General features: G+C 33.0%; 2 protein-coding genes across 2 annotated transcripts in view; both read right to left on the bottom strand.

Annotated features, from left to right (window-relative positions):
- The window catches only part of LOC129219776 (general transcription and DNA repair factor IIH helicase subunit XPD-like), a 137,971-nt gene extending 114,879 nt beyond the window's left edge, over positions 1-23,092 (bottom strand). The window contains exons 1-9 of the mRNA XM_054854074.1: positions 22,892-23,092; positions 19,814-19,913; positions 9,815-9,892; positions 9,442-9,504; positions 7,962-8,075; positions 6,652-6,768; positions 5,093-5,146; positions 4,935-4,997; positions 2,164-2,287 (exon numbers count right to left, since the gene is read on the bottom strand). Coding sequence (XP_054710049.1) covers positions 2,164-2,287; positions 4,935-4,997; positions 5,093-5,146; positions 6,652-6,768; positions 7,962-8,075; positions 9,442-9,504; positions 9,815-9,892; positions 19,814-19,913; positions 22,892-22,896 — 718 coding nt within the window. The 5' untranslated portion in view covers positions 22,897-23,092. The remainder of the gene's footprint in view (positions 1-2,163; positions 2,288-4,934; positions 4,998-5,092; positions 5,147-6,651; positions 6,769-7,961; positions 8,076-9,441; positions 9,505-9,814; positions 9,893-19,813; positions 19,914-22,891) is intronic.
- A 7,283-nt stretch (positions 23,093-30,375) lies between these two features.
- Positions 30,376-67,220, bottom strand: LOC129219695 (xylosyl- and glucuronyltransferase LARGE1-like; the record flags this gene model as incomplete). The annotated part of the gene is given in 12 exon segments (XM_054853978.1): positions 30,376-32,334; positions 36,667-36,765; positions 38,506-38,703; positions 44,954-45,060; positions 47,304-47,459; positions 54,347-54,471; positions 56,297-56,384; positions 56,475-56,576; positions 58,768-58,926; positions 59,643-59,672; positions 60,977-61,072; positions 67,092-67,220. Coding segments are annotated over 12 exon segments (1,383 nt in total), but the record flags the coding sequence as incomplete, so codon positions are not given.
- Between the last annotated feature and the right edge of the window lie 4,869 nt (positions 67,221-72,089).

Raw genomic sequence — 72,089 nt, 5'->3', positions numbered from 1 at the left:
GACAATGTGCGCCCACACACTGCTGCTTTAACGAAAAACCTCCTGCAGCAGTTTCACTGGACAGTGTTTGACCATCCTCCATACAAGGTTCATACTCAATTTGGATAAAAAAATTCCATGACTTTTCCAAGACTTCATAAAAATTTTCATAACCTTGTTATACGAAGAGAATAGTATTATTTAATGTCAAACTTGCCAATTTTTTCGGGAACGGACATTAGAAAAACTTTTACATGAGTGCCATTACCTCATTGGAGCACTTACTTGTGACTGAAAAAATATCAGTGCATACTGCTGAAAGTAATAAATCATTCTTATTTGTCTTCATCACATAAATTCAAGTAAAATAAAAATATAATGAATGCAATACACTGATGTTTAAATGTCTAATAAATATTTAATAAATAGGGCAGAATAGTAATGAATGGGATAAAAATTGAATAAGTTTAAAGTAATAAATTTACTTCATAAAAACATTGCCCTTTGATGTCAATAGCGCATCTAATCACTCATGTAACTGGACAGCATATTCGTTCATCAAAGTAAAGCCACTTTTTACAGTAAATTCATTTTTCCAAACCAGATATTTCAGCTGGCTAAAAGGATCAGTTTTGCGAGCTATATGTTGGGCACTACTGTTTTAGAGTAATAGAATTCCCCTATTTCTATGTTCTATTGCCTGACTAAAGTCTTCATTTTAAAACCTTCAACCTATCAAGATAAATTCTGATAAATTTAATAATGAACTTTTTACAAGTAGTTGAAACGAACTCGGAAGCAACTGAATTACACTTTTTGAGGGGGCGTGGCAAAATCAAGAAATTGCGAATCCACTACTATAGAATATAAAATATAAGAAGTACTGAAAATGATGGTGGGTTCAAAATTAGTAATGCCCCAGTAGTAAAATCACATCACAAAAAAAGGTGAGCGGCTGTTACAGAAACGGATGAAATTGGATCCCGAAACTCGGATTTGTTTTTGAGATTGTTCAATTTATATGCAATATTACTAAATCACTCAATATTTCTTGCGCTCTTTTAGCAATTGTTGCTTTCTTACTACTAAAGACATTTTTCCATGACTTGAAATAAATTTCCATGACTTTTTTGAAAATAAGAATTTTCAATGACTTTTCCAGGTCTGAAATTTGTTTATTTTTTTTCCATGACTTTCCAGGATTTCCATGACCTGTCTGTCCATACAGTCCAGACTTGGTGCTATCCGATTACCATTTCTTTGGTCACATGAAAGGCTGGCTAGGAAGACAGACGTTTGGCTACGACACTGAGCCACAAATTAGCGTACAGAATTACAGACTAAAATCACAGGCCGCTGCCTTCTATGACGAGGGTATCTAAAAAATGGTACCACGCTACGACAAGTGTTTTAATCGGAGCGGCGACTATGTCGAGAAGTGGAAGGTGTACGTACATATTCCAAATAAAAGAGTTTTCATTATCTTTGTGATCTTCATTTTGTGATCGATCGGACCTTGAAAAAAAAAAAAAAAAAACACTCGTACTAGCATATGAATAAAAAATTGAAACACTAATAATATTAATAATAAATAGAAGACCAGCATGGAAAATAAGTATTTCATTTTGAGTGGCAGTACTGCTCCTCTAATTCTGATATTGAGGAGCAGTTCTGTAAAACTTGAGGAGCAGTTTTAGGAAATTGCCAAATTGTATTTTCAACGAGAAAACATACATTTTTAAAGAAATGTAATAGTTAATGTGTGTATTTAAAAAGTTTTGAACAATGACTTCATTTACAAACTTTTATCACTTATCTTTTACAAAATATAAATACTGGTGCAAATAGGTGGTTCTACAAATACAGGAATACTTAGGGTAAGAAAATTTCAAAAAATTAAATTTGTACCTTTAAAACAATTTTAACCATTTGCACTCTGTTTATTAATAAAACTGAAATTCGAAAATATTAAATTTATTTATTTATTTATTAAATAAAATTAATTAATTGTTTGCATTGCAAAACTTTTGACGTGATTTATGATATTGTATCCTGTTTCATATCTCAAACTGCGATACAATATCAATTTCCTACACGGTAGAAGACGCATGATGAAAATAACAATTTAACTTCAAAAAGTTCAGAGATTATGTGTTAGAAAATTATTATGAAACAATTGAATACCTATGTTATGTGCCTCGTCAAAAACTACAACTGATGATTTAGAAATTTCTTTTGAAACTAAATCAGCAATTTTTGGGTCTAATAAGTAGTGGTAACTGTACACAACAATGGTAGCTTGGGTGATCTGAAAGTTTGAACATAAAATACCATTTAGAACAAGAAATTATGATAAAACAATTAATATTCAAGTTCTAGAATAATTAAAAGTTTATAGATCTAAATCGCATAAAGCGATAGAAAAATATGAATACATTAATATGTCTAGTAATATATTTTTATAGTATTTGAAGTCCAAAGGAAAACACAAGACAGTTCAAAAGAGAAAATATGGATAGAAAAATAAACAAAAGATGTGCTGAAAGGAATTAAATGCTTGAGATGACATTTGGTTTACCAAAGAAATGACAATAGGTGAACTTATAAAGCAACAAAAGGTGTGGCTAAGGAACAAATAGCGATTAGAAATTGAGTTAGTAAACAAAGGATCAAGTTAATAACCAAAAGCATAAACTTAAGTGAAACATGATCAGATTATAACTCATTAAATTTGAGGAAATAAAAACGTTTTATGCTTTTTTTTCATGGAACACCTTCAAGTTAATAAAAATCTAAATAAACTTAACACTTGTCTTACAAGCATCAAATAACTGGTTTGTTTAACCGTAAGGTTTGGCAACACCCGGAAGTTTGATCACGTGATTTCTTTTTAAAACTGTAAATGAATACAAACCATGTTGGTTTTGACTATTTCTGAAACATCTCTTAGTTTCTCTGAAGAAAAATGGCAAAGTCATTGTTTAATCAACAGTGATACTTAAAATGCCAAAAATAAAATAAAATAAAAACAAAAAACAAAAAAAAAAAACCCATAACAGTTCATTACAATATGCTCATATCATGACAGTTAATCCATTCGGGAAGAAAGACGACACAAATCTTCATCAGTGACAGCTGCTCCACCCATCCGAATGCATCCTACTCAAAAATCCGAACAACACACATTTGCGGGTTAGTTTCCGAACGAAATGTTTACTATCAGATGGCGTTACTTATTCATGTTCCGTTCAAATGATTGGTCTCCAACATTAGTATTTCTCTCTCTGACCTCAGAATTGGGTTCGTCAAGTGTCTGTGATTTATTGGATTTCGTGAATGAAAATAAACATGTGCTAGCAAGTAAAAAGGGAAATGTATACTCAATTTGAAGTGGCCATTTCTAGTTTTGATTTCATTTATAATGGAATTTCATGGGAGATATTCTAGCAAGGGGTTTTACTTTTAGACTCCTTTGTATCCATGGTGAACACGTCATCTTTCCGAGGAGGAAATATCTAAATTTATGATTGATCCATCTATGTATCTTTTGGGTTACATTGAATCTACAAATTATTTTTGTTGGAGTTCCTCATACAGTAGTTACTTTCTAAATTCATACGCTGAAAAAGAAGGCAAAGAACTTAGACGGAGATGTGTCGTTTGCTCAAAGCACAATAAAAGACACACTACCTATGAGCGTAAAATGCGCACTACCTATGAGAGTAAAATGAGCAATGCTCATTGATCCGTGCTTTGAAATTTTTCATGAGGCTTTAAAATATTAATTGTTACAATATTCTTCAAGTATTTCATAATATTAAGCATAAATACTTTTTCTGTTTTGTATAAAATATTGTTTTATTTTGTACTTTTAGTTATAGTAAAAAACAATATATTTTGTATTTTTATAGCTAAATATTAATAATTTTCATCAAATTGCCTGTTTCATTTGCCTGCCATTGAACAGGTTTAAACCTCAATCATTAGGCTGCAATTCAACGTAATCTGGTGAGAGTATACAGCAAGCCCAGATTGCAATGTAATCAGAACAGTACTGCATACTATTCTGGAGATTGATGAAACATAAGAAAGAATAGTTTTACATTTATTAATTGAATAATTTTAATCTGATTAATACAACAGGCATAGTGCAAAACAGTTATGTAAAATAAGCCATACAGAAGTTTAATATATACAGTGGTCGCCGTTTATTAAAATCACATTCGTTCTGAGAACATTTGATTTTATTAAGCGGCTGATTTTATAAACCGGCGTGCCTACATTTAAAAAAAATGAATGGTTTTGAAGTTTAAATTCTCTAATAACGGAATGAATTACTCAACATACAATCGTCATTTTAACTAAACCTGAGGTAATTCTTTTTATTTGCACAAAGGTCTTAAAATATTGGAGTAAATTTGTTTGGTTAACAGAATTGGAGAGCAAAGATTCAATATCGTTTGAAAGTTTACAAAATGTTTTCAACATTATATTTTTCTCGTTGCTCTAAAGTTCGTTGTATATCCTCAAGGAAAATTTGGCAATGAGATTTCCTCAACTTCTGAAACCGATTCCTTCACTCCTTGGTGCTTCTTCATTAATTTTTTACATATGATGTCCAAAAGTTTGGTTTTATAAAACGGCGATAGAGGTTTTATTAAAGGATGATTTTAAAATGCTTTGATACTGCAATGATTCTGTTCTTTCAGATTTGATTTTAAAAAACGGCTGCTTTTATAATCCAGTGATTTTTTTAATAGTGGCGGGTACTGTATATTATATGCAAATATATCTTTCTTTTTTTTTATTTCCTTTTAATAAAGACTATGAGTTTCTAGAAAATAATTAGTGCATAAAGAACTATATTCTTTTCATTGCAAAAATTAATAATGATTGCATAGAAATAATTTTAACTTTAAAAAATAATTAAAACATTGAATCATAATACAGCTTACAGCATGTCGAGCCAAAAAATATGGGCACCATCCGTTTTTCTTCCCATAATCCTTCAAATCATCCTATGAAAATAAGCAAACAAAATGATAAAAATCGGTTTTCCTATAGGAATAAGAAAAATTCAGAAGAGATTTTTTTTATCAGTACAAAATCATACCAAATCATATACGCCAGCCGGTAGAGGAAATTCTTTTCCATTTCTATCAAAAGCCTGAAAGCAAGGAACAAAATATATTTAAAAACTGAAATTGCACTGAATACCTACGTAAACATCATTTTAAGGGGTCACAGTACCTTTCAAACATTTTTTTTAAATTTAAGTAAATTTTATATTTCTTTGAAACCATAACATGCATACTTATTTCTTAATCAATATTTTATTTTCAAAATTTAAAAATATTGCCTACTTTTTAAAAATTCAAAAAATTGAGAAAATTTTCAATTTTTTAAAATCCCTAAGGCTATTTTATTTTTGCATTAATTTAAAAAACTTTTTTGCTAAACGATCACTATAATAATCTCTAAAAATCTGCATTCATTTGCTTATGAGTTCATTAGAAAATTTTCTGTGATTAATTATGTAAAAAATCAAAGTTTTTTTAAAAAAAATTTGGTTTTTAAAGGTTTAACATACTTTAAACACTTGAGTAATTTATAAAATGCTTATCCAATGCACAGTTTTGTCAAATATGTTATCCCAATTGCAAAAAGTATTACTTTAAAGCTGTATCTTCAATAGAAAAAAATCCTTAGGGATTCTAATGACATGAAAACACAAAAAAAACCATCATCGAGAAAAAGCAATTTAAAGTTTTTCTTTTGCATAAGAACGCATAGCGAGCATGGCCTAAAACCACTCATAACTCTTTAAATATTTGAACTACAGCAATGAAACTTGTCCCCTGTGTTCAGAATAGTCTTTAGTTTTGAAATAAGCAATGAAATTTTTTTGATCGTTTCATCATTTTTGAGATACTGTATAACCTCTTAAGTTAGGGGGCCAAATAGGAAAAGCTTGTTTAAAGTTTTCACTTACATAAAAATTTGATTTTAAAACAATTGTGATTTAGCATGTTTTTAAAAAAAAATGTCTATCTTCTTCTGTGCCTAGACTGTCAATGGTTTTGATGACAACAATGCATTTTCTGCATTAATGCAGTAATATGCTTTTAGCTATAACCAATCCAATGTTATTCATTATAAGAGTGAATGTAATTCATTTCAGAATTACTAACACTGGCAGGGGTGCCCACCTAGAGGGGTCATGGAGCAGACTGTGCCATTGAAATGTTTAGGGGGGTGGGGGTGTTTTGACTGGTATTTATCTCATTTTGGGAGAGGCTCTTGCTTTTATGGGGGGGGAGGCAGTCTTTGTGATATTTAGAGGGGTTGCATCCTTGCTCTTAGGGAAGGGGCACCCCTGACATTGTATAGGGAAAAGTTAAACCAATGCAATTCATACAATAAAGTCGAATTTGAGCCTCAGCAGGTGTATTTTTCTATTATTGTTAGTTGTTTTAAATTTACTGAACCTTTTGTGGCTTTTTTTTTTTTAATAACAAGAGTTGTTTTAGAACTTGTACCTTTACTTTCTAGTATCAGAACAAAATTTTAAGATTATAACATGTGCTTATAAGTTTTTTTTTATAAAAGTAAATTATTTTAAGTTGTTTATTTATTTATTTTATGAATACATAATAACAATCAACAACTCACCTCAAAGTAGGCACAAATATCTACATTTGGATCAACAGCAGCCATACTGCGCTTATGAGAAGCTGTTAAAGCAAAGCATTTGCCATCAACTATTCTTCCATCCTTTTCTCTGCTGACCTGGTAAACAAACAAAGAAGTTTGTATTAGTTGAAAGGAAAGTAAGCCTGAACTTAAACCTGATTGAAACAATTAGACACCTGAAACTTCAAGCTACTGCAGAACATGTATTTTCAATAGCTACTAAATAGGTGGTGTAAAAACACTTTTTGAGTTCTCATAACACATTTCCCCCAAAGGTTAATCTGCCAATCATGACACTCATAATTCACTTTCAATCAAAAACTTGTAATCTGTATGAAATTAATATTGTTACAAATTCTGTAAATAGTAATTATTTTTATGATTAATTTGTTGTAATCTGGCTAAACTGGGCATTTATTCCATTATCTTTCATCTAAAATTATTGTAGTAACGTAACCTGTAAATAGTTTCGTGAAATGTACATACAGCCCCCTAACATTCGCCTGAAGTATACGGTCCCCTATTTTTTATTGATAAGATTCGTGAATGAATAAAAAAAAGAAAATCGAGAAGCATTTCAAATTTTGTGGAAACTTTTCTTTCGATGTCTATAAATAGCCGTGCCGCCAGATAAAAAGTCAGTCTCGACTGAGCGCGGTTGCGCTGAGTGTGTATTAGCTGTTTATTGTGAGGCATTTTGCATTGTGTTGTTGAGTATTTGGATGTAAATACGTGTAAACGTTGAGTTTACGGTGTTATTTGATATTTGCTTAATTGCTGACGATTGATTTAGCAATTGTAACTACATTTCCTGTAAATAAATCTCCTGTGCTTTTCTCAAAAAACTGTGTCGTCATCTCAAGAAAGTTTGAAGTTGTATCACAAACTCTTAACAATACAAATACGGAATGATTCAAGCAGTTTTCCATCCTTTTCTTGGTATTAAGCATTATCACATGGGCTAAGTTGTATCTGGCAGTTTTGTCATAAATTCATAATGAATTAATTGTTTTCTTGGGTAGTTAACAGAAAAGGGGTATAGTATTTTTTAAAGGATATTATCAGCAATTAGATTTTGCAAGGGAAAGAAAATGTGATTTGAAACTTTTTAGAGATTCTTTATGGTCAAATTAAGATTCCCCTGACATTCAACAATTCATTCTACTTTCATTACACTAATAAAATGAATAAATCATACAGCAAGTCGTTAAAAAAAGATGGGTGTTAAAAAAAAAAATCAGCAACATGTACAAAATGTTTTTTCCTTAAAATTATAAAACAAAGATTACCTGTGGATGGCAGCAGAGATTTTTTCGAGAACTCAAACATAAGCCTACAATTTTATTGACTTGGCCTGTTTCTTTCTCAATGTAAGTAAGTAAACGGCGCAGTTCCTGAAGAACCTGTAATAAAAAGTCATTGCAGATTCCAGTTTAAAGAAAATGTATGCTCTTCATACATAAGTGAATATTTGAAACACACAAGTTCCCGCCAAAAAATTATTTCTTAAACAAAATAAGGCAATACTGAGTAAGCAGTAGGCAACTACTTGATGAACTTCATCTACAGTGTAACTTCGATTAAACGATACCCAATTAAAGGTTTCCTCAATTTAATGATACATTCCACTGGTCTGAATTTGACTGCATTCAATGTCTATGCTCCCCTATTTAACAACTAGTGGTACCCGCACGGCTTTGCCCGTAATAGAAAAATTAAAAGTTCTTTTGGTTCGCTTGTATATTTACAAATAATGTATGGTGAATTCTCTTGCCAATTGGCTTGTACTCATGCTACGGTTCCACATTATGATAATTTCGTATCTAGCCAATTGGCTTGTGCCCATGTTACGGTTCCACATAATGATAATTTCGTAAATTAATCGTCCATCTTATGATAATTTTTTTCTTAAAATTGGAATAGAAAAAGAACCACATCGAACTTTCGAAAAATCGCATCGAGAATTATGTAGCATGGGGGTGTGCGAAAAATCGCACACCCCCATGCTACAAACTAACTTTGTGCCAAATTTCATGTAAATCAGCCGAACGGTCTAGGCGCTATGCGCGTCACAGAGATCCTGACAGACAGACAGAGATCCTGGTAGACAGACAGAGATCCTGACTGACAGAGAGACTTTCAGCTTTATTATTAGTAAAGATAACTCTTTCCAGTCTCTTGACAATAGCTAAATCTAGGTTATACTGTAGAATATTCTTTCATACTTTATTAAACACCTATTTTCAGCAGGAATATGCACAACAAAAGTGATCCTTTATCACTTCCATTTGAGGAGATATAGTAAAAAATGATATGATCTATGTAATTGTTGAAGAACTCGCTAAGAAAAAATAGAAAAACAAAAGGAACTAAATTAACAGGTAAACTACAATGCATTGTTTATAATTTTACTTATAATAAATTGATTCAATAGTCTCTTGTTTTTCCTTTAAAAAATGACCATGAAGTATGAAGTGAAAAGGGGGGCGCTTGAAACTAGCGCAAGCACTGAGACCTCAGGTCTATTGTACTATCCCTGCTTGGACTACTAAAGGAGCCCAGTAACAGAAATAAATTTCAGCAGTTGCCTAGCCGAAATTCTAGGCAGTTCCCAGGGATCTACATAGCGGTATACCAAGCGCTCAAATCTTTGCGCAGAGTAGAAGTCACATTCACATAGCACATGAATTGAGCTTTCATCAGCCGCATGACATCCTCTAAACGAAGGATTACAATGAACGCATCCATACAATGAATGCAACAAAATACCTTTTCAATTTCCGGAATTGTTCGAGAGCAATAAACTAATTTGGTCACTTCGGCAGGATGGGCCTAGAAAAAGAATACGTGTGTGAATATGAAAAGTATAATTCAGCATATTTTTTTAAAGGAAATATAAAAATACATTGAGTCATTAACATCACATGAAAATTTCCATCAAAATATAAAATAATCTGCCAAAAATATAAACATTAAAAAGAAAACTGTATCAAAACATAAAATAATGAAATAAATATATCAACCAATAATCCATTATTGACACCAAGATAAAAATCCGCCAAGCAATGCACTTTTAACAGAAAACCACCAAAAACTTTTTGACAAATTAAATTTAAAACAAAATATGCAAAATCAAACCAACCTTATGATAAGCAACAATCAGAGATAGCAGGGAGAGTGTTTTTCCAGTGCCAGAAGGCATCTCTAAAAGTCCATGGCCCTGTAAAGATGGATGAATTAAAACATGTCACTTAAGCAACACTGGTAAAGAAACGTTTCATAGCGTTCGTAATTCAGTTGTAGTTATCTTTTTTGCAAGAAAACTACACAACTACTATTTCGAAAAACAACTTATTGCTATATAATTTATGTAGTTACTAATATTTTCATTTTCTCTTTTTTTGTACTGCCTCAGCAATTAGCTGCTATGAATAGCCAATCACTCTAGAATGTTTCAACATTAATGACAAAAAGAGGATAAACATTAAGATTTTACCACATTTGTAGATTAATTGCTGTAGAATCAGTTATATTTAGGGGTAAAATGCAATTTCTTTAATGAACTATAAAAGGATTTTAACAACATATTTATTATGCTTTCATAAAGGTAAATTATGCAGAAATAAAGGTAATTTATATAAAAGCATCAACTATGTTGGAGTAAAAATATGCAACAAATCCTGTTTCCCCAGTTCTTTCGATGTTTTTTTCTCTCCTCCAATATGTAATAACCAACTACATTATGCTTATATATACAGTCAATTCGCGATAACTCGAATCTAAAGGGACTGAAGAAAAACTTTCTTCTTATCTGAAGTTCGACCTACTGCTAGTTTCGGTTTTGGACATTTAAATATTAAAAACCATCGAATATTTTATATAATATGTACCTATAACAGACAAAATTACAAACTTAAAAAGTTTTTAAGCACAATATGCAGTTTAATCAAAAATATTGAGAGAAAAAAAATTAAAAGCATAGTTTTGATTTTGATACTGCTGAAACCACTTGAATAGAGCTGATTCTACTTTAGGAAAAATGCATATCTTCATTAGTTTCAAATTCGGATTCACTGATTCTACCGCTTTAGAAATTTCTCTTTTTCTTTTAATATCATTGACGGAGTACTTGCTTAGACATCTTTAATAGTAAAGAAAACTCACTCTGTGTCTCAGGAACTTATCTGCAAATAATCGAACTAAAGAATGAAGGGGAATACATCTTAACTTAGGTCAGTCTTTGATAAAAGGTATAAGCAGTTGACTTGACAACTTGACAGCTTTAAAACAAATTCGTAGTCAAGCAACATGTCAAAGTGTAAACAGTACAGTACAACAAATGAAAACAAGCTAACTTATTTCTAGGTTTCCGTATTTTGGGTTTCTTATCTGTGCAATCACCTCTGCCTCGTCTTTTGAGTTGTTCAATCGATATTGTTTTACATTTGATTTATTCCTCTCTCTGCTGTTTTTTTTTTAAATTATCTTTTTACAATTTTTTGTTCTCCTTCTAAGTCTATCTTGATTCTATCAACTTTCTTATTTTCTATAGATATTTTTTATATGACTTGTATGACCAAACGCCATTTTTTAATAGTTCTTTTATTATTTCTACATCTCTATTTTGTCAAAGAGTCTCTTATAATTAGTCTTCATTTAGTATCCGCCCAAAATTTTAGACTAAAAATGAGCAGTCAATTTTCTTTTATTTTAATTGCCCATGTCTCACTACCATACAAAATGATTGGTCTAATGAGGGTTTTGTATTGTTTTATTTTTGAATTAATAGTAAGGAGTTGAGATTTTAATTGCTCTTTAAACTGAAGTAGCATCTATTCGTCATCGAAATTGCTAGTTATTAAAATAAAACCAAAATAAGTTAATCTAAGGTAGCATACAATCAAACTTATGCCTGATTGTCAAAATTATAAAAATAATTTCAAGATGCAAAAAGACTGAAATCTCAAATACCGGAAAAATAATCCACGGCGAATAAGTTAAATGTTGGCATGGTTCCAAAAATTTATTTATTTATTATTTATAAAAATAAAACATAAAATAAGTAAAATAAAAGATAGTATATGTCAAAATAAATTTCCGATTGTCTAAAACATCAAAATGTTTACAAGATGCAAAAGGATTGAAATCTGAAACGGAGAATATATTTTTTCGACACACGTGTTGAGCACATTGTACCCATAGCTTTTTCTCCTTTTTTTTCCAATAAATATCACAAACTATAAAAGAAGTCGCCTAAAATTGTAAAAAGTCGCCAATTTTCTGAAATAAGTCTCTTTTAGGCCATTTTTGACCAAAAAAAAACGCCATAGTTGCCTACGGTCAGAAATAGTCACAAAAGTCTCCTTTTTAGTCGCCAGTGGTAACCCTACAATTTGAGTTGGCTAAAACTTTGTTCACAAAGAGTTACCGTAACAGGTAGGGTTCGATATATTCTAAGTGCAATTTATCTGTTCGGATAAACTTCTTCCCGATAAAACTCTTCGATTTTTTTTCTATTAGATCCAGAGTTTTTATTTTTAAATTTTTTTCTTTTTCACTAATTTAATCAATAAAAAAATAAATAAATATACATAAATTATTTTCAATAGTTTTTTTTATCACCCCTCCCTCTTTTCTTTTTATCGAATTTGCCGCCTCTGCTTGTTGTGCCCCTGGTGAGAGCCACTCCTGCCAACTGTTAGAATTATTTATGTAAATTAGATCTGCACACGTGAACTAGTTTATATACTGTAACCGCACCTAATGCGAATTCCTGATCATTCATTGAATTTCTGAAATTTGCCAGTTATATAGATAAGTTGTAGTAGTGCATGAAGCTACGATAAATGTCGTGTCAACTAATAAAGAATTAACTTGAATGCATTTGTGAATTACTCAATAGTTATCATGAAATTTGACTACTTGAATTTAAATTATATCATTTTTGGCGCCCAACGTGGGGCACGAATGCGAATGGAATAAATGAAGTTCAGAACAGTAGAAGTTGTAATTTGGAAGCAGGCGTATTATTGAAAAACGCTGTCTTGAAGTATCGAATGAAGATTGAAATATCGCATTAAGTTGAATTTGACAACGGAATGAATAGATTTGTACATCATGGCAGTTTTCGTCCGTTTCGATAAAATTACACCTACAGAATTTTCTATCGTCTGGATAGTACTGGTGTGTGCGAGTTTTTCATAAAGGTAAGCGATTAAAAATGTCAGTAGAAGGTGATATAGTAAAGACAGCTGCTGAACTTAATAAATTTAAAGCTGCTAGAAAAACAATTCGGATTGCAGTAACTAAACTTGTAAATGGTATAGAATCAGGTCTGCAAAGTGAAAGTTTTGATAGAAATGCAATTGAGGAAAATTTATTTTTGCTTAATGCTAAAGAATCAGAGTTAAAAATTCTTAATGAGCAGATATTTAATTGTTTTGTCGGGGAGGAAGCTGAAATAGAAAAGGAATATAGTTCCGTGTTAGAGTATGAGGAAAAAATTAGTTTATGTCAATTTAGAACTAAAAAGAAATTAGATTCTATTTCAAATGCTGTACAAAATCAAAATCAATCCACTGGTGACCACATTGTTTCATGCAAAAATGAGGGAAAAAAATAACATTCGTTTGCCTAAGATTTCAATTTCTAAATATTACGGAGATCCAAGCCATTTTTTGGAATTTTTTAATTCGTTTGAAAATGCAATCGGGAATAATTCTGAATTATCAAAGATTGAAAAATTTACTTATTTGAAATCGTTGTTAGGAGGAGCTGCGTTAAATGCAGTATCTGGGTTCTCACTTTCAGATGAGAATTATGACGCTTGTATAGGTTTAATTAAAGAAAGGTTTGGACGCGTAGATTTAGTTATTTCTTCCCACATGAATAATCTTCTTAATTTGGATCCTGTAAAGTATTCGTCTAATGTAAAAGCTTTAAGAACACTTTACGATTCTTGTGAAATAAACATAAGAAGTCTGAACTCATTGGGGATTGTTTCAGAATCGTATGGGAGTCTATTAGGACCAATTATTTTAAAATTGTTGCCTGATGATATGAATTTAGAATTTAATAGAAAACGTAATTCGAAAAAACAGTAACGTCACGGAGCTTTTGGATTTCATTAGATTAGAGGTAGAAAGTTTGGAAGCCTCGAATGTAATTATAAATTCAAAGAAAAGGAAATCAAATAGTGAGTTTGCGCAGAATAAAAATAATTACTCTAGAAGTGTTCCCACAACTTCGGCGCTAACTACAATGACTAATTCATACTGCTATTATTGTAATGAAAATACTCATGATGTTAGAAAATGTGAGAAAACAAATGAACAAAAAAGGATGATTCTAAAGAATCAAGGGCGTTGTTATAAATGTTTTAGAAAAGGGCACGTTTCGTTTAAATGTAGGGTAAAAATTCCACCTTGCAAAGTTTGTAACAGTGTAAATCACAATAAATTGTTCTGTAGGAAAATTGTTTCAGATTCTGAAGATAAAGAAAATGCGATTGCATCTTTGTCGCTGAATTCAAAGACAATTTCTGAAACTGCTGATAAAGGTATATATCTGCAAACTTGTACTGTTCATGTTTCAGATAAAAATAGCTTGTTAAGTCGAATCACGCGCATTTTGCTTGATTCAGGATCACAAAAAACGTTCATCAAATCAGGATTAGCAAAGGAATTAAAATTAAAATGTATAAGAAGGGAAAAACTGTACATATATTCTTTTGGATACATTAAGGGTAAATTGAAAGAATATGATGTTGTCGAAGTTAAACTAAAAAGTATGCATGAACCTAATAGTTGTATAACAATTGAAGCCCTTGTAACAGATACAATTTCTGGAGCGCTTATAAAAGTACCCTCGAGAAGTATTTTAGAAATGTTGAAAACGGAAAATTTACAATTAGCCGATAATGGCGAGTCCTCTGAAATAGAATTATTGCTGGGTTCTGATTCGTGTTGGGAAGTACAAACAGGGCAAAAGAAACGAATTAGTAAAAGGTTATTTGCAGTTTCTTCATTGTTTGGGTGGTCGTTAGTTGGAGCTTTCGGGGAAAATCAATCTAGTGCTTCTATGTTTACAATTGGTGCTACGCAATGTGAAAGCGAGGATCATAGCTCAATTAATGATAGTTTGAGAAAATTTTGGGCTTTAGATCATATGGGTTTGGAGGAAAAAGATGATAAAAACGATGAATTGGTCATAAAAAAGTTTGAAAGTGAATTGAATTTCAAAAATGGGAGATATGAAGCTGGTTTGTTATGGAAGTCAAATCATGAACATTTGGCTAGTAACTTTGAAAATGCTAAACTGCGTCTTATGCATTTATCTAACAAATTAATTAGTGATGAGTGGCTTAGGGAAAATTATGATAGTATCATAAATGATCAGTTAAGGAACAAAATAATTGAAGAATGTGGCGTTGAAAGTCACGATGGTAATACAATGTACTACATGCCGCATTCTCCGGTCGTAAGAAAAAATGCGTCAAAAACTAAAGTCCGTATAGTGTATGATGCCTCATCAAAAGTTAATGATGAAGTATCTTTAAACCAATGTTTGATACCTGGCCCAAATTTAAACCCTTCAATTTTAGATTTGATATTGTGTTTCAGGCAGTTTAAATATGCATTTTCGGCAGATATCGAAAAAGCCTTTCATCAAATTGGGATTGTAGAAACTGATAGGGACGCATTGCGATTTTTGTATTTTGACAATGAATTAAATATAAAACATTATCGTATGACTCGTGCTCCGTTTGGAGTTGCTTGTAGCAGTTTTATTCTCGCATGTACTATAAAACATCACATAAAGAAATTGTCAGTGGAAAATCCAGAGATTTTTAAGATGTTAAATAATTTTATTTATGTAGATGACATTTTTTACGGTTCAGATTCCGTAGAACATGCCTTAAAGAAGCGGGAATGAATTTGCGTCAATTTAGTACAAATTCAGAAGAGCTTGAAAAAATCTGGGATAAGAATGGAATTGTTGAGGTACAGAAAGAGCACAATGATACTTTAAAGGTACTAGGACTTAACTGGTGTAATAGTAAAGATGTATTGTTTTTAAATATAGATAAGTTGTCTGAAACACTAAATAAATGTAGAATAATCACAAAAAGAAACATATTAAAAGTAACCGCTACTATTTTTGATCCGGTAGGATTTATTTCACCTTTTGTATTGAGAGCAAAATTAATAATGCAAAATCTTTGGCAGTTGGGTTTAGAACTTGACGATGAAGTTCCAATTGAATGCAAACAAATGTGGTCAGAGTGGTGCGATGAAATAGAAACTCTAAAGAAATTCGAAATTTGCCGCGAATATTTTCCTTGCGAACTAAATCATAATAAGAATAAAGAATTGCATATATTTGGTGATGCATCAATAAAAGCTTACGGTTCAGTAGCGTATTTAAGATCGGTTGAGGACTGTACTGTAGCATTTGTTATGGCAAAATCTAAAATTGCGCCGATTAAACAAAAACTCACACTACCAAGACTAGAATTGTTAGCTGCATTAACGACATCAAAACTCGCAAAGTATCTAAAAGATTTGTTTTCCATTCAAGAAGAAAACATTTACTTGTGGACTGATAGTCAGATCGTAATACATTGGATTCGAAGTGCCCCTGAGCGATGGAAGTTATTTGTCAAGAATAGAGTATCCGAAATACAATCTTTAACAAAATTTAATGCATGGGGACATTGCAGTGGATCCGACAATCCGAGTGATATATTGTCACGTGGGTGTTCTGCTGAACATTTATTGTCATCAAAATTATGGCAATCCGGACCAGATTGGTTGTCCGAATCAAAAAACAATTGGCCTAAGAAAATGCCATTGACATCTGGGCTTTCTGATGTGGAGCTAGAAAAGAAGAAATGTGTTGCTGAAAATACAGTTCTACCTTCTGTTGCGGTGAATTCTGACAGTCTTCTGAATCTTGAAAAGTATAGTAAACTAAGTCGAGCTGTTAGGGTGACCGCATGGATACAAAGATTTATTTATAATGTAAGGTGTAAAGCTGACAAGAAAATAGGTCCCTTAAGAGCTGAAGAACTTTTCGCTGCAGAGTTAAGTTTGATAAAGGAAATTCAACATGAGCATTTTAGTGACGAAATTACTTGTTTAAAACAAGAACATCAAATTAGTAGAAATTCTAAAATTCGTGAATTGAATCCATTCCTCAGTGAAGACGGGATATTGTTAGTAGGAGGCCGACTACAAAAATCGACTTCGAGTTTTTACGAAAAACATCCAATTATTATTCCATCAAAAACTCATTTTACTGAAATCTTGGTGCGAGATGCACATGAAAAAGTTTTCCATTCGGGAATTGCAGGTACTCTTGGGTACCTTCGGGAAAAATATTGGATAGTTAGAGGACGGCAGAATGTGAAACGTATTATAAGAAAATGTATCATCTGCCAGCGGTTTAATTCCAGACCAATGCAGCAAGACATAGCCCCTTTGCCATCTGCCAGAATCGAAAAATCAAATCCGTTCGATGTAATCGGCGTGGACTATGCTGGACCTCTGTTTGTTAAAAACGAAGATACGAAGTATTATATTCTTCTGATTACCTGTGCGGTGACTAGAGGTATTCATCTGGAATTAACTAAAAACTTGACTACGGAATCTTTCTTGCAAGCTTTCCGTAGATTCGTGTCAAGAAAAGGATTATGCTCTGTTATCTATTCTGATAATGCAAGAACATTCAAGGCAGCTGATGCAGAACTTAAAAAGATGTGGCAAGTATTAAGTCATCCTGACGTAAAGAACTTTTATGCCGCAAAAGGTATACAGTGGAGATACATCGTAGAAAAAGGAGCATGGTGGGGTGGCTTCTATGAGAGACTTGTACGATCAGTCAAGACTATGCTAAGAAAAACACTTGGTCGCTCCTCACTGCATGCCGACGAGTTGGAAACTGTCTTGATTGAAATAGAATCGGTGATAAACCACAGACCTCTGACGTACATTGAGGATGATCAACATGAATACCAGGTATTATCACCTGCTCATTTTCTTTTAGGAAATAAACCATTAAATTTGCCTCCAGTGAAATATACAGACTTTGTGCCTACTAGTAATAGGAAAATTATGTGTAAAATGTATCAATATCGTGAAAGACTTTTAAATAGATTTTGGAAGTTGTTCTACAAAGGCTATTTGTTGCAATTAAAATCGGTAAACGGTGCGAAAAACCACAAAACTAAAACAGAACTAAACGTGAATGATATTGTTGTAATAAGAGAAGAACTTTTACCGCGTAACATGTGGAGATTAGGAAAGGTTGTTAAGACTTTTACTGGAAGAGATGGATTAATTCGCAGTTGCGAAATTAAAACGGAAAGAGGCATATTAAAAAGGCCAGTTCAGTTGCTGGTTAAGTTAGAATGTGAATGAGTTGTTACATGTATTTAAAATTGTAAATTATTGTGAACATTTGTTTTTAATTGTTGTACAAAGTTAAAAGTTTACTAATATTTGATATTCTTACTAACAAGTTTATGCTATAAAAAAAATGTTTACTAATATTGTTGTTTAAACTAAATTTTGAACTTTTTTCAATTTCGTTAATTTGAATTGTTTGATAAATTCTGATAAAATTTGAAAAATTTTAAATGTAAAAAATTCTTCATTTAAAGTTATTTTTTGAAGGTATTTTGAGATATTTCTGAGAAGTTTGGTAAGTAATTCTTTGAAAAAAAAAAAAGACAATTGAAATTGTTTAAAAATATTTGAATTTGATTTTGAGCATCTTGAAGCTCTAATATGAAAGTTATTGGGTTCTTGGTGTTCTGAACATTCTGTTCAGCCGGGCCCAGTGTGTTAGAATTATTTATGTAAATTAGATCTGCACACGTGAACTAGTTTATATACTGTAACCGCACCTAATGCGAATTCCTGATCATTCATTGAATTTCTGAAATTTGCCAGTTATATAGATAAGTTGTAGTAGTGCATGAAGCTATGATAAATGTCGTGTCAACTAATAAAGAATTAACTTGAATGCATTTGTGAATTACTCAATAGTTATCATGAAACTTGACTACTTGAATTTAAATTATATCACCAACCCTAGGTACGCCACTGATCATGGCAACATAGTATCTTGCATTTTTCTTACATACAAATAAACAAACCAAGTTACTCAACATACCATTAAACATTACAATTTATTCAAAAACATTTGTGTTAGTTTGTTTTTTAAGAACACAACTAAAGTTTCATATGATGTGTAAAACTCAAAAAAAAAAAAAAAAAAAATATTGCAAAATTTACTATCCAAGTGTTACCTTTATATCTTATTTATTGCCTTTTTAAAATTGTGAAACAATATTGTTTTTTGGTGCATATTTTTTAAAACAATCAGGTAATCAACTTTACATATTTATAATAACGTACAATTATGAGCTTTTTTTCCTTAGTAACTGTTTTATATTTAAATGAGGTGTATTTAATGCAATGTGTCATAAGTTATAAGAAAAATTGAAAAGCAATAAAATTTAAATTTAAAATCTAAGTGATTCCTCTTACATTAAAATAACTTTGAACGTCATAATAATATTAGAAAATAACAATTTGAATAAATTGTATACAACGGTATCATTCATTGAGTAAAAAAAAATATATCTTTGTTCACCAATTGTCGATTATTTCAATTTGTTTACTATTCGGATGCTGAATATTTTAGTATTCGGTTGAAGCGAATATTCGGTTTGTCTGCCGATTAGGCAGTATACGGAGGGCTTGGTGCATCCCTAATGAACAACATCTGAGTTTTTGTCTTTTATATATAAACAAATTTTCTGCATTGAAACCATGCATTAATCCAGAGGAGGTTAAGCCCCCCCCCCCTCCGTAAATGATCAAACATAGCCTAAAGCTACTTTTTAGGGATCTCTAAAATTTGTCTGAAATCCCCTATTTATTCCCAAAAATGACACTTACACCCCCCCCCCCCCATTCACCCTCAATAGAAGTTGGATCTGTCCTTGATTGAAAATGGTGCTCCTTGAAACTTACAAAATTGTGTTCACAACAATTTGCAAATTTCATGCTTTATTGTTGTTAATTTTATCATTTTACCTTTCATCAGTTTTAAAAAGTCTACAATCATATACCTTAGCATCAAGACTTCGTTTCAACTCAAGCATATAGGAATATTGCTCTGGATAGATGAAATCATATGGAAAATACACCAATAGACCATCAATATTGACCCTAAAAAATAAATAAATTAGTAACATTTTGATCTGTTGATAAAAAATATGAATGATTAAAAAGGACAAATACAGTGAAAAATGTTTAACATGCAACTAAATACTTTTTGATGTTAAGAAAATTTTGTGCTGAAATTTTTTCAAATGGAACAAAAATCAACAAAATTTTCAGTGTTAGTTTTTATTTGGATTTCATGTTAAAAACTACAAGTATGTTGGATTGACTGAGAGAAACAAGTAAGAAATTATAGATTTTTTGTGAAGGACGGGATAATCAGATATTTGTCTCGTTTTTTCTTTTATTATTTTTTTTCTATTTATTTTTTTAAAGTCTTGTTCAGATCCATATTGTTTACAAAATGCTTGAGATCATCCACCTGTAACTACAGAAACAATTTCGGACAAGCAAACATATCTAATATTGAAGAGGGACTTTTCAACTATGAATTGAGATTTTTAACCAAGTCTTCAGAAACTGCATGTGCTATAGGATTCCCTACAATAAAATTGTCCATTACTTTCACAATATCGAAAAATTAGATTAGTGAGTGGTGCAAGCACTAACTAAACAGAGTTGGCAAAAACCCGGGTTTTTTTAAAAAAGCCTATGGACCCAGGGTTTTTTTAAATAAAACCCAAAAAAAAACCCAACCAAAGTTGGGTTTTTTAAAAAGAAATGTGGTTTTTTTTTGTCTTTTTTTAGGGAAAATGTGGGATACTTATAGCATATTATAGCGCAAGTATATGGACAAAGTGCAAAAATTGTCTTCGGGTAAAAAAAGCTGGAAAACTAGTTAAAATTCAGCGTTTTCAGAAGAAAAGTATAAAAGACGAAAAAACCCAAGAATGGTGAAGTTTCAGATTTTTAAATTTTCATTATTACCAACAGTAAAAGCAAAGTTACTTCTCGAGTGATAAAATCTATTGTTCGTTTTTAATTACTACATTTTTTTTTTTTTTTTTTTGCATTTTACTTTATTGTATTTCATTTTGTTATGCAAAACTACTGTAGAACCTCAAGTAGTTTAAATCCCTTTTGACTGAATTCCAGCTTAATCAAGACATTTCTTTGAATTTTATGTTGCCTGTTTTTCTATTTCTGTGTACAGAGTGAGAAATATTAAACTTTTTCGTAAGATAATGAAAATACTGTACATGTTCTGTTTTCTGTCAACCGTTTGAAAAATCTGTTTATTTCTAAAAAATATACCTTGTGTTTATTCGAGATTTGTGACGTGTTGGTTAGCAGAAAATAATTCACATGAAAGCCTTTTAACTAGATTAGTTTCCTCTGTACAATCTACACATATTGAGAAAATCAGACGTGACAGGACTTGGTCAAGATAATTTGAGTTATTTTTTGACCAGTTAAAGAAAAAAAGTTAAATACATTTATTTAAAATCTTTGAAGTATTTTTTTAATGCCGTTAAGAGTTAAGAAATACTATTAAAGTTCAAAATTCATTTTTTATATTCATTGTCTGTGGTGAAGAACAAATAAAAAAGAAGTTTAAATTGTGAAAGTATTTAAATTAATTTTTTTAAAAACTTCTCAGAAAATTAAAAAAAACCCAAAAGTGGGCTAAATAATGGGGTTTTTTAAATGGGTTTTTTCAAAAAAACCCATTGGGTCCAATTCGGCCAACCCTGTAACTAAAGCCAAGGTGTAACAATCAACAAACAAAATAGATTGATTTACTTCCTTCACTTTGTTTAGACTTCATAAAATTGAACAGTTAGCACTTCTCTGTTCCACGAAATAATGAAAATAAAATTTTTTCTTTTTGATGCCGATTTCCAGCAAAAGTGTACTAGTTGTTTTTACAAAATAGAAATGCTTATTTTTGCCCAGGGACAGCCCAAACAAAAATTTTGGCAGAGGGACCATTTTTAATTTGCCGAACGAAATTCAAATTTTACAGAATGATAAAATACAAATATGCAGACATATCATACGTATACATAGCATCTAATAAGAAGGAATATTAGGCCATCATTTAAAAAATTTTGAAAAGAAAAAAGATGCATCAATGTTGAAATATTGCCTTCAAATGTACCAAACCGTCGGTAAAATTTGCAGGAAAATAAAAATTTTTGGAAGGTCACACGCAACAGTGACCTTCCATTGGGGCGTTCCTGTCCTTGCCATACCGTTTTTCTGAAAGAGACAAGTATTTAAACATGGTAACATAACTGCGCTTCTTCAATACAATGCGAAAATCATAAATGGCAAAAGCTTGCCGTCTGGTGTAGAGTCTAATAACGAGAATCTGCATGCCAGTCATCTACAGCAATTTCAGTCTCATTCTGGCAACCTGCCCATTACTGCAAAATACTACGTGTTTTTCTGTGCCTTTAATCTCACACAGTGTCTTTTCTCTTTTTTACCCTTTTTTAAAAGCCTAATGGAAGCACCAGTGTACTCTGGCACGCTTCTGTGTGCATGCCTTTTAATATAGGCCTGGATCTGCTTTATCCGCAGTGCAGGAGCTGGGGGGGGGGGGGGTCTTTAAGAGGCCCAACAATACAAGAAATTGAGAAAGCCAACATTAAGGCCTCAACAGATTTTGTTACCCAAAATTTATAGATCCGGGCTTAACTAAGTGAGTTCTGGGGGATATTTTGATAATTGGGAATTTGGCGATCTTTCTTCATTGACATCAATTTTTGGCTCCAGAGCCTCCGCGAGAGGTATTTTTCTTTGCAAATCTAAACAAAGAGATCGGAAACACCTATTCACATAGGGTTACTATAAATCAGCAGGGTTACCAAAATAAAATTATTTACGCCAAAAATGAAACGACCGCGCCAGATTCCCAATTATCGAAATATCCCCGAGTTCTGCATTGCTCTACTTTCTTTTATACAAAACAATCACGTTTATCTGTTACGGGTAAAAAAATATTTTTTGCTTGAGAAGAGTTTGATGGATGATCAATAGAATGAAATACGATTCAAAGCATGACAGAAAAGGCTCACTTCATTTTTCAGATTTCCAAGCCAATTCAGAGTTTCGCATTTAATATTAAGCAGCGATATTACTATTTTGAAAAATTATCATGTAAATTCAAAAGCAAAATAAAAAAAACAGCTTAGCAAATCGAAAATGCAACAAACAATTTGCAATACATCTTTTAAAACATAACGATAATTAGGTACGCAACGTTAAACAATAAATAGTAAAACATCCGAATCTGATTCAGAAGACAAAATTTCAGTAAACAAACATGCACCCGTGAATCAAAGTCACAGTTAATGTGCTATGAGTTTCGCAAAAGTTGCGTTCGGAAGCATTAGCTAGTTTCTGAAAAAAAAAAAAAAAAAGATGCAGGTACTGTACAAAGCGAAAATAAGACAACGAAACATCTCTATTTTATGATAATAATTCATAATTTCAACAATGTGATATATCCCCACACTTTAGAATCCAAAATACATTGTGAGGACAACATTTGGAGTCCCTTCACGAAAACGTCTAAAACTTCATATGTCGCCCAGTTTGGCCGCAAGAGGCGCTAAGCTCGAGTTCCGCTTGATTTATCCACCAATAGCAACGCTTCAAAATTTGTTCATTTTTGATTGCTTCAAAGCATGCAACAACATGCAACCAAAGCATAAACTTAAGTAGTGTTAGTTTTGAAGCATAATTTCAAGTTTCTTTAAAACAAGTAAGTAAATTTTTTTTTTTTTTTAAAGAAAGAATCATTAAGTGATGATTTTACTTGCGATTTTGCTTTATTTTGCAAATTATTGTTATTTTTCAGTCAGATTTCATATTTCCATGATAGCTAAATTTTGTGAACAAACTTCCTTCAAAACTTCTAGTTAAAATTTTAATTTAGATTTATTCTTGAAGAAATGAAGATTAAAAAAACTATTCATTTGTAAAACGGAGTGCCCACCGCCCTAAGAGCAAGAGCGCACCCCCCTAAAAATCGCGATTACACCGCCCCCCTAAAACAAGAGCCCCCTAAAAAAGTAAAAAGTACCCCTCAAATACCCCCCCCCCCCCAAATTTCAATGGCGCAGTCTGCTGCGATATGCCCCCCCCCCCCCTCCAGGTCCTGCTCCTGAGGTAGGCGACCTAGGCCACTACCAAGGGCGGCAAATTTCGAAAATGAAACATTTTTTGAAGTATGAATATCTGTGTCAGCACCATAAGATTCACTGCTTCAAAGCAAAAACAAAAAAGTGTACCAGTGCTTGCATATGGGCTCTCGTGGCCTGATCGATAAGGCCTCGGATTTGTGACAGGAGGGTTCCGGGTTCGATCCTCGCTAGTAGAAGATCCACGGTCTTCATTAATGGTGACTGGGGGGACGTTAAATATGCTTATGGTCACAAAGCCCTCCAAGTGAAACAATACCTCTGGGGGTGCTAGACCAGGGATTGCTCGGTTTCTGGTCTGGTTCAAAAATCAGAGCTGGAGTGAAGAGTGCTTGGATGTGCATAAGTTCGGAATTTCACTAGAAATCCAATTTAATTTTAGAGGGGACTGATTGTGTGGTTTAAAAGTCTTTTGAGAATATTAATATTTGTTTCAGTGCTATATGATGCAACTCTTTAATGTTAAAAAAGATAATTTAAAGTGTGAACCAGTGCTTGGATATATGCAAAACCCAGTTTGGAATTTAACTAGAAGCCCACTTTAGTTTTAAGCACTTTACTATTATTTTTATAAAATTAATAATATATTATTATTTTATAATATTATTATTATACAATGGGGGGGGGCACTTGTCAATATCGCCTAGGGCGGCAGAACTACTAGAGCCGGCCCTGCCCCCCCCCTCAAGGTGGGCAGCTATACATAAAGTTCTACGTAAAAGGCTTTTAATTATAAATAAAAGTTTTATTATTCTATAAAATTTTATCTTCAAACATGCCATAAAAATCGCATTGAAATCGAACGCTGTTTATTCATAGACAAAATTAATTTCCTTTAGAATTAACTTCACAAAATATCAAGCAAAGCTCTGAGAAGAACCTGTACTAAATTCTCCTAAACAACGTTTTTTTCATAAATCAATGTATAAAAATTTTACTAGCATTTACTTTATTTTTGTTAAAAGTTACAAAATAAGGGAAAGCTTCCAATTTTCAGAAATTTCGTTCGTTAGGCTTGCCAGATTTCTGCAATGTTAAACCAGAATACTCCCCCTCCCACCCTCAAATGGGCAAAGCAATTAGTGATTTCCTAATGCGTCACTGACAGAACCAAACGTTCAAAATATTCTTTCCGGTTTTGCAAAATGAGATTTGAGAATCGACTGGAAGTGGCATAAAAATGGCCCCACTAAATTTCGCTTATGCTTATAGGCCGTGACAATCGCTGAAACTCATGGCAACAAAGAGGGTGCTACAGGGAACAACTGTTTCCATTATATTGCCATTGATTGGTGGATGTAGGGGTTCCGTTCAGCGCCTTTTGCATCAAAATGGGCCAGGTCAAATCAAAAATAAACAAACTTTGAAATGTTGCTATTGATTGGTAGATGCATGAGTGAATCATAGTTGCATCGGTTTAACACAGAAAAGTCATAAATTGTCGAGGCCCAAAAGCGTCAGCTCCATCTAGTGGGGCCATGGACGAAATGACCATTCTTAGAATTGTTTGGCCTTCAGTCAAGTGGGTTATGATGGGAGGCGGCTGGTGGCATTTTCAGAAAAATTGCAAACCATTCGGCGCCTTTGAAACGGTTGGCGAACCATCCAGAATGTCATCCCGATTGTTTTTCTTTCTCGTGAGCGCTTTGCTTGTGTTCGACAAGCTCAACCGGTAGCGATTGATCACGTGACAGCTAATGACGTCATTTTTTGTCATGTGATCAACCGACCGGTGAGCTACCGGTCGCTCATCGAACACAATTTTTGAGTCCCATGATTTTTTAGAACCTTTACCTTCCAGGAAACGTCGGAACGATGTCGGAAAGTTACGTAAGGAAGCAGACCCCATTGCACAGGGCCGCAGAAAACGGAGATCCTGAGAGGGTGAGGGAGCTGCTGGACGGAGGATGGGACACAGAGGCCAGAGATCTTTTGGGAGCAACGCCCCTCCACAGGGCTCTATCGTGTGGGAAGGAGGCCGCTGCAAAGATGTTGCTGGAGGCCGCTACGAAACTGGACATCCAGGATGTCTGCGGCTCTACGCCTCTGCATGTCGCTGCACGAGTTGGACACTTGAGAGCAATCCGAAATCTGCTCGCTCGAGGGGCAAATGCACGTCTGAAGGACGGAAGAGGAAGGACACCCCTCTATATTGCTCTTTGGCACAAGAAGGAGGCTGCAGCGGAGCTGCTGATGGAGGCCATCCCTGAACCTTACATCCCAGATGACGACTGGCGTACACCTCTGCGTCTCGCTGTACTGTGGGGATGTGTGCAGATAGTGAAAAAGTTGCTGTTTGAAGGCGCTGGTCCACACGAGAAAGAACGAGAGGCTCTAGTGTGGTTTGGTCTGATTAGCGGGCAAGACGAAGTCGTGAGGGTCATCCTCGCGGATTACGCCCGGAGAGGCGTCGAGATCCAGTGGGAAACGATGAAGCGCATGCATGACGGGACAGAGCGCTGCATCCGACTGTTCTCCGAGTGCGAGGCCGAGATCCAGAGGATGAGGGACGCCCAGGTAGAGGGATCCGGGGTGACCTTCTACGACCTCTCCCGGCGGCACTTGTGCCGAATAGTCCCACGTTTGTCCTTTGGATCGATCCAACGGCTCCTGCTCTCTAATCAAGTGGTGGCGGAGTTTACAAACCACGGGGACTTCCTCACTTGGAAACTGAGGAAAGTCGAAGAGAGGAGGGTCCTAGTGGATCTCTTTCTGGAGTGCTTCTATATCCTGGTCCATCCCCTTCCCTTGACGTGTATGGACGTCATCCTCCCGTGTCTTATGGACGACGACCTGTAGAGCTTTGTATGCGCCTCCCGGTGCAAATCTCGAAGATTCCCAGACAGTGCCTTGCGGTAGAGAAAAAAGTGGTCACAGAACTGACGATTTGTTTCTATGGTATGAGACTCTTGGAATTCCGGACCTTTCTTCCTTAAATAATTTTCAAAAAATAATAATTAAGAATACATATACAGTACACCCTTGATATCTCGAATCGCTTGGGATGGGAAAAAAATTCGAGATATCAAGTTATCAAGGTTTAAAAAAAAATTACACTCTAGTAACTCTCACAATTACACTATATGCATTTATATATGTGCTACAGGACCACTTCGAATTATGATCAATAAAGTAGTCTTCAATGCTTACTAGATTTGAAATTTTATAATTGTCAAAAGTGCATAGGATGAGATTTTAAAATGAACAACAATTTCAACTTGTTTTTTTCACCTAAAAATTTAAAAATTCTAATTTTATCTTCAATCAGTAACCCCACATTCAAAAAGTTCTCTGCGGCCATTTTGTAGGAGTTAAAAAAGCAGAATGATGAAAATGAGGAACACGTTTTCTGTTTTCGCTTGAAAACTGACGGACGAAACATTGACCCCCTTTCCTCAAAGTGGACGACATGTTCGAGAGAAACGCACAAAGTTTTTAAACTCTAAGGGAAAACACAGCACACCCGCCTCATACCAAGGCTCCCCTATTATCTTACCCCAATCCCCTATTCACAAATGAGCAGTCTTTCAACATCCACTTTCGGTTAACGATAATTCTGTCCCCCCCCCTCATGCATATGCAATACAAAGCATATTGAACAAAAGTACAAAATTATATTTTGTACAAACTTGATTTAATTTATTATTTCAATCGGCACATTGCATAATATAAAAAGCCTTATCGGTGGACTGTTACCTCTGCAAATTATTTCTCAACTTGTGTTTTAGTATGGTGAAGTTTACTTTCATTCAAATTGATCAAAAAATAAAATAATTTTAGCATGAATATTAGCGAAACTCTGAAAAACGTGACAAATACCATAAGAAAGGAGAATTGTTGCCATTTATTTGGGTCAAAATCCAAAATCAGAAAAGGTCGCGGTCCTGAGCATTCTGGATTTGGGGTTCGATTCTGTACACATGTTCTATACAATTTGATCCGGCTTTTGGTGCATTCAGTTTCCAGCGTTGATGTTGTCCCCCCCTTTTGATGAGAACCCAGACAGCACAAGTGGAATTTTTTTTTTGAAATGCATTTCTTGATTTCAGATTCCATTTTCGGCAGAATCGAGAGTGTGAAAGTGTCGTTTGTTCCTGAAGAAGACAGTATTCGGCTTTTCCATCGATGTTTTCTGTTGGACGATTTCCTTCATATGGGAGAATATGAAAACTCCAGTTTGTAAGTATGTCCTGTAAGTCCTGTTTGTGAATATGAAAACTCCAGACTTTTGCCATAAGATATTTTCATCAACCTTTTCTGCTGGATATGTATTTCCGATAACGTCACATCGAAACAATTCATGCATTTGGTTTAGAAACCTTTTATACATGTGTGTGCATCATTTGTGAGATTTTTATGTGTATCAAAAGCTACTAATGAAGCTACCTAATAAAAAAGGGTGATTTAACCATTTGAGCAATCTGTTTTATTACACAACACTGGCATGAAAGAAATAAACTGAGCCAAAAATATTCAAAGACACTCATAGTTTAAAAATACTATTTTCTGAATGGGATAGTTCTGTACCTTAGAGCCAGACTGACGTAAGGTCAAAAGTTGCAATTTTCTGTTTATTAGTGCTTTAGATGTAGAAGTCTATCCCGCATCGAGCCATGTAAACGCAATTCTTTAAAAAAAAAAACCTTTTCAATCTCTTACCAGGGTTAAAGGAGCGTTGCGTCCCATCCTTTGCATGTGACAGAAAAAAGTTTTTCCTCTCTGCTGTAAAATTATCATAATGTGACTTACGTTCCTCTGGCTCTGAAGTACAGAGTTTTGCTTTCCATTAGCAACTTTATCAAATTCTATTTATTATTGGTGCAATGCTTAAAATGACAAAAAAAAAAAAAAAAAAACTTCAAATTTTATGCATAAATTATTTTACTAATGTAGATAAAAAAGCAAACAATAATGTTGAGAAACATAAATTTAGCAAAAATAAATAGCATACTCATGTTTCAGAGTTAACTAATTCTTGCTAATTGTGCATATTAATTTCATTCACTAGTTGAATTTCAAACGAAAAATTAATCTTGAATCCTAGGAAATTCACTATTTTGTATTCATTTATATAAATTTCTTGCTGAACTGTTCCTTAATCAGAAGCAAAAACATGGAGGTCCCAATTCAAAAAGACTGGGACCAGAAAAACTCCTGAAAAGAGATACTACTGTACATTATTTTATTATGTCGAGAGATTGTTTTTTTTTTTGCATATAAAAAAGGCATAACTTATATTGAGAATATATTCACTGTGAAAAAAAACATGTAAGAAAAAGAACAACACACACAGATTAGGGGCAGTAAAAACAACCTCTTTATTTTATATTAGTTTTTTTAGAAACATATTCCTCAACATGAGGAGAATATATAGTGTGATTAAAAAATAAATAAGAAAAATATGGAACCGAAACACAATAGTAAAACAGCTACTCTGAAACGGCTAAAAAATTAGTCTTTAACATTTGTCCAACAGCAGCCATAGACTTGAGTGGCATCACTTCCGGTAAATGTGCGAGAGCAAATTGAAGAAAAGAGAGCAAGAAATGCCATCAATTATCAAAATCCGAATATCTTAGATTGAATTTACAACTTAAGAAATTAAATCAATTCAAAATAAAACATTTTTCATTGAGAACATTCTCAGAAGGAGAAATATTAATCAAGTAAAATAATCAAAATAAATCTATACTTACAATCCCTGGCTAAATCATTAGACACATCATAGTTTAGATGCAAAATCTTAATTAAAAGTTACTAAAATTTGTTTTTCAAGTATTTAATCACACTGAATGTAATCTGTATGCATAATTCATTTCATTATGAAGCTGCTATGAAACATATACTGCCGTGTGCAAATCATGGGAATGTCTATAGAACTAAGTTTTCAAGGTATTTGAAGAAATGCATTTTTGCAAACTCCTATAAAATATTGAAATTTAAAGTTCCTTCCATGCTTTATTCTCAAAGGAAACCAAATAAAAATGCTTATACAGTAAAACTAAAGTTAAATGTCAGAAACGCAAAGGAAAAGAGTGTGCCTATACCATCATTTACCTGCCTAGTATAATATTAAATTCATTGAAAAATATTTGTTTATTATTGACGGAACAATTTCACAAAGAGTGTTTAAATTGTAATTTAGATTAAGCATATAAAAAATCCTTTGCATGTAAAAATTTGGCCAGAGATGATTTCTTCACAAAGAATCAGAATAACTACCTTATTCAGCACCATACCCGTAAATTTATTGCTATATCTTTGAATTACAATAATACAAGTCATATATATATATATATATATATATATATACATATTTTTAAGGCAATTCTAAATCATCATATATTAGAATCAATAAATGATAATTTATTTCTGTAATTTTACACAATAAAAAGATACAAAACACATATTAAGTTACTAATTAAGATTAAAGCCTGCAATAAAATAATTTCAAATATACTAAATACTATATGTATACTATAAATTTATTGGCAAAAAATTGAGAAATACTTAGCAAATTTTAAGCAACTTTTGAGTTAAATAAGATACTTATGGGAAAGTGCCCCGAGGGCTACCAAATAAGTAAGGAGATTTTCATATTTAGAATAGGATTATGCAAGAAAGTCTTCATATGCATTATCCTCAGAAAAAAAGCATCAGGTGGGAGATCATTCAGTTATGACTACATTTTTGACATAGGAGACAGAACCAGAGCTTGTTAAGCTTTTAATCTTGAAATCAGGAAAAATTATTACTTTAGTAGAGTTTTAGCCAGTTGAAATGGTTTACTGAAAGTAACTATTGCTTGAAATGAGATAAATAGTTTTAAGAGAACTCTTGATCTTCATTGGGGATTGATAAACTGACTAAGACCAGTCTAGCAAGGCTGAGAGCCTGTTGCAGGTCGTCACTTTTGTGTTTGTATAAAATTTAATGAATATTACTACCAATGCATTTAACGTTTCAAATTGCAATATATTTAATACAATTTTTGAAGATATTCTTTATTAAAGTTAAATTTTTAAAGATATTCTTAGTTATTTTGTTTTAGTTGAAGTATATTTTGAGAATTACTTAGTAAAAGTTTTCAATATCGTATGGGAAAATTTTTTGGTCACGATTTCATAGCAAAATAAAAAACAAAGCAACGCATGAGAAGCAATGTGACAGAATGCAATTAAAAGTATAATAAGAACAAGTATTTCAAGGTTTTACAACTTGTACATGAAGTTATTCTTCGACATATATTACAACTTTTGTAAAGAATCATCCCACTTAATTAAAGGACAAAATTAGCAATCGCCACGGCCACAGGACAACTAAACGAAAAATAAAGTAAATAAATGGCGATTAAAAATGATGTGTAAATCCCCACCTCAAAAAATAAATTAAATCATTTCCAAAAAATTCAACAATCAGCCTTTTTGAACCAATTTATGAAATATACGTTATTTACATTGATTAACGTATTTTCAAGGCTTATACACTGAAACAAATTTAAAAAATACATCGTTTAGTTCTTTTGAGCAAAAAAGTGGCCGTTATTTAAAAAATAAGTAGCTATTAATGAAATCATCACTACCGATAACTAATGAATAAAGATTTTTCTAGCTTTACCCAGCTTAGCCGTAAATGAAAAAATCATTTCGAGAAAATGAACATAGTGAAACAATCAAGAAATGATGTTACAAAATCAGTGAGCGAAAAAAAAACATTTACAGCACTAAAGCTTGAATACGCCACCTTGCAGTGATTTAAGATATTAGCCAATGAGGTAAAATGCTTCAATTTTGCGCGGACAAGGCAGTCGTCTCATTTGACAGGTCACATCCTGAGTAAGTAGGTTGGTCTTGGTTTAATCTCTTTAGGCTGCTATTGCAAGAGATTGCAGAGCCCCCAATCATTTATTTGTATTTAAGATGGAGAACATTCAATTTCTCATTCTAATAATTATTGATGTTTTATGCATGATTAAGTAGAAAATGTAATAGTTTAAAATATAAAAAACATCATACCAAAATTAGGGGGGAAAATATATATTTATGATTTGCTCTCTTTTCTCCAATATATTTTAACAATTATTATAAGTCTTTCGTTTTAGTCTTCACACTTGCACTTATATTTGGTTTGCATCACAGTTCAAGTGCAAGATTTGCAACACAGTCAACTGCAGTAAAAAGTCTTTCAATAAGAAATGAACTTTAAAAATTTAGTCTTTGTGTTATCTAGAAAGTTTTTTCTTCTCAGCCGAAAACTGTTTACCATAACGTCGAGAAATGTCTCTCACAAACTCAGTCTTCAGAACTTTTAAGCACCTAAATATAAAAAGAAAATAGTTTAGATGGTTTAAATTTTTCAATTAGAGATGGGAAATACAGATTAAAAAAAATAAACAATATCTTTTTATAAATACATGTATACACATAAAGGGCAAAATTAATGGTCACCATTGGCCACAGGGTAATAAAAATAGGTGGTGATTAAAAGATAATATATCAATCGCCACTTCTAAAAATAAATCAATGACCTTGAAACGTACTAAGGAAATTAAGTAATTGGTACAATAAAACCTCCTTTGATGGACATTCCTAAATAGCAGACCTTTTTTTGAGTCCCAGTTCCTTTATACATGTTGTTCCAAATATTGGGGTCGTTTCCAAAATTTTTAAAGTATTTTTTTCTGAAAGAACATGCTGCATTTTAAATAATTTGTTTAAGCTTAATATTTTAAAAAAATAACTTGGCGCGTTTTCAATATTTATGCTTCTGTCCAACGACATCACAAATGATGAACTGCCATTCACAGAGCAAAATATTTAATTCTCATCTTTACTCACATGTATTGGCAACGATATGGTTGGTAGTAAGCGTAGAGTGCAATTTTAATTCGCTTCTTGATTATCATTGCGTGGAATCATAGTAGAAAGATGCAGCAAAGTGCATCAGTTGTGACGTCATCAAGACCACGCCTTGTTTGAAAAATCGGACATTTTAAAAAATTAATTAAATAACTGTTGGGAAAATGAAAGTATTTTCTGGGTCCATGTTATATATATATTTTTTGCTTATTCTATCAATTTCAGTGACAAAAAGTACTACTTTTCACTGAAGGAAACAACCCCATTCACTCTGAACAGCAGACAGCCCGAATAATTAACAGTTACTGGTACAAAATGTTTTTTTTTGAGAACCTTGACAAAATTTTCTATAAGCTAACCATGTACAAAGTAACCCTTTTACAAAATTTTTTTATCATCCTTACATTGGGTTTTTGACTCTGCCCCTCCCCTTACCCCATTATAAATTGTTTCCCTACTGAAATCTGGTTTGAGACATTGTTTCTACTGCTGTTACTTGGAAAAAGTACCACCAAAGATTTTAAGGTCTTCGGTACCACTGTGTAGCTTTTCTAAAAATGAGTTGATTCAGCTTAGTGCGAAAGTAAAAGTTGAAATGAAAACTAAAAGGATTCACATGAACAGGACAAATTGATGTTCTAACATCAAGCATAACATCTTCATAACAACTTAATTGATCTCAAAATTTAAATTTGACTTGTGAATTTTTGTTGTAAATTATTGCAGTACATTATATGCTTGCACTTTTTCATTAATTTTAAAATCTGTCTTGAACAATATTCAATTTTTTTACAACTACTAGTGATAACTAATTGTATAATAAGTTTAATGTGCACTTATACCTATTTTTATGCACAAGATGTATAAAGAAAACATAAATTAATTTCATGTTCTGTTTATGAAGAAGAGCTGGCTATGATAGTCTTTTGGCATTAATTAAGAATTTTTCTCTGTAATTCTTTGCAGAGTATTAACGCATCCATGATCACTTACGTCATTTCCATGATAGAATGTTCCTTCACTAACAAATCAGAAAGATCATTTCTATTGTCTAGGAATGGCTCAAAATTTTCAATGGGTACGTTTTTAGTTGTGTGTCACCGAAGTCGGTATCCTTGTGGATTTAGTCCTCCTTTGTCACTCCTAAAAGCTTTTCTTCCATTGAGTTCTGAACTGTGTGAGTTTAATAACTTTACTTCTGGAAAGAGCTCTGGAACCAATCGCATAAAATGTCTCCAGTGACCCGAGCTCGATTATTAGCACGCCAAAATGCAGTTTATTATCGTATAAGTCGCCAAGCAATGACAAGCACAGTGAGGATTCTATACACAGGTCGTATCAATTATTTTTTAACCAACGAATGACAGTAGAAAAATCACTGGAATGCCCCCAGGGCCGGATTTGGAAGTGTGGAGGCCCCGGGGCAACGAAGGAGTGGAGGCCCTTAATCAGGGTTCGAAAAGATCATCCGGAAGGAAACAAAGAGTAGTTGTAAGGGGAAATTATTCTAATTGAAGTGAGGTCTAAAGCGGGGTTCCTCAAGGATCAGTGTTAGGGCCTGTTTTGTTCATTGTCTTTATGAACGATATTCACAAAAATATTTCTGGGAACATGAATTGTTTTGCTGATGATGTCAAAGTTATGGGGACTGTAGAAAATGAAGAACAAGCAAAACAGCTGCAAGAGGATCTAGATCATATTACGGAGTGGGCTGATAAATGGGGTATGGCTGTTAATGTTGGGAAATGTCAAGTGCTACATTTAGGGCATGGAAATAAGTGTACAAGTTATTATTTGCAAGGTTCAGTAATTAGTCAGGCAGACAAAGTTACTGATCTGGGGGTCTTAATAAGTCAGGATTTAAAGTTTAGCCAACAGTGCAGCATTGCTAGCAACAAGGCCAATAAGATGCTTGGGTTTATCAATAGATCTATTTCAAATAAATCTAAAGAAGTTCTTCTGCCCTTATATAGAAGTTTGGTAAGACCCCATTTGGAGTATGCTGTTCAGTTTTGGTCTCCTTATCTTAAGAAAGACAGTAATGTATTAGAAAGGGTTCAAAGGCGGGCTACAAGGCTAATAAGTGGACTTTCCCACTTAGATTATGATTCCAGGCTTAGAAGGCTAAAAATGTAGTCTTGAGCAAAGAAGAGACCGAGGGGACATGATTCAGCTGTTTAAATTTATTAAAACGAAAGATGTTACGGGACTGAAGTTTAGCACTGAAAACAGGACAAAGGGTCATTGTTTTAAGCTATTTAAATCTCAGGCTAACATGGATATTAGGGAAAATTATTATTTTAGCAGGGTAGTGGAACCTTGGAACAGCTTACCGGAAGAGGTGGTAATGAGCAAGGGAGTAGACAGTTTTAAGAGGGCCATTGATATTCACTGGGGATTGTAAATTGACTAGGACCAGTTTAGCTTGGCCCAGAGCCTGTTGCTGGTCGTCACTTTTGTATTTGTATATTTTCGAAAATATCCGATACTTTGATTATATATCCGAATATTTTGATATATATGTATATATCCAATATTTTCAACCCGTGAAAGTTAGGATATTTTGTAAAAATTTTATTGTGGGGGCCCCTTTGTTGTGGAGGCCCAGGGCAGTAGCCCTGCCTGCCCTCCTGTAAATCCGGCCCTGAATGCCCCCTTCTTGTTGCTTCTTTTGCAAAAAATCTGCAACTAATTTCTTATGCTCTCAAAATATTCTAATTTCTAGATATGGATAAAATTTAATATTATTTAATAATAAGAAAATGTCATTGTTTTAAAAAATAGAAATTATTTGATGTTTTTCAGTAGAACGGTAAAAAGGACAAAAAGTGAGGTTTTCCACTTTATACAGTTGTCTAATCTGCCTTAATGAAAAATCAGCACTTAAAATGCCTCCAAGATGAGCATACAGAAAAACCAAATAGCAAAGCTGTGTCTATAACAAAAGACGTTATTTCCTATGTTAATAAGAAATAACGTGTTACTTTATACAAAAGACAGTTGTGTACCATACTAAGTTAAGGCAATACGAACAAATATGTTGGAGGAAAAAGTACACTGATACATTCAGATTGAAGAAAGGAGTTGTATTTACAGTTTTACATGATGATATTTACAGACACGCTGCACGCTGGTGATCCCAGCAAGCGAGAGCAACCACAACATGGCAGGAATGTTGCCAAACCACAAAAGCATAACTTTGCAAGAGCGACTTGTTGCCATTCAACTAACTTTGTACACATGTTAAATTAAACTTACAGTTAAGTAATAAAAAAATAAAAATATTTTTAAACAGTGTGATGGGCATTAATTTAACAAAATATTATGTAGGAGAACAGAAGAAAATTTAAAAAGAATGGAACGTTAACTAATTAGCTTAGTAAAACTAATAGTCACCATTTGAAAACTAAATGACTTGAAAACTTGAGGAGGAAAACTTAATGTGCATAAGTTGAACAGGAAAAAGAAGAAAAAAAAAAAAAAAAACTGGTATGTATATGTGTGTGTGTTGGGGGGGGGGGGATCCTTGGGCATTTATGCGTATGTAATATCTAACTTTTGGTGCTTTCTAATATTTGCAATATATCATTGTGGAATCAAATGTCACAGAAGGTGCTCACAATCAAAATATCTAAAAAAACTAGTTTCTTGCTGAAATCACCGTTTTTCAGGAATTGGTCATTGACAGGATATCATTTAGGATGTTTCAGAGTTGGTACTAGTCTCTATGAGGATATACATGCACAAAATGTGCTTTAAAAAGAGCTGTAACATTTGTTTAAATCTTACTTTCGATACTGAGAGCTTGATCGAAATTTGGCAATGTCAAAACTGGGCGCATGAGGCATGTGCACAATGAAAGCATTTGGAAGCACAACAAACTCGTACCTGTAAAAGCAAAAATTTTACGCATTATTTATAATATTGAAATGGAGGCAAGTCATATTAAAATGCACAACTTAATTTATAGGTCTATTAAAAGTCTGAACAATTTTTTTCATATAAACACAGCTATATAACGTAATGAAATATACCATATGCATTAGTATAGAAGTGTGCAAAAAACCGTAGTTCCTGTAGCTTATGTAATGATGCCAAACAATAAATTAAAGGTTGGAAAAGTTAAGTAATGCACCCCAAACTTACCAACCTAGCTGGTACAAGTAACAACAATAAATTAAATAGTATTAATACAAGCACTTAATAATGTGTTGGGCTTTTTATTAAAGACTGCTGAAAATATACATGAAATAGCTCAGTGTCAATTCTCATTGTGTTAGTTGCTGCATTTGGCCATTCAGTTTTGTTCTTTAATGTATGATTCAGATATTTTTTTCTAGCAAAATATATTTAACAGAAATTGTTTGTCTTAAAATGTCAGAAAATTTCTTGCTAAAACACTGAGAATAATAACAGAGATTATTTAAAATTTCACGCTTTCAATACTATTAACTTAAGGTTTTGACGTCACTGAACATCATTTTGGAGCAAAACATTCAGAATAACAATCTGAAACATTAAAGAATGAAATCTCATATGGTTAACAGTTTCATCAACGTAATAGGGTTTTTAAACAGTATTTGAAATAAACAAATTTTGTTTGAAAAAGTTCAAACTAATATAGCTATATCACATTCAATTATAAAGTGGCATAACAGTACGCCAGGGATAAACTAATGTAAAGGGTGTTTTTTTTAGAGGTATAGAACTTTAAGTTGGCAACACTGATATGTGTACCATTTTGATAGCTGTCACTTGTTTTGTGTTCAAGTTTGGTTTGCCATTTTATCATGAATAGACAACAAGACGGTGCAACATGCCACTGAGAGCGTGTCACAATTGATTTATTGAAAGAAACGTTCGGTGAATGAATAAGACGGTGCAACATGCCACTGAGAGCGTGTCACAATTGATTTATTGAAAGAAACGTTCGGTGAATGAATAATTTCGCGTAATGGACCCGTGAATTGGCCGGCAAGATCATGCGTTTTAACACCGCTGGAAAAACTTTTGTGGGCCTATGTGGAGTCTCTGGTCTACACCGATAAGCCACAGATGATTGACGCCTTGGAAGAGCACATTGGCCACCTTATCACTGACATACAGCCTCCATTGCTGCAAAAAGTGAGAAAATTGGACTTTCCGATTGGACTTTCTCCGAGCCAGTCGAGGTGGCCATATGCCAGAAATCATATTTAAATAAAAATGGCAAAGAACCATCTTTCGAATAAAACAACATTCATGGCAATTAACAACATTTAACTGCGTTTTATTTGAATCTAAAGTTCTCTACCTCTAAAAAAACACCCTTTATGTCAAAAAAACAACAACAAAAAAACGATTTTTTTCAGATTATTACTGCATTGTATGTATAATCCTTTTCTGCATCGAGTCATAACAATGTAATTCTATAAAAAAAATCCTTTGTAAATATTTACCAGTGTTATAAGCGTGCAAGTGCCAAACTTTGACTGCATCAGACAAACATTTTTATGCTTGCCTGCAAAGTAGTGATAATGTTACTTAACAGAGCCTGGCTTTGAGGTTACAGAGAAGAGATGGTTACGTTGGGAGAAACACAGTTACAGGATACTACAATAATATTTAAAAATAATCCTTTTATCATACCCTTGTGCATACAACTCCATAATGTGCGAGACTTTGTTCCAGCCAAAACCCACAAATCTACGATCATATTCTGGTACATCTCTACGTACAACAATGTAGGGCTCAAAATCCAGCTCCCACTGAACACGATAAGGAGTTGTGGCAGTTCTCCATTTGGCATAGTTAGTTGGTGCATGGCCTCTTGTCCATACATGATACCTAAAAAAAGAAAGAAAGGTTATATTAATCTTATGTATTCATGGTTGCCATCCAATGCAAAAGATTTACTTTAATACAGAGATTTTCTAGCTTGAAGATCGAGAAGGGGAGAAAGATGAAATTAAAAAAAAAGTAAACTTGTTTAAAATTAAAGAACAACTCATAATCTGGCAGCTAAACCACTTGATTTTGAACTAAGAAGGAGATCATATTTACAAGGCTCGATTAACTTCTGAAGTTAGGGAAAGCTCACTCTTATTTTTGGGCACTTTACTTCTAATTTGGAGAACATATTTATTTCTAACAGTGGCCCAGCAAAAATTCCTATTCAAGATTTTTTTTTATCCTCCTGCTGTCAGAGAAATTTTAAGCAAGGAGGGAGGAGGTTGTCATGCTGAGAAATGACCCCTCCCTACCCCTACAAACGAACATACGGTTTTGGAAGCGAAAAATTTCTGAAACTGCTTGGGTGTCAATAAAAAGCACCGAATCAGCGAATAATGCAAGTAATAGGACAAAACGGTTATTAATAAATATAAGCAATGAAAGGATGTAATATTACAAATGTTTACTTTAAAGTTTTTAAAATAAATAAAAAAAAATTACTGCAATTACTTACATTTTATTCATATATTGTTTCAATGGTTTAAATAGAGAGGGGGGGGGGGAGGAGGGGTCATGACCCCATTACCATCTCCCTTTTCTCAGCTTGGGGCCCTTTACTTTTCGCTAAGGAGTTTTCTTGTTTTATTTCCAAAAGTGGCCCAGAAGAATTCCTATTGAAGTTTTTTTATTCTCCCACTGCCACAGAAATTTTGTATTGTTGTTTATAGTTACATTGCAATCTTACAGTAAGTCGTTGAATTATATGACTAGACTGAAGCAAAATTTTAGAAATTTATAAGTTTTTAAGGCAGGAAGGTACTAAAGCAGTCTTTCCTCTTGTTTTGGCACTCTTAAGGGAAATAAAAAGCATTTAAGAACAGAAGCTAAAAATTTTAGATAAAGTTTCTAAGCCATTTCTGACCCTTCCCCTGAAAATAATGAAGGGAAGCTAAAGTTTCTTTAGCCTTTACAGTAATTGGACCCTGCATATTTACCTTAAGTGGGATTCCAAAAGGTAAAGTGACCAGACGTCCCGCTTTTTGTCTTACTGTCCCGCTGCGGGAATGTCCCGCCAAAGTGTCCCGCTTTTTTTGTTTAAATTCTGTCACACAAGAAATATAACATACGATCTAGATTTTTTTAAACGCTTTTTCGATTTTTTGCTGTCAGTAAATGTAAGAACGCCATGTAAAATGTTATTCTTTAATGTTTAATACGCTGAACTATAATTAATAAATAATAATGATTAATAAATTTGTTGTGTGATGCAATATTCTTTACATCAATACCATTAAATCATTTTCAACTTGAGTTCTTTATTGGTACATTTGAGTTATTTCTTGGCATTTTTCTGTTACGTAAAATATTAAGCCTGTGGAAAAAAAAAACTACTCTACCCCCCCTCCCCCCCCGTCATGTGTCCTGATTTTTAGCTTGAAAAATCTGGTCACATTACCAAAAGGGGGCGTCCTGAACGGGGGCTCAATTTACAGAATGGGACTTAAAATGTTGCTGAAATAAATACAAATTCTCTACTTTTACCATATGCTTTATAGTCTATGCGTAGGAAAATGTCTAAAAAGGGTCATCATATGCCAAATCAACGAGCCTCTGAAATTACCCATCGTTGATTTCTACAAAATTTACAGGTTCGAGTCTATGCACGTGATGACTGAAAAAAATAGCTTAGCTTTTTTTAATCATTAGTGTTTTGTGTGAAACTCCCCAAAGAACTCAAAAAGTGGCAAAATGATATGTCGGTAGTTACAAAATTCATTTTTCTGAGCTTCTATAGGAGCTAGAGTGACATACTAGGTCTTATTTTAAAGCTCTTTTAATAGGTTTTAACATGGATATATGTCTCTTGGCAAGATTACGTGAAGGTAATATTTCAAGGTCATGCAAATCATTATTTGACTTTGAATGTTTTAAAAAGTAAATTTTTAAAAATCAGAACAAGTTATATTTTTTGCTCACTAATGTGGTCTACACCTGGTAAAAATTTCAGAATGGGACTACAAATTGATCATACTAAAAAACGATTATTCCTTTTCAATTAGCAATCGCATATTGGGAAAATTGCATTATTCTGCGGCATCGAAATATTTCATAATTGATTTTCAGTATGATACCATTACTTTCCCATTCTGAAATTTTTAAGACGTGTAGACCACATTAGTAAGCAAAATTTTTTTTTCAGATTTTAACAAATCTACTTTTTAAAATATTTAAGGTAAAAATAATGAATTGCATGACCTTGAAATATTACGTAACCTTGCCAAGTGACATATCATATGAAAGCCTATTAAAAGAGCTTTACATGACACCTAGTACGACACTCTAGTTCTATAGGAGTTGAGAAAACCTAATTTGTGCAACTACCCAAATGTCCCATTTAGACATTTTTTGAGTACTTGGGGGGGGGGGGGGGGGTCACACAAAAAATTAATGGAAAAAAAAATCTAAAGAAACTATTTTTTTCTATCATCAAGTGGGTACACTCAAGCCTGTACATTTTGTAGCAATCGATGATGGGTCGATTTCAGAGACTCTTTGATTTGGCGTGGACAGTGGGGGGGAGAAGACACACCTGTTGGCTCGGGCCCGAGCCTGAAGGGGGCCCCAAGATTGGAGAAATATATGTACGTAGAGATGTAAGGGTAAACAATATGGATGGGGGGCCAGTAAAAGTCATTTATGATGAGCACAAAAATTTTTGTGCACGCCCCTGGGTATGGAAGCTACCATTGAATAGGTATTGCTCCTAAGACACATTAGTTTTTGAGTTATTAAAAACATCAATTATTTAACAGATGTAAAAGAAAATAGTGTAAGGGTCCACGTCAGAATTTTTTAAAATGTAATGGTTCTAAAACTGTATTATTATAAATTTCAAAAGTAAATTATGTTGTGACCCTATAAGAAATGCTTCAGACCCTATTTAGGGTCATAAAAAACAAGTTGGGTACCCCTGTATTAAAATCATATTTTGGAACTTTTTGTAAAAACACTTATACAAATACAAAAGTAACGACCAGCAACAGGCTCTGGGCCCAGCTAGACTGGTCCTAGTCAATTTACAATCCCCAGTGAAGATCAATGGCCCTCTTAAAACTGTCTACTCCCTTGCTCATTACCACCTCTTCCGGTAAACTGTTCCAAGGTTCCACTACCCTGCTATAATAATAATTTTTCCTAACATCCATGTTAGCCTGAGATTTAAATAGCTTGAAACAATGACCCCTTGTCCTGTTTTCAGTGCTAAACTTCAGCCCCGTAACATCTTTCATTTTAATAAATTTAAACAACTGAATCATGTCCCCTCGGTCTCTTCTTTGCTCAAGACTGTACATTTATAGCCTTCTAAGCCTGGAATCATAGTCTAAGTGAGAAAGTCCATTTATAAGCCTTGTAGCCAGCCTTTGAACCCTTTCCAATACATTAATGTCTTTCTTAAGATAAGGAGACCAAAACTGAACAGCATACTCCAAATGAGGTCTTACCAAACTTCTATATAAGGGCAGAAGAACTTCTTTAGATTTGTTTGAAATAGATCTATTGATAAACCCAAGCATCTTATTGGCCTTGTTGCTAGCAATGCTGCACTGTTGGCTAAACTTTAAATCCTGACTTATTAAGACCCCCAGATCAGTAACTTTGTCTGCCTGACTAATGACTGAACCTTGCAAATAATAACTTGTACACTTATTTCCATGCCCTAAATGTAGCACTTGACATTTCCCAACATTAACAGCCATACCCTATTTATCAGCCCACTCCGTAATATGATCTAGATCCTCTTGCAGCTGTTTTGCTTGTTCTTCATTTCCTACAGTCCTCATAACTTTGACATCATCAGCAAAACAATTCATGTTCCCAGAAATATTTTTGTGAATATCGTTCATAAAAACAATGAACAAAACAGGCCCTAACACTGATCCTTGAGGAACACCGCTTAAAACCTCACTGCAATTAGAATAATTTCCCCTTACAACTACCCTTTGTTTCCTTCCGGTCAGCCAGTTTTTTACCCAAATGAAAGTTTTCCCTCCTATTCCTATATCAGCTAATTTGCTAAGTAGAGCAACATGCGGTACCTTATCGAAAGCTTTTTGAAAATCAATGTAAACAACATCTACAGGCTTCTTATTGTCCAAAGCCATGGTAACTTTGTCATAGAAATGTAATAAATTAGTTGCACAAGATTTACCTTTCCTGAAACCGTACTGAAAACTAGTCAATAGATTATTAGTCTCTAGACAATTTACTATCTTAATTTTTATCAATGTTTCAAAAATTTTGCAAACCACCGAAGTTAGATTCACAGGTCTATAATTTCCCGCACTCCCTTTAGACCCTTTCTTGAAGAGCGGTGTAATGTTAGCCAGCTTCCAGTCCTCTGGCACTGTCCCCGAGTTATAAGAAGCATTGAAAATATTTACGATTACATCTGCTAATTCCTCCGCACATTCAACTAAAATTTTTGGATAAATATTATCAGGTCCCGGAGCCTTAGTCTCTTTATTTTTTTTCAAATGATGTAAAACGTCATCCCTGGAAAATACAAAGTCCTCAAGCTGTACTATAGCTTGTGTCTTGTTGGTGTCAACTGTTGAGATACAGTTATCGTTAAAAACACTCGAAAAAAGTTATTAAGAACATTAGCAATATCACTATCGTCCTGAATTAAAATTCCGTGCTCATCAACCAGTGGCCCAACATGACTATTTCGAACTTTCCCCGAATTAGCGTATGCAAAAAACCTCTTGGAATTCCTGTTTATGTTATCTGCCAGTCTTTGCTCCAACTCTCTTTTCTGAATCCGTACCAAATACTTAAATTTACGGCTTGCCTTACAATATTGGAGCCTATCTGCACTATGACCAGTTTCTCTAAACCTATGAAAAGCAGCTTGCTTGTAATTTAGAGCGTCTTTAGTTTCCCTGGAGAACCACATTGGCCAAATTTTAGTGTTGACACCCTTTCTCCTAAAAGAAACATGATCCCCAACCATTTTCGCTAGCTTTTCCTTAAACTCTGCCCACTGAAGATTCACATCGCTATTGTCCAATCCAGAAGAAAAAACTGCTTTCAAATTCTGCCTAAGTGCCACAAAATCAGTATTTCTGAAATTGGGCACAAACCTAAAATTCTCTACTTTGTGCGTATCAAATTTAATCCCAAACCTAATACTGTTGTGGTCACTGTCTCCAATGTGTTCCTCTACACATAACCCCTGAACAGAACCTTCCATATCACAGAAAACTAGATCCAAAATCACGTCGTGTCGAGTACCCTGAGTTACAATTTGATCTAAAAAACAGTCACCAATTACTTTCAAAAATTCCTCTTCTCTGCTATTACTATGGTAAAAAATATTCCAATCAATTCCTGGAAAATTAAAATCTCCCATTATAATGCCTGACCCCTTGCTTGAAATGTCACTAATAATACTAAACATCTGTTCATCTTGACCCTGGCTTAAGTTGGGTGGCCTATAAATGTTCCCTAAACATAGTTTATTGCCCTTATTGCTCATCAACTCCAGCCAAATCATATCAATCTCATTAGGTTTATCATTAATTACCAATTCATTGCAAGTTAAAGTATCTCTGACATAAAATAAAACCCCACCACCTCTTTTACCTACTCTATCTTGTCTAAACAAATTATACCCAGCAATAAATAATAAATCATCATCCTTTCGGTAGCCCATGTCTCGGTAACTCCAATAATATCCAACCTCTCGTCTATTGTTATGCTTTTCAATTATTCCATCTTGTTCCTAATACTACGAGCATTTGTATAAAAAACCTTAAGTAAGCCCATCTTACCTTTATTTAATACTGCGCGATTATTTGAATCCCAACTGTTAAAATCTTTTCTCTTTACTAGCCACCCTATTTCCGTTTCTACTAAAATCCCGATAGTTAGTACCCATTCGAATTCTGCTCCTTAAAGCATGCCCCCCATTCCAACTTAGTTTTTTGATTCTGAATCCTCTAAAATCAAGCCACTAACCATTTTGACCCCCGTAGAGCCTTGTCATCCGAGTTAGTAGACTTGATTAAATAAAATAAATTTACATTCATTAATCATAAAGGGGAGATTACAGTAGCAATAAATAGCTAAAAATTGCACTAACCTAAATGTAAAAAGTGTTCCCATGTCCAGCATGGAAAGGAGTTCTGCTTTTGATTTGGGGAATGTTAAACGATATCTCTGCGTCTCGAAGGCTGGAACAATGAGGGCCTGGACAGAAAATTACATTGATACATTTTACATTAAAAATGGTACATGAATGATGGATATATTCTACAGTCATACACAAGATAAGAAAAACAGTAAAAGACCGTTATAACGCACACCTTGGGACCAGAGCTTTTGCGTTATACAGGTTTTTGCATTATATAGATCATTTCAAATTTTGAAACTAATATTCAGAATATATCTATATATTAGCACTTCAGAATGAGTTTTATCTGCAATGAGTATTAAAGCACCAATATTACAATTTGTCATTCACAAGTAAATATGTTTCACAATCGTAAGAAAGTGAATGATCCTGCACTTCTGCTAGCTTCATGGTTTGCATAACAGCTGCATTTTCAAGAGCCGTCTGATATTTTCTTTTTACTGTGAACACTAATTTTCATTTTAAAACTTTGAATTAAGATGGAAAGATGAAAAACTGTTTTAAAACTTAATTTGCCTAACAATTTTTATGTTTGCTAGACAAAATAGAGGCAGTTTTTTAACTAAAAACTGCTGTTTATAGAGAATTGAGTTATATATGTCGGCATTATAACGGTCTTCTACTGTAGCTTAAAAGGATATATACACGAAACTTATTAGTAAATAGTAAATCCACTAATTATTTCCCCAAACTTTCAGCCTTTTGTCTAGTCAAAATATTTTTTATTAGTTAAACTAACAGTTGAGATCAGTTGAACAAAATTATACATTTTAATAAAACCAAAATGTTTTCTTTTGGGGTATACACGTAGTTAATGATACAAAATGGGGTACATAGGATGGAAAAAGCCGAGAACTCCTGTCTTAGAAAGGGTTAACAAATTGGTGCCAATTTAATAGGTAGAACTAGATATAGAAACCTTTTAAAAACCTCCAACCATTTAATCTCAAGTTATGTCAACTAAGAGCTGACAAGAGGCCATCCCAGCCTTTTCGGAAGCTAAGGACCAGGCCCTTGAGGGGTATTGACTTGGTTATCAGAGTTGTATAAGTTTTACAGGAAAGGGGATCAGGGAATAACCTGACAAAGGGCCCAGCTTGGCGAGCTCCATTTCTTATTTGAATGAATAATTGCTGCCTCACTCTAAAAGTCCTGGTCAAGGCGTACAATTTTACATTGAATACAAATATCAATGTCACATTGAATACAAGCAATAATACTTAATGTATAACATTTGACATTGTTTTCATTTCATTATCTATAGAAGATACTTTAATATTTTAAGAAAATGCTGCATACTTTATGAAGAATCTTTAGAAAGTCAAGATAGACCGTTGAAGATAATTTTTGGAAGCTATGATGGTATATTAAATCTATTGAATATATTGAGTACACAGAACATTACAGAGCCTAAAAGTGAATGTGTATAGAATTTATAGCATGTGGTATGATTAGAGGTTTCTACATAACTTGCGAAAATTCTTCAGTAGGAGTTTTTTTAAATCTACAAATATGAAACCATTAAAAGTTCGTTTCTGCCGAGTTAAGGAATTATTACATACAACGCTCCAACAAGAATCTTTTTGAAGTTTATGAACAAACTGCTTGTTGTTAACATTAGACATGTCTTATTAAATTAACTGAATTGGTAAATAGCTTTGAGCAAGAAGTTCGTTGAAAAATACTGTATTTTTCAGAAGACACATTCAATGAAAGAATATAAAAAAACAGAAAGCATAAATGCAACAGAAATTTCTCTTGTGATATACATCAGATGGGCTAATAACACATATTTTTTGCTTTGTTCTGATTTGAGTTTTATTACCACTAGCTATGTATTATGTCTTCTGTCAAACAAATTAATCATTAAAACACAAATGTTTCAACATTATCTTTACTAATAATAAAGCTGAAAGTCTCTCTGTCTGTCAGGATCTCTGTGACGCGCATAGCACCTAGACCGTTTGGCCGTTTTTAATGAAATTTGGCACCTAGTTAGTTTGTAGCAAAGTTAGTATGTGCACCTTGAAGCGATTTTTCGAAAATTCGATGTGGTTCTTTTTCTATTCCGATTTTAAGAACAAAATTACTATAAGATGGATGAGTAAATTACGAAATTATAATAACATGGAACCATAACATGGGTACAAGCCAATTGGCGAGAAAATTCACCATACATTATTTGTAAATATACAGGCGAACCAAAAGATCTTTTAATTTTTCTATTACGGGCAAAGCCGTTCGGGTACCACTAGTACATGTATAAAAGAAGAGTAATACAGAAGATCAGTTTTTATACCTTGGCTGATGACTCGAGAGCCATAGATGCGACAGACTTCTTAAGGTACTCATAGAGTCCATACATGGGCAGGAAGTCAATGTCTGTCAGGAAAACAAATGGGGTAGTCACCTGCTGTAAAGCCACATTCCGCAGTAGATTCACAGGGTAGAAGGGCTGTTGAGGGAAGTAAAAAATGAAAAGTATATAAAAAGCAGCAAATAATCATCTTCAAAAGTTAACTGAGAAAACAACATCAGGCAATGTAAGAGAAAGTATTGAAACATCATTACTAATAATAAAGCTGAAAGTCTCTCTGTCCGGAGGATGTCTGGATGTCTGCAGGATATCTGTAGGATGTCTGTGACTTGCATAGCGCCTAGACCGTTTGGCCGATTTTCATGAAACTTGGCACAAAGTTAGTTTGTAGCATAGGGGTGTGCACCTCGAAGCGATTTTTCGAAAATTCGATGTGGTTCTTTTTCTATTCCAATTTTAAGAACAAAATTATTGTAAGATGGACAAGTAAATTACGAAATTATCATAACGTGGAACCGTAACATGGACACAAGCCAATTGGCGAGATTCGAAATTATCATAACGTGGAACCGCAACATGGGTACAAGCCAATTGGCGAGAAAATTCACCATACATTATTTGTAAATATACAAGCAAACCAAAAGACCTTCAATTTTTCTACGGGCGAAGCCGTGCGGGTGCCACTAGTTGAAAATAAACAAATAAAGCATAAATGCATTTTTTCAACTAAAAATGTATACTTTCAGAATTTTGGGAAATTTCAGGAGAGTAATTACAAGGCAAGTGTCTCGAGCCTGATCCATGAAAAATTATTTCATTATTTCTGCTTTAACCCGTTCGGGACGAACGACGCGTCTTTGCGTCAGCGCTAGGTGGTTCTTCAGAGACGAAAAACGCATCTGTTCCGTGCATTACGGTAAGTAGTAAGCGCCGGCCGATGCTATTCTGCGTTTTGGATTTGGAACAAAATGTTTACTATTAGATGGCGTTACTTATCCATGTTCCGTTCAAAGGATTGCTCTCCTGCATTAGTATTTCTCTGTCTGTCGTCAGTATGGGGTCTGTCAAGTGTCTGTGCTTTATTGGATTACGTGAAAGAAAATATAAACATGTGCTCGCAAGTGAGAAGGGAAACGTATACTCATTTTGAAGTGGCTCTTTCTAGTTTCGGTTCCATTTATAATGGGATTGGAGGGGAGATATTCCAGCAAGGGGTTTTAATTTTATGTTCATTTGGTAGCCATGGTGAACACGTTATCTTTCCGAGGAGGAAATATCTTAATTTATGACCATCTATGGATTTTTTGGGTCACATTGAAACAACTATAAATTATTTTTGTTGGAGTTCTTCATTCAGTAGTTACTTTTGAAAATCATACGCTGAAAAAGAAGGCAAAGAACTTAGACGGAGATGCGTCATTTGCTCAAAGCAGAATAAAAGACGTAACACTACGTATGAGTGTAAAATGCTCAATGCGCATTTATCTGTGCTTTGAAATTTTTCATGTGGCTTTAAAATATTAATTGTTACAATATTCTTCAAGAATTTCATAATATTAAGCGCATATATTTTTCCTGTTTTGTAGAAAATAGATTGTTTAATTTTGGCACTAAGTTATTGTAAAAAACAATATACAGGGTTCATACCCTTTAGGCAGAAAAAAATTCAAGCACTTTTCAAGTACTTTTCAAGGTAAAAAATTTTGTTTTCAAGGCAATATCATAAATTTGTACTAAAAATATTGTATGCAGATTTCATTTACTACAAACACATAGAAATAAGGCAATAATACAAAAAAGTATAGGAAAACAAAATTGCTTTTTCTACAACGAGAGACGCTTTGATGAAAGATCTACTGCGTTGAAAGTTTTTCTGAAAATGTTTGAAAAGTTTGGTCATAAAGAGAAGCAGATACCAAGAGGTTTAATTTTGAGGTTTTTCAAAGGTTGCAGCAGTCACAGGTTTGTATATTTTCTAGAATCAGCAAATTAATACTTTAAAAAAAAACCTTTCATAAGTGCTTTTAACTTTTATGGGAAGAAACTAAAATACCCAAGTTCAATGGCATTGCCAGAGAGGAGTTTTTGAAGTCACTCCCCCCCCCTCCGGTTTCAACATTTATTTCCAATATCTATACAGTGGTTTATTACAATATAAGGGCGGTTAGGACAAAAACACTACCCAGAAAGTTATTTCAGTTTGCACTATTAAGTTCTAAAAATATTAAGTTTGCAAATCATTTATAAGTATGCAAATCAATTATTCGTATGTATTTTATTAGCTGTTCAACCAATAAGGCATTTCAACTGTCCTGGAGTAAATTTAAAAATTAGGAAGTAAGAAAAGTTTATGAAAGTCCACAGTCCAGTCTCTACACCTCAAAATATACAAAAGCAGCTTAAGCAGTGATAAATGCTCTGAATGCAAACTTGAGCCTATAAAGCTTTCATTGATTAACTTGCAATAGACAATAAATGTACAAGTTCAGATTTATAGAGCCATATTTCGAAATTGAAAAGATTCACAAGAAGTTGACATATATTATGACAAAAGTAGTTTTATTTTGGGAAAAAATGGGTTATTGTTGAAATTAGAATTTAAATTTAGAAAGGCAATAATATTCAGGTGTAATTGTGATTTGTGAGTTCATAAAAAATTACCTGAAAGTTTCAAAGAGCAAAATGGGGCGAGGGGAGGGGGGGTAATTTTTAAAACTAAGACCCCTATTACTTGAATATACATATGTACAACAATAACTTTTGCTATGCATACAATTCATAAAATAGTTTATTAATTCAAAATATTCTGCATAGAAATACCATGCCCAGTGCCTGTTGATAACCAGCAACAGGCACTGGGCCTAACTAGGCTGGTACAGTGAAACCTGTGTAAGTTGACCACTTGCGGTGCAGTACTTTGGTGGTCAACTTAGACAGGTGGTCCTGGGTGGGGGTAATGATTTTTTTTTTGTCATTTCTTGCACCATGTATTCATTTTTTGACTAATTGACACTTATTCTTTCTGTTCAACTCACTTTCATTGTTTAGCATTACTTTGAAACAATAATTTAAAATGTTATTTAAATATTTTTAGAGATTATTTTCCCAGAATGACATATAATGTGTCATGCAAAATTAAAATTTCAGTAAATTGATCAAAAAAAAAAAAAAAAAGTCTTATTGTTTATGAAAAGTTACTCATTTGATATTAATAGTTCCTAAAAATTCATAGCTAATCAAAAATTACAAATTTTTCGCTTAATTTTTTTCTCATATACATTTATAACCTCATGATGATCTACTCAAACTCAAAAGGAGGTTTAGTTATGCTGCTTTTTCATTTAGTTGGTAAAATGCTGGTCTGACATCAAAAATATTCTTGGAAAGCTATAAAAAAAATAATAATAAAAAAATAATTTGCTAAATAAAATTTTAAAAAATAAACCAAGTGGTCAACTTACAAAGGTTTTTTTACAATACTCCAAACCAAATTTGGTGTTCATTAGTGGTCAAGATAGACAGGTGGTCAAGTTACAGAGGTTTTCCTTCATTATACAAGATAGGACTAATTCCGTTCCAGACAAAAGCGGTCAACATAGACAGGTGGTCAACTTACAAAGGTGGTCAACTTTACAGGTTTTTACTGGTCAATTTATTAGATCCAAATGAAGATGAATGACCCTCCTTAAGCTATCTACCCCTTTGCTGATTAAAGCCTCTTTCAGTAAGCTCCAAGTACCCACAACCTTAATAAAGCAGTAATTTTGAACATTTGAGGGAAAGGGGAAAATTGGAGATATAGGGAGGTAAAAGCATAAAAACGAACACTACTGGATTTCAAGTGAATAATCATAACACAACCACCCCTGTTATACACCTTATTTATTTTAGCAGACATAAAAAAATGATGTACTTATAAATAAAATTATATAAATCAACTTTATATTTAAAATACAAACTTTAAGTTAATTTGTTAGGTGCTCAACTGCTGAAATTTATATTTTTTTAAAAAAAATTAGTTATGACCAAAAATTAGGTAAAGATAATCATTCAAAATTGCAAAAATAAATAAGCAAATAATTAAACAAGACCAAGGTAATAAATTCTTTAACTCTTTAGTTATTAAAATAAAAAATAAAATAAGCTAATCTGATGTAGCAGTGTCAAAATAACTACTAATTGCCAAAAATATAAAAATATTTACAAAATGCAAAAGGATTGAAATCTCACACAAGGGAAGCAAATTTTCGCGAATTAAGTTTAATGTTGTCATGTTTCCCATAAAATAAACTTATATTTTACTGAAATTAAACATAAAATATGCTAATCTACGGTAGCAAATATGAAAATAACATCCGATTAGTGAATATATTTAAATATTTGCAAGATGCAAAAAGATTGAAATTTCAAACACGAGAAGCAATTTTTCGCTAAGCCTGAGTTCGTTCGACGTGGCATGTTTCCCATGAAATAAATTTATTTGTTTTTTATTAAAATTAAACAAAAAATAAACTAATCTAAGGTAGCATATGCGAAACTAACATTTGATTAGCCAAAATATTTAAATATTTGCAGGATGCAAAAAGATAGAAATTTCAAACACAAGAGCAATTTTCCGCGAAACCCGAGTAAGTTCAATGTTGTCATGGTTTCCAAATTAATTTCTTTGTTAATTAATGAAATTAAACAAAAAATAAACTAATCTAAGGTAACATATGTCAAAATATCTTTCGGTTGTAAAAAACATCAAAATATTTACAAGATGCAAAAGGATTGAAATCCCAAACACGGAAGCAATTTTTCGCGATGTTGCATACTGAACACATGTTCAGAAAATTGCATTGGTGAAATACTTTTTTAAAACTTCTAAGCACAATTCGTTGATTTTTGAGAGAATTTAAGCACTAAGAAACTTTTTCAAGGTTTTAAAACTTTTTCAAGGTTTTCAAGCACTTGAAAATGAACTTTTTTTTTTCAAGCACTTTTCAAGGTTTTTCAAGGGCGTACGAACCCTGATATATTTCGCATTTTTATTGTTAAATATCAATTATTTTCATCCAATTTTTTGTTATGACTGAAATTTTGATATATTTTATCATATATTAAAAAATGGTTTCATTTCTACTTAAAGTATACATATTATCCATTATTATGTATGCGTACTTTCCGAAACTGCGTATTAGGCTCAGCGGGAGAAATTGCCCCGGCCTGTGCGCACAGTCTGTGTGTAACAGCTGCCGTCCTGAGGGAGCGCTATCTTCTGCGGACTGCCCTCCTGAACGGGTTAAAAATTGTTTAAACTTATGTTATGAAAGTGTTAAAATCAAACTTCATTAGCCACTAATCTCTTCGGAAGTTAATTAGAAGAACCGTAATTATACTTAATAAAGTACACTAAGTTTTAAATATGACGCAGTGAGAAGCATAAAGACATGTAAGTGACAAAATTAAAAATTTGGATAGAACCAGTACAAATAGTAGAGGAACTTCTCTGTTTTTGGGGAAAGATATAGTACTACAGTCGACGCTCATTATAACGACCACACATTATAAAGACCGTCCCACTATAACGACTAGTGGCAAAAGTCCCAACTTTGTTCCTATGAACACTACGTTAATTTGCCTTCGTTATAACGACCATTCTGTATCGTCTAATCCAATACAACGACCGAATTCAGCAGACGCTATTTCGGGTGTTCTTCCCAATAAAACAAATTTGTAGCTTGAAATGGCCTTGATTATTGTTTACGGACATCTGCCTGAAGTTTTCAATGTCAAATCCAATTTTGAGAGGGGGTGCGCGTAGATTACCATTCACCGCAGCTAGCACAAAAAAAATAAATAAAAAATAATAATGGGAGGAAAAATCGAGAAATTTCCAGGTTCCTAAGAAAAGGGAGTTGACAGATGTGTTGGTAGTTTGGTGTTTGAATCTAGCGGTTTTTAAGATTTGCGGTTCTCGAGGGACTTTGAAATGTTTCTTTAAAAAAAAAAATTTATCACCTATGTCTGACGGAAAATAATGTTTTGCAAAAATCACGTCTGCTAAAAAGGCAACCATCTGTTTCTGGTTTTATCCTCAGAAAATGTAGTGGTAGCAGTAGTAGTAGCAGATTTGTAAGTGTGTAACATTTTCCTCCCTATATTTTCTACTTTAAAATTTCTATACTGTTCTGTCATAGCATTTTGCACACGATTTTTCTAAAAATTCCTACGATAAAAACAATTTGGGCATTTAACTGGAATGTTTGAAAAAGTACCATTTTTTTTACGGAACAACGGGGCATGCAAGATGACTGTGTATATTTTTTTAAATTATACCTCTTATAACGACCACTCGTTATAAAGACCTTTTTCTCTGGGACGGAGATGGTCGTTATATCGAGCGTCGACTGTAGTAGCCCTGATAGGTGCTGCTGTACAGCATGATTAAGAAAAAAAATCAATGAAAGCCTACCTAGGACGTTATCTTTAAAAGCGTTTTACCCAAAACTTGAAAATATCCACTTATATCCCTTTGCTTCTCACTGCCTCATATGACATTGTAATCCTTGCAGGGAAAATAATTCGGCAATTAAATTTTACTACATTGTAAAAGATGTTTTATTTTTCAGAATGTATATTTCTAGCCACCAGGGCCATTTACAATTTTGTACAGACACTTCTAGCATGCGGGAAAGTAATTAAACAAATACTGAGAATACATTAAAAATGACGAATAAAACGAAATATTTGAGGAGCAGTGAATATAATTATCATTACACACGGTCACCACCACCAGTAATGGATACTGCATCATTTATTCGAGAAATTTCAAATACCGGTATTCCGGTATCACTTTTCAAAAATACCGAATAGTGGTATTGAATTTTTGGTCTGGTATTGCAAACCCTACTTGACACCTACACATACTTAGGACAAAATTCTGAAAATGGAAATATATTTTGGTCCAAGCTGATTTTGCCTTTGATCGCTTAATGAAAATGTCGAAATCTTTTAAGAGCATATAAAAAGGGGCTTCTTACCCCATCTCGGTATACAATGTGATATCCAAGATTTTTCCTGCTGCTGAGAATTTCTGAGGTAAGTGTGTAGCTCAAAAACTGCTGCACTTCTGAATCCGACATATACAGAGCTAGACTAATTGGACCTGAAAAAGAGTAAACTTGACGGTATGAATATAATATTGACATGGTTTTATATTACATATATGATTTATTTATCATAAGGGAGGTGAAAAAAACGAATAGGCTAAGAGCAAAGTAGTTTAACTGTATTTTATGGATATAGGATTGAGCGCAAAGGTGTAACAAATTATGTCCAAAAGTAAGAAATTTTTATGCAAAAAAAAAAAGAGAAATGGCCATTTTTATTTTGGTTCTGTGTTGTTTTGTTTGAAAATGAGATAGTGTGCCCTTGTGAATAAAAACCAGAATGTGGATAGCTCTAATTTCACCAACGCCCTAAAACAATATAACCTCAATTTAACGGTTGTCAAGGGACTGGGAAAAGTTATTGTTAAATCAAGGATATCGTTAAATCGAGGTGCATAGATGTTCAATGCACTCAAACTCGGACCAGTGAAATGAATCATTGGATTGAGGAAATAGTTAAATCAGGTATCTTAAATCAAAGTTATACTGCATTCACCAAATCATATGGCATTATGTGCAGTTTGCTGTAAAAGAATTTAAAAAATCCAAAAGTTTTTTCCCCAATTGTTTCTGGTACATCCATTTTGAAGACAATCATACAATTAGCAAGCCTCTGGGTCATACTACAAAAGCCAACAAAATGCTTGGGTTTATCAATAGATCGCTATTTCAAGCAAATCTAAGAAGGTTCTTCTGCCTTTATATAGGAGTTTAGTAAGACCTCATTTGGAGTACGCTGTTCAGTTTTGGTCGCCTTATCTGAAGAAAGATATTTTTGTATTGGAAAGGGTTCAAAGAAGGGTAACTAGATTAGTAAGTGGACTAGATTTAGATTATGATACCAGACTTAATAGGCTTAACATGTACAGCCTGGAGCAAAGGAGAGTCGGGGGGGGGGACATGATTCAATTATTCAAATTTATCAAAATGAAAGATGTAAATGGATTAAATTTTTGCAGGGAAAGCAGGACGAGGGGGCATTGTTTTAAGCTATTCAAATCTCAGGCTAACCTGGAAATAAGGAAAAAGTACTACTTTAGTAGGGTTGTGGGCACTTGGAATAGCTCACCAGAAGAGGCGGTAATGAAGGGGGTGGATGGCCTTAAGAGGACCATTGATCTTCATTGAGGACTAATTAATTGACTAGGACCAGCCTAGCTGGGCCCAGAGCCTGTTGCTGGTCGTCACATTTGTATTTGTATAAATGTTAAAGATTGGAGGAAAATCAAGTAGACTGCAGACATTTTTGGGTAACAAACAAGGAACTTACATACAGTTGAAGGTACTGTAAAATTTTTTTTTGATTTCTTCATCCTTTTGCAGCAAATTGCACTTCATTTCAACAGTTTCAATTTTTATTATTAATATTTAGAATGATAAAGAGCTTTTTTTGGACATGCTGTGTTTATGAAAAGATAGGTATAAAACTAGAAACACTGCAACGAGTGATGCATTAGGCAAAATCACTGAACAGAGCAAAAACAAGTATAATAAGATTATTCAAAATAAATAAATAAATAAATAAATAATAAAAAATACAAAAAAAAAAAAAAAGAAAGAAAATTAAATGAGTAATTGGGGCTTTGTCCATGGCAACGTCATAGATTTTATAGAATAATTTTATAGATAATAGAGATTACTCAGCATTTTTTTTTTTTTTTTTGTCTATGACTTGGTAAAGAAAAAAACTTCATTACGTACCGGTAGTAGAATGCTCAATTACAACACATTAAAAAAAGAATGAAAGAAACATGAAAATCACGCAAGCTCATATAAATACATCCAGTGAATAATGATGTACATATTGCAGTGCTCTATTACCTTCCCAATGCTTGCAAAGAGCTTCCACCATTTGAAGACGATCCATTGATAACTGAGCAACCAAAGTTACATCGTTTCCCTCTGGAGACTGAAAAACATAAAATAAATTCCATACATAATATAAAATACTTACATAGTTTTACATTACTTATCCATATTATATCAGAAAAAAGCTTACAGGCTCGTAATCATATTCAATGTAGTACAAATGTGTGCGATGCTTGACCACTCGAGCCCTTCTAAACTCATAACAAGAATCATCTTCATCTATAGCATTCAACTGAAAAGAGAGAAACAACTTTCTGTTATAATGGAAGGAATGAAAAAATTGCATCTGCAGAGGGTTGTAGTTGCAATGTTGGCAAACTGTGAGGCATAGAAATACAGTTTTAAAAACAAAAAGATATAATAATATTTAATTTTTTTTTGGAGCAAAATGGTTCATCTTCAATTTTAATCTCATTAAAAAAACATCTTCAATTTTAATCCGATTAAAAAAAAACAAAAAGAAGCTATTATAAACTCTGATGCAGAGAAAGAGAAAAGACAATTTTCATAAATAAAAAGAAGTTTTCACATTAAAATAAGTACAGCATGTACTTATCACATTATCACATTGAAACTGAAAAGCAGAGATAGAAAATGTCTTTAATGTTAATAACAATGCACAGATAATCGTTTTTAAAATTTTTGTAGTTAATATTGATGCTATTGATGTGAAAAAATATACAATTTCATGATTTTACACATTGCATTTGATAGGTTAAAATTGACAAATATATAGTGAAAATACAAAAAGCAACTGTTATTAAAAAAATACAAACATGGTGCTTGTAAATTTAAAAATTATAGCTTTCTGAAAGTCATAAAATTTTTGAAGGATATGACTTTTTTTTAATTTTTTAAATAATGATTATACTCCTTTTATATCCATTTAGGAAATGCTTCGGAAAGGGTGATTTTGGAAATTTTATAAAAAGTTCAAAGACAGAATTTTGAGAAGAATAACATTTAACAATTAAAATATTTTGTAATAAGTGTCCATCAGTTGCATCAAACGTTAAGCTCAACATAAAAGTATGTGGATAGAATTGATTACATTGAGCATAAAATAATGAAATTTAAAAATTGTTGCACATAGCAAAAGTAATAGCTGCTAATCAACAATCAATTCATAAAACATTAAAATTTTTGCACAGCTTAAAAAAGTGAAAAGGTAATGCATAAGAAAAAATGTACAAGACATAATTTTAAATTTATTAGTTTAAAAAAGTGATCAGTTTTAAGTAAAGAAAATTTCTTAGTGCATTCAAACATATCTGTGATCAGGCATAGCAACTCATCAATAATTCATTCACGATACATATGCTTAAATTTCTGCACAATCAATCATATAAAATTAATAATAATCTATGACAGAGGTTCTCAAACTTCAGACCTCCGCGGATTCGAAAAAAAATGACGAACTTCACGGACCCCCTCCCCCCTACCCCCCCCCCAAATATTGCTATTCTGAGTCATGGAAGTAAAATTCTATTTGAAACTCAATTAGGAATAAAAATGTTATCGCCAAATGTTTAAAACAAGTTTACTAATAAAAATGAACTTTTGAAGTTAGTGAACAAAACAAGGTCTTCCCGATGATGTCCCTCAAAAATGTTTCCCATTTTTTCTGAAAGTAGGGGTTTGACTTATACGCGGGTTTTCGATTTTTCTTTTAAAAATAGGGGGATCGACATTTTTCGCGAAATTGACTAATACGGGAGTATATACGGTAACGTGTAGTGTGCTTATTCCCGAAAGTTCCGGGGGGGGGGGGGGACTGTTGCATCCTGCATGTACTTAACCAACAACTTTTTTATTCCTTATAAATTGGCTTTCCTTTTGAATTAAAATATCGTTACTCGTCCTTGAATCTCAATTACGTTTAACGTTTTAGCTGGACAGCAACTCGGATCCACTGGCATGGACTTGCGGATCGTGGTCCGCGGACCACAGTTTAGGAAACTCTGATCTATGATACAAATGATATTGCATTTGAAAAATTTCCCAAGTTCTAAACTTATTAGTTTAATATGGTAAATAATTTCAGGGGAGCCAAATTATGTTATTTGTAATTCATAACATTATTCAAGGTTTAATTATACTTAGGCTTCAATATAATGTGCATTTAACGCATAAAGGTATTTTTAACTACAGTTGGGAGAAACCTAACATGGCAGCATTGTGAAGACTATGCAAATCCTAGTCACAGCATTACGACGAAGCCAGGTTAGGCGTGCCCCAACCATAGTTTCATAAACATGTTTGCTAATTATACAGAAATATGGTAGCTTTTGCAATCTAAGCTTCAAATAATAAAATTACCAAATCAAAGACAATGATGTAGTCTTTAACTATCATTAAAATTAGAACAATTGTCACTTTGTGTAAGAGAGCCATAAAAATCTCGACTTAGAAGTAAAACTTACCGCTTCTTGGACATGCGTGACTTTACTGTTATTGCAGCCAATCAATTCTCTGCGTAATAAATTTCCATCATACTCTAGAAAAGTCAAATACAAATTTCTAAAAAATTCAACATGCTTATTTTTCACTTTTAACTTCTTAGGTGAATTCCAATGAATAACCTGAAACATAAATAAAAGACATTCAATCAATGTAATTAATTTACTTTATGATCACTCCTATTCCACAAATATCATACTCGAATCAAACAACTATGCATAATTTTATTTTTAAAATGAATTTTCTTTAAAAAAATCCTAAGTGTTTCATTTTGCAATAAATTTTAGCAGAGTTCAGATCAAATCATGAAAGTTAAAAAAATTCACACAATTAAAAATCATTTGTAAAAAAAATACTTGAAAGCTGTAACTAATCGTGGCATATAATTTTGATACAAGCTACAAAATAGATACAATAGCACCTGTTTCAATTGTATTTAATATTTTTCCTATTTTTTCAAGAATTATGAAACAACAAAAAAGAACTTTGACTGAAAAAAGAAAGCAAATTGGCTCTGGTTTTCATGAAATCTTTCCTTAAGATTTTTTTTTTTAAACTTAGAAAGTACAAAACTATAATTACTTTTTTGGAGCTAAAGCACTTGTATTTTTTATAATCAACTAAACAAGCTTCAGATTAGACATTTTGGTTTTATTCACAGTTAAAAATAAAAAATGTGACGCATTACAACATGTACGTAAACAATAATTGATGTAGCCTCTCACAAAAAAAAAGGAATAAAACTAAAAAACAGAACATAAAAGGAAAGTAAACAAACATGGAGTAGTTTCTTGAACACAAAATGAAAGTTCATAATGTCAATACATAAGCAACTCACTTTTAAATCTTGGACTTCTGTATAACAGAGCTGGAAGAGAAAAAAAAAACAATCATAAGTTACACATAGCTAATTCAATGTAGTATTTAAAACAGTAAGTGAAACTGCTGTTAAATTTAAATAAATCAAAATAAAAATCAAGCAAAATTAACTAAATCATTGATGAAAAACAAATTTAACTATAAAAGTTTTAACTGAATAAACTTTGTAAGAAATATAGAGAGCCAAAAACTATTAAGAAATATGCTAAAAATCCCCAAATGCAATAAATAAAGAAATTTCGCATTGTAATAATCACTTTAAACCGAAATAAAATGTGTCAAAAAAATTAAAATGATCGAAAACGCCCCTTACAAAAATGGTTGATAGAGCCTTATAGAGTTCAATAGAAAGTTATATAGAAGTCTATAAGGAAGTTTCTGTAGAAATTATTTATATATAATTCTATAGGTATCAATATAGAACTTGGGAATGAAGTTTCTATAGAAAATTTGTTCTATAAAAGTCCACAGAAACTGCTATAGAATTTGCCCATAAAATTTCTATAGATATTTCTATACAATTCTATAGAATTTAATCATAAAACTTCTCTTGCTATAGAATTCTGTAAAAAAATGAGAATTTGTTCATTAAATGTTTGTCCAGGTTGAAATAAAGTTCTGAATATTTCATTAATTGGTCATAGTCACATAAAATTATACACATAAGAGATAATAGCTAAAAAAGAGCGTATTTGTATAATCCTCTCTACCTCATATTTGAAATTAATACCCATGTATCTTTTGAATGTTCCTCAAAAATTCGAAGCACTATGAGTCATTATGACAAAAACATGGAAAGTGTGTGTAAGGAATGCAAGGATATTATAAGACAGAAATGTAAGGGTCAAATTTTAAAATTGATTCACCAATGAGAAGGCTGATAAAAACAAACAGGCAAAAATGTTGGCAGTAAAAGTAATCGAGTAACTCTAGAAAAAATGTACTTGCACAATCATTAAAAAAAAAAAAAAAAAAAAAAAAAAAAATAATAATAATAATATTTTAACATAATATTGTTGTTTGAAGGGAAAAAAAAGTTTTCCAAAATTATTGTGATCATTTGTTTGATCATTAATTTTTAACAACACAGCAGTACAAAACGTCTCGTGTTTTTTTTCAACATTACTTCTTAAAAAAATATCTCTGCCTTTCTAAGGCCTGGTAGGAACTGAATTGAAAACTCAAAAAAAAGTTTGAACTACTTATGCTTTCGTTTGATTAAAAAAAAAAAAACACAGTAAATCAATCAGATTGACAGAGAGAGAGAGAGAGAGAAAATAGAAAAAGCTTTACCTCACTGAGTGTATTATCACTGAGTTGTACATTCCACTGGCAAGGAAGTTTATATATGAGGTAGGGATGCTGCTTGAGTACAGCATTGAAGATATCCTGGGGAAAAAAAAATTAATTTGAATTTTTGGTATCTTGAATTCAAATTATGTTTTTCGCAATCACGAGCGTGCATGTGTGTATGAATGTGCGTGTGTGTTTGGGTAGGCGCATGTGTGTGTGCCTGTGTATGTATGCATGTGTGTGCATGTTGCGTATGCAGTGATGTGTTTGTATGTGTGTGTGTGTGTGTAGGCCTTCGTGTGTGTGTGTGTATGTAGATATGTTTTTGTGTCTGTGTGCAGGCATGAGTGTGAATATGTGTAGGAGTGTATGTTTGTGTCTGTGCGCAGGCATGAGTGTGTGTATGCGTGTGTAGGATATGGGCGCAACCTGGAGATGGTTTTTGCCAGAGGAGCAGCATCGTGAGGCAGTCAACGCGACAGTGGGGCTGGCAGAGGGAGGTGGCGGGAAAATAAAATGATAGGAATTCAAAGCAGTCAAATGAGAACAATAAGCAATCGTGATTGATCAAAAAAATTATATCATTCACACTCTACTATGTGCACCAAATGAAACATTTAACGGGCTGAAAACTTTCCAATTAAAGGGCAAAAGAAGAAGTACATCATTTTTTGATGTTTGTAGTTTCAGTAACATTTCATTGATATCTGTAAACCATTTTTTTTTCTCGTTGGTTTTAATAAGGCAATAAAACATTCATGTGTGTGTGCCTGTGTATGTATGCATGTGTGTGCATGTTGCGTATGCAGTGATGTGTTTGTATGTGTGTGTGTGTGTGTAGGCCTTCGTGTGTGTGTGTGTGTATGTAGATATGTTTTTGTGTCTGTGTGCAGGCATGAGTGTGAATATGTGTAGGAGTTTAACGGGCTGAACGGGCTGAATTTAACGGGCCATTTAACGGGCTGAAAACTTTCCAATTAAAGGGCAAAAGAAGAAGTACATCATTTTTTGATGTTTGTAGTTTCAGTAACATTTCATTGATATCTGTAAACCATTTTTTTTTCTCGTTGGTTTTAATAAGGCAATAAAACATTCATGTGTGTGTGCCTGTGTATGTATGCATGTGTGTGCATGTTGCGTATGCAGTGATGTGTTTGTATGTGTGTGTGTGTGTGTAGGCCTTCGTGTGTGTGTGTGTGTATGTAGATATGTTTTTGTGTCTGTGTGCAGGCATGAGTGTGAATATGTGTAGGAGTGTATGTTTGTGTCTGTGCGCAGGCATGACACAAACAAACAGTGCCTGTGTATGTATGCATGTGTGTGCATGTTGCGTATGCAGTGATGTGTTTGTATGTGTGTGTGTAGGCCTTCGTGTGTGTGTGTGTATGTAGATATGTTTTTGTGTCTGTGTGCAGGCATGAGTGTGAATATGTGTAGGAGTTTAACGGGCTGAACGGGCTGAATTTAACGGGCCATTTAACGGGCTGAAAACTTTCCAATTAAAGGGCAAAAGAAGAAGTACATCATTTTTTGATGTTTGTAGTTTCAGTAACATTTCATTGATATCTGTAAACCATTTTTTTTTCTCGTTGGTTTTAATAAGGCAATAAAACATTCATGTGTGTGTGCCTGTGTATGTATGCATGTGTGTGCATGTTGCGTATGCAGTGATGTGTTTGTATGTGTGTGTGTGTGTGTAGGCCTTCGTGTGTGTGTGTGTATGTAGATATGTTTTTGTGTCTGTGTGCAGGCATGAGTGTGAATATGTGTAGGAGTGTATGTTTGTGTCTGTGCGCAGGCATGAGTGTGTGTATGCGTGTGTAGGATATGGGCGCAACCTGGAGATGGTTTTTGCCAGAGGAGCAGCATCGTGAGGCAGTCAACGCGACAGTGGGGCTGGCAGAGGGAGGTGGCGGGAAAATAAAATGATAGGAATTCAAAGCAGTCAAATGAGAACAATAAGCAATCGTGATTGATCAAAAAAATTATATCATTCACACTCTACTATGTGCACCAAATGAAACATTTAACGGGCTGAAAACTTTCCAATTAAAGGGCAAAAGAAGAAGTACATCATTTTTTGATGTTTGTAGTTTCAGTAACATTTCATTGATATCTGTAAACCATTTTTTTTTCTCGTTGGTTTTAATAAGGCAATAAAACATTCGTTCATTTAGCCATCTAATTTCTTAATTAATTTCACATTCATGATAACCAATTCGAATGAAAAATACTGAGCTAGTATAAATGTGTGGGCAAACAGCGTTGTCCACACTACACTAACAATGGATTTTTACCTTATAGGTGACAATATCATTAGATACACAAAATTCCCTGGCAAATATTGAATACTGATGCATGCTACCTAAGCATGCTAAATAAGCTTATAGTCGACTCTGAAAGTTTAACAGAAACATTTCAGGCATGACCAACATTTATATTCCCACTCCTTTTTTTTTTTCTACAGAGAAGAAATTATTGTTCCCTTCAAAACAACAATTTCTTCTTTACCATACCAAACTTTAGGTTTGGTAAGACCTCATTTAGAGTATGCTGTTCAGTTTTGGTCTCCTTATCTTAAGAAAGACATTAACGTATTGGAAAGTGTTCAAAGGCGGGCTACAAGGCTAATAAATGGACTTTCTCACTTAGACTATGATTCCAGGCTTAGAAGGCTAAAAATGTACAGTCTTGAGCAAAGAAGAGACCGCGGGGACATGATTCAGTTGTTTAAATTTATTAAAATGAAAGATGTTACGGGGCTGAAGTTTAGCACTGAAAACAGGACAAAGGGTCATTGTTTTAACCCTTCAAGCGGCTGTGACGTAAAATTCCTTCATCCAGCGATGTATCGAAGAGCGGCCGTGTCGAAATATTTCGCCATGAATATTCTTCCATAGAATTTTACGCTGCAACCGTTCTCGAAGCAGAATATTCAAGGCCAAATTTTTCGACACGGCCGCTCTTCAATACATCGCTGGATGAAGGAATTTTACGTCACAGCCGCTTGAAGGGTTAAGCTATTTAAATCTCAGGCTAACATGGATGTTAGGAAAAATTATTATTTTAGCAGGGTAGTGGAACCTTGGAACAGCTTACCGAAAGAGGTGGTCATGAGCAAGGGAGTAGACAGTTTTAAGAGGGCCATTGATCTTCACTGGGGATTGTAAATTGACTAGGACCAGTCTAGCTGGGCCCAGAGCCTGTTGCTGGTCGTCACTTTTGTATTTGTAAAATTCCCTGGCAAATATTGAATACTGATGCATGCTACCTAAGCATGCTAAATAAGCTTATAGTCGACTCTGAAAGCTTAACAGAAACATTTCAGGCATGGTATACCAACATTTATATTCCCACTCCTTTTTTTTTTCTACAGAGAAGAAATTATTGTTCCCTTCAAAACAACTGAATGCAGTAGAAATTCTGAAACACTGCAGGCCTGACTTTAGCGTTTAGTGTGAAGGAGAAAAAATTACAATTTTGTTTCAAACGTATGTCATAAATGCATGGGAGTAATAAAATTGCCTCCAAACATGCAAATTCAAACGAACTGTATTTAGCACTTTAAGAACTTGGGGACTTTTGCTGTTATTATATTTTGTATAAATATGCAGGGGAACAAGGGGTGAAGTGAACTAGCGGGGGCAAAGAGAAATGGTGAAATATTTACTCTGCTTTCATCTCCACCTATCTGGTATTACTTTAACTATATGTAACACCATATGTAGTCTATTCCAGTCAGGAAAAAAATACCGCCAAAAATTAGAGCATTTGGTAATGCAGGCAATTTTTAAAAACCGATACTCATATTATAATATTTTGTTGTAACTCAAAAAATATTTTTGTTACTATAAAAAGATAAAGTTCTTGTTACAGTCGACGCTCGATATAACGACCATCTCCGTCCCAGAGAAAAAGGTCTTTATAACGAGTGGTCGTTATAAGAGGTATAAATTTAAAAAATGTACACCGTCATCATGCATGTCCAAGTAAATGTCCAAATGTTTTTTATCATAGGAATTTTCAGAAAAGTAGTGTGCAAAATATTATGACAGAATATTAAACAAGTTTTAAAGTAGAAAATATAGGGAGGAAAATGTTACACACTTTCAGATCTACTACTACTACCACAACAATTTCTGAAGATAAAAACCAGAAACTGAGGTCTGTCTTTTTAGCAGACGTGATTTTTACAAAACATTATTTTCTGTTTCAAAATATAGGTGATAAATTGTGTTTCTCTTGCTTTCCAAAGAAACATTTAAAAGTCCCTCGAGAACCCCAAATCTTTAAAAATAGTAGATTCAAACACCAAACTACCAATACATCTGTCAACTCCCTTTTCTTAGGAATCTGGAATTTTCTCGATTTTTCCTCCCATTATTTTTTCTGTGCTAGCTGTGGTGAACCCCAAACCACTTAAAGTTGGATTTGACATTGAAAACTGCAGGCAGATGTCCGTAAACAATAATCAATGTCATTTTAAGCTACAAATTTGTTTTATTGGAAAGAACACAAGAAATAGCGTCCGCTGATTCGGTCGCTGTATTGAATTAGTCGATACAGAACGGTCGTTATAACGAAAGCAAATTAACATAGAGTTTATAGGAACAAAGTTGGGACTTCTACCACTGGTCGTTATAATGGGACGGTCTTTATAATGTGTGGTCGTTATATTGAGCGTCGACTGTATTAACATTTTAAGTATTAATTGAAACCTCCTAATATTCAATGCAGTATTAATTTAGTTAATAATAAGTTTATTTGTATTTTAAAATAAATTATACAGTTAGTCAAGTACATAGAGGGCAAAGTGGATAGGGCAAAGTGAAATAGATTGTTTCATTGACTCACTCAATCATTTAATGTAAATCACTCACGCTTTCATTTTTTAATTAATTCATTTACATTCCTTCATTTAATAATTCACTAGTTTATTCATTCATTTATTTTCTTATTCATTCAATATTTTACTTGCTCATTTATTTTTCTTCATATATTAATTTATTTGTCAATTTAATTATTCATTTATTGTTTCATTATCTTTTCATTTATTCATTCAACCTGTTATTTACTAATTCTTTTCATCAAAAACATGTTTTAAAATCAAATAAAAAATATTTCATTGGAAAAATATTTTATTTTTCACTTTGCACCATAAAAAAAAAAGTGAAAAATTTCCACTTTTTTTTTTTAAAGCCTCAAATTTACTGCCAAAAATTAAAAATAGTTTCAACGCAAGTTTTATTATAAAATGCAATGTTCTTTCTTTACACACTGTAATTTTAAGAACAAATTTCTGATTTGTTCATTTTTAAAAACTCAGTGATCTTAACCATTTCACTTTGCCCCACATTCCCCTACTTCTCTTATGTTTCTGTGTATGGAAGTATTAATATTAATGTTTGATAATCATTCATAATGCAATAGTTATACATTTAATGGAGTAAAGATCTGTGCGTTTGATATTGTCTAAGGTTGTCATTATGGTTACAACTATATAAATTGATAATATTTAAGGACTTTTGACATTAAAATATACAGTAGAAGACCGTTATAACGCCGACCTATATAACGCTATTCTCTATATACCGCTCTACTTTTCAGAAGTAAACAATAGGTTTTGAAGTTAAAAAACTCCCTCTGTTTTGGCTTGAAAACATAAAAATTGTTAGGCAAATTACATTTGAAAACAGTTTTTCATCTTTCCATCTTAATTCAAAGTTTTAAAATGAAAATTAATGTTCACATTAAAAAGAAAATATCAGATGGCTCTTGAAAATGCAGCTGTTATATGCAAACCATGAAGCTAGCAGAAGTGCAGGATAATTCACTTTCTTACGATTGTGAAACATATTTACTTGTGAATGACAAATTGTAATATTGGTGCTTTAATACTCATTGCAGATAAAACTCATTCTGAAGTGCTAATATATATATATATTCTAAATATTAGTTTCAAAATTTGTGAAATGATCTATATAATGCAAAAACCTGTATAACGCAAAAGCTCTGGTCCCAAGGTGTGCGTTATAACGGTCTTCTACTGTAGTATGTTTCAAACTATTTAAACTATAAAATATGAAGACAACAAACAGTTTTAAAATGGCAATACTTGATCAGCCAAGGAAGTAGACAGCATGCTGAGCAGTTCCTTCTCCGCAATGAGTCGCCACATTTGCATCCAAGAATACTCCCTCAGTTTTCTCAAATGAAGCAGAATGACCCCAGTGTTGAAACCACGACCCTGATTCGGAACAAGAGGAAGGATAAGTTAACAATTCAGAGGACGAAAGATCGAAATCCAGTAATTGAGCACATAAAGGAAATTATTATTTTGCAGCTCTATTTATAAAAGAAAAGAATAATTCAGTTAAAAAAAAATTAATGAACAATATAACTTTAATATATTCATGTAATACTTATACAAATACAAAAGTGACGACCAGCAACAGGTTCTGGACCCAGCTAGACTGGTTCCTAGTCAATTTACAATCCCCAGTGAAGATCGATGGCCCTCTTAAAACTATCTACTCCCTTGCTCATGACCACCTCTTCCGGTAAGCTGTTCCAAGGTTCCACTACCCTGCTAAAAGAATAATTTTTCCTAATATCCATGTTAGCCTGAGATTTAAATAGCTTAAAACAATGACCCCTTGTCCTGTTTTCAGTGCTAAACTTCAGCCCCGTAACATCTTTCATTTTAATAAATTTAAACAACTGAATCATGCCCCCTCGGTCTCTTCTTTGCTCAAGACTGTACATTTTTAATACCTCAGTTGGCACAGAGTACGGCTTGATGAAAAAAAATGATGAAATGATGGAGAGGGGGGGGGGGGGTCAGAAGAGCCAAGCACTTCTGTGACCAGTTTTGGGAAGGCTCGAGAACAAACTGTCCTGGGTTGCGAGACCCCCTTCGGGCAGTAATCCTTCCAGTATTAAACTGAGTTAAATCCAGCCCAGTCGGGCCCAGAGCCTCTTGCTAGGCCTCACGATTGTATTTGTAAATTTTTATTTGAAATCACTGATTATATCCATCAATCCAGTGTTTTCATGTAGCCAATTTTAATTCCCATACATGCATCTTAAAAAGATAATTTTCCTCACTGACAACTATTTTGGAAGTTTTCCATTCCAAGATTAAAAGAAACTTTTCAATTTAAATAATTGCTCAACAATTTAGAACAATATGAAGCTTTATTTTACTCATGATGGAAAAGTTTCATTTGTTTAATTACAAAATTTACCGCTTTGTTTATGTTATATTTTTAGATACTTTTTTTTCTAGCACTGTTTGAATGAAAGTGTTATTTCAAGTAAAAAACAACTTTCTAGCACTGTTCGGCTGTAAAAAATTGAATCTCGATTGAGAATTGGCAAGTAGCAGTCTATTTACACTATGCATGTTGATAATTGACAAAGTCTTCACAGTTTATAATTAATACTTAATACAAGCCAAAAATAAATCATATATTATTTTGCAGAAGATAGTAAAATAATGATTAAGCTTTTGAGGTTCATAATGAGAAATGTATAATATTTTATGTCTAAACAATATTCAACTCACCAATGCAGGCCATGGTCGATGGTTCTTCCATAATTTTCCTAAATACCAATCACTTTGATTTTCAACAAGTCCTATTGCCTGAAAATATAGAATAAATTTGAATACATTATCAAGACCTTTTTACAAAATTTTTAGCATTATATTTTACGAGAAAATTAAATAAATCATTGATGAAAAAGAAATTTAATAATAAAAGTTTTAACTGAATAAACTTTGGGAGAAATATAGAGAGCCAAAAACTATTAAGAAGTATCCTAAAAAAAACCCCAAATGCAATAAATAAAGAAATGCCGCATTGTCATAATCTCTGTAAACCAAAAAATTGTGTCAAAAAAAATTAAAATGCTCGAAAACGCCCCTTACAAAAATGGTTGATAGAGTCTTATAGAGTTCTAAAGAAAGTTATATAGAAGTCTATAAGAAGGTTTCTATAGAAATTATTTCTATATAATTCTATAGGTATCAACATAGAGCTTGGGAATGAAAGTTTCTGTAGAAAATTTGCTCTATAAAATTCTATAGAAACTGCTATAGAATTTTACCATAAAATTTCTATAGATAATTAATGCTATGCAACTCATATAATCATGAATTTAATCATAAAACTTCTCTTGCTATAGAATTCTGTAAAAAATGAAAATTCGTTCATTTTATTTACAGTTATTGCTTTCATTAGTGTTAATATAATACTTCTAGTTTGGAAAGGCTAAAAAAAGGTTATCAATTATTTTCATTTTACGAAAAATTATTTCAACAGTTAATTATTTGTTAAGGTAATTTTTCTTATTACAAGGGTGGATTGTAGTATGATCTTTAATTATAATACTGTTGCATTTTGTTATAGTTCAAAGAAAAAAGTCAAACGTAATTAATTAATGAAAAAATATACTCATAAAAGTAAAAAAACAATTTCTTATTAAAAATGTTTGAAATTGTTTAGTAATAAAATAATCGAAATTCCAAGATGTAGTGTCCGTATTTTATTGCGGGAGCTTGCCGGTAATATTTTATCTCTTTGTGCATGCGCCAAGCGCCACATCAGTTTCTCCCTTTTTGCCCCAATATGGAATCGTCCGTTTTCCACGTGCGATCGTCACAAAGCGTGTGCTGAAAATGGCCGAACATATCGCCGAATTCGTTGGAAAGTATGTATTAATTTTGTGTTGTTTTGTTGGATTTGATTGTATTGAACCAAATGGGAATGAATATATTTATAAATAGTAGCTATGAAACAAAATTTGAGTTTTTAATCCAGAATGAACTTCATTATGCATCGAAAATAGCACTTGATTTTAGTAAATAAATAAAGCTCATGACTGAGTAATTACATTAATTTACTAGTATTTTTTGCATTATTCATGCATTTGTAAGTCGCAAGAACCAAAAACTTGAATGTGTTTCCATTTTGTTTTTACTGATAGGGGTTCTAAATTTATAGCACTCCAAAATGGTAAGCCATTGTTCATTTTTATGTAGTATCTCTATCTAATAATAACGGGTAATTTTTGGAATAAAGATAAGTAATTTCTACACCTATTTTTTTAGGGGTATTTTTTTTTTCAAATATACATTGATTATGTAAAGCATTGAGATTGTGTTTTATGAGGCTCTAAAGATCTATAGAGGCTCTATAGGAAGATCTGCAGTGGCTCTATAAAAATGCCTGCATATTGTTTTATAGAATCATGGCCCAATTTTCTATAGAACACTTCTATAGAATTCTATATAAAAAACCTCTATAGCATTCTATAAGAAGTATATAGAATTCTACAAAAACTAATTTTATAGAAATCTATAGAGTTTTCACTATAGAATTCTATAGAAAACGGCCTATAGAAAATTGGGCCATAATTCTATAAGACTCTATATAGGTATTTCTATAGATTTTTTTAAATAAAATTCTATATACCATTTTCAAAAGGAACCGCATCACCGTAAACGCCTCACTTAAAAACGATGATTAACTCATCCATGATACATCAGAGTAGAACATACCAATTAAAGAACACATTAAAAGGAATGAATTTACAGTACTTGCTTATCGCTCTATCCCCCAACTTTTAAACAAAAATTATGAAAAAAAAAAAAAAAAAAAAGCGGAAGCCCGCGTTTAAATCGATTTCCGATACTTGGAGAAAAACTTGGAGAACGGGACCTCTTTGCCGCTGTTTTTTGCAAATAAACTTTTAATAGAAAGAAGATGAAATTCTATAATCATGTTTGCAATCTAGAATAAACAATATTCATATTTCTGTACAAATAAGTTCGTTTTCGCTATTTTTTAAAAAATGGTTCGTTTTTACGAATTTTGTTGCTTTTATTCTGTACTAACATTATTAAATATGTATACAGGTTTATCATTTTTTAATTCCTTAAATTCCTTTTAAGGTTTTGAATTACCTTCCTTGAAAAATGAGCTCCATTTTACTTTAAGTATCTATTTAAAAATTTGCGAATTGGAAATTTGGCTTCTCCCACACTTTCCGAACAGTCGGCAGTTTACTGCAATTAAAGTTTTTAATTAATGAGTAGATAATATATAATTATATCAAAATGTGTCAGTATATATTTCGTTATTGTTCTGTTATAACAGTTGGACCAAAATCGGGGCGATAAAAAGAAAAGTCAATCATAAACGCCGCATCGGTAGAATGGCCGCACTTCCGAAAAAATAACTTGTAAACACGTAAACGCCGTGACGTTTGTGCCGGAAATTACTAACAAAATACAAGCATGAAATTAACAAATATAGTAGGAGAAATGAAATCGGGTTACCTTTTGAAACTAGTATGTTGTGGCCATCACGAAACTTTCTTCTATATTTTTCTTTTTTTTTCTGATCCCACCCCATGCTTGACGAGGAAGCAATATTCCCAACAAAAACAAAATGACACATGCAAAAACTTGACGACTATCCCAATGTCTGAATTATTGCAAAAGCAAAGCAAAGAGAGAAAATTGAAAGTTATTTTAAAAGCCTTGCTTGAATGAATTACAAATATTTTATTTGTTAACAAACATAAGATGGCAACAGTTAAAAATTTTAAATCATTGAGATAATATTTCCGATCATTTCCATACAATTAAAATCACGAGAAATACGCAGACGACAATCTATTACGATTTATCTTTCTTATTGTTGCATTAATAAAAATATTTTTATTCGCAAAAAAAAAAAAAAAAAAAAAAAAAAAAAAAATCAACACCTCTTGGAGCGATCGGCGTCAAAATAGAACCAAAGCCTGTTTACATATGGATTCACATATATTCCAAATTTCAACCAGAACGTAGCATTACTTCTTGAGATAGGACACTCAAAATGGAAAAAAAGAACGGGTGATTGCGCTACCCCCTTTTTAGCTGTTGACACAAAAATAAAATCAGTTCTTATACCCACTAAGGGCTACTTGCTGATAAAGTTTTCTTTCATTCCGTTCATTATTTCTTGAGATACAGCAGTCACAATTGACGACAAAAAACGTTCTATAGCTCAACCCCTGTTTGAGTTATTGACACCAAAATTGAATCAGCACCTGTTCCTGTTAA

Source organism: Uloborus diversus, chromosome 4, assembly GCF_026930045.1.
Source record: "Uloborus diversus isolate 005 chromosome 4, Udiv.v.3.1, whole genome shotgun sequence".
Lineage (NCBI taxonomy): Eukaryota > Metazoa > Arthropoda > Arachnida > Araneae > Uloboridae > Uloborus > Uloborus diversus.
Note: the sequence above shows the minus strand (reverse complement) of the source record. Positions and strands in the feature narration are given on the sequence as shown.